The 51,601-nt window shown below is 36.0% G+C and overlaps 4 protein-coding genes across 6 annotated transcripts; 1 reads left to right on the forward strand and 3 right to left on the reverse strand.

Moving 5' to 3' along the window:
• Positions 1-325: 325 nt before the first annotated feature.
• Positions 326-4,706, reverse strand: RB195_021374 (uncharacterized protein; the record flags this gene model as incomplete). Its single annotated transcript, XM_013442003.2, has 11 exons — positions 326-791; positions 884-942; positions 1,100-1,181; positions 1,396-1,497; positions 1,576-1,673; positions 2,165-2,264; positions 2,782-2,935; positions 2,996-3,131; positions 3,196-3,371; positions 3,623-3,788; positions 4,623-4,706. 11 exons carry the CDS (start codon positions 4,704-4,706, stop codon positions 326-328), a joined length of 1,623 nt encoding a protein of 540 aa, XP_013297457.2.
• Positions 4,707-5,376: 670 nt separating this feature from the next.
• Positions 5,377-16,642, forward strand: RB195_021375 (uncharacterized protein; the record flags this gene model as incomplete). 2 transcript variants are annotated; one of them, XM_064208086.1, is made up of 26 exons in its annotated part: positions 5,377-5,412; positions 5,526-5,617; positions 6,291-6,437; positions 10,103-10,184; positions 10,243-10,323; positions 10,378-10,482; positions 10,541-10,606; positions 11,593-11,623; positions 11,715-11,802; positions 11,877-11,997; positions 12,133-12,272; positions 12,330-12,451; positions 13,749-13,839; positions 13,982-14,067; positions 14,583-14,726; positions 14,845-14,941; positions 15,020-15,143; positions 15,375-15,492; positions 15,571-15,644; positions 15,714-15,747; positions 15,832-15,865; positions 15,920-15,971; positions 16,028-16,113; positions 16,167-16,248; positions 16,483-16,540; positions 16,611-16,642. In XM_064208086.1, 26 exons carry the CDS (start codon positions 5,377-5,379, stop codon positions 16,640-16,642), a joined length of 2,223 nt encoding a protein of 740 aa, XP_064063966.1. The 2 variants fall into 2 exon arrangements, with proteins under 2 accessions (XP_064063966.1, XP_064063967.1); XM_064208085.1 differs by lacking the exons at positions 16,483-16,540; positions 16,611-16,642 and having other exon boundaries at positions 15,714-15,865; positions 16,167-16,254.
• A 1,960-nt stretch (positions 16,643-18,602) lies between these two features.
• RB195_021376 (uncharacterized protein) lies at positions 18,603-30,745 on the reverse strand (the record flags this gene model as incomplete). Of its 2 annotated transcripts, XM_064208087.1 has the most annotated exons (20): positions 18,603-18,772; positions 18,845-18,947; positions 19,089-19,160; positions 19,315-19,326; positions 19,493-19,638; positions 19,703-19,817; positions 19,878-19,979; positions 20,031-20,191; positions 20,762-20,862; positions 20,924-21,081; positions 21,753-21,823; positions 23,574-23,603; positions 23,673-23,787; positions 26,829-26,973; positions 27,033-27,097; positions 27,845-27,946; positions 28,564-28,662; positions 29,333-29,431; positions 30,274-30,372; positions 30,443-30,745. In XM_064208087.1, the coding sequence occupies 20 exons, from the start codon at positions 30,743-30,745 to the stop codon at positions 18,603-18,605; spliced, it is 2,268 nt and encodes a 755-aa protein (XP_064063969.1). The 2 variants fall into 2 exon arrangements, with proteins under 2 accessions (XP_064063969.1, XP_064063968.1); XM_064208088.1 differs by lacking the exon at positions 19,315-19,326.
• Positions 30,746-43,840: 13,095 nt separating this feature from the next.
• RB195_021377 (uncharacterized protein) lies at positions 43,841-50,637 on the reverse strand (the record flags this gene model as incomplete). The annotated part of the gene is made up of 14 exons (XM_064208089.1): positions 43,841-44,012; positions 44,067-44,182; positions 44,338-44,386; positions 45,571-45,678; positions 45,736-45,889; positions 46,269-46,419; positions 46,492-46,600; positions 47,535-47,630; positions 48,525-48,639; positions 49,237-49,294; positions 49,906-50,010; positions 50,093-50,251; positions 50,379-50,492; positions 50,563-50,637. 14 exons carry the CDS (start codon positions 50,635-50,637, stop codon positions 43,841-43,843), a joined length of 1,581 nt encoding a protein of 526 aa, XP_064063970.1.
• Between the last annotated feature and the right edge of the window lie 964 nt (positions 50,638-51,601).

The following is a 51,601-nucleotide window of genomic DNA, read 5'->3' on the forward strand; positions in this document are numbered from 1 at the left end:
GCACTAGAAAAAATATTAAAAAAAAAACAATCCAGTATAGAACAATTCTATTTCAAAAAAGACACAAATTAACGTTAAAACGGTAAAAAGTCATATGACAATCCAACCCAACAATAAAAGTACACTAACAAATATGTGAGTGGAGTGCTTCAAGTCAAATAGTGGTATTGGTAACAGTAATTGTAACGATTCACCTCTGCTTGGTATATTCAGTTACGAGGAACGAGGAGTATATAATTATTTTCATCTACTCAAACATATTACCTCTTATCCTTTCTCATCTGACCTCCACTATAAATCTCCATCAACATGAGTAACACGGTCTTCACCAGGTCACTTCGCTGGCATAGTGCTGATTTCTGACGTTATGGGAGTGATGCTGGTTTGTTATTCCACATGAATGATTAGGAATTCCCTCTAGCCGAGTTGACAAACCACAAGTGGCATATTCATACATAGAATTACGGTCATAGGTACCATGATGATGAGAATAAAAAGCAGAAGTACGTGATGATGTTGGAGGTGGCGGAGGAAGGGGAGGAGGTGGTGGTAGGGGAGGAGGTGGTGGTGGTAACGAAGTCGGAGGCGGTGGTAACTGCTGCATATATTGCGTTGGCGAACGATGGGTTGACGGTGTAGGAGTAACTGAAGCCAGAGCGAAAGAAGCAGAAACAACAGCAGGTGTACAGGCAGACGTTGACAATGTAGTTGCTTGTGGTTGTAGAGAATGTGAAGCAGACTGAGCTCGAAATTGAACCTGTCGAGTCATAGCTTCCCACAACTCCGCTGCTCTAAAACCGGTATATGGGATACTTTGCGCTTACTACGAACTAAGGAGAAAACCATCAATGTGTTTTTGAACAAAACAGGAACTTCAGCTTACTCAATAACACAGCGTGGAGGAGACGGCTGCCGAAAAGTCATTATGATCTGCTGGATCTTCTGAAATGAAAAGAGCTAACGTGATGATTGGAGAATCCCCCCAATAAATCCTTCTAGATTTACACAACAAAAACACGTTAATGAGGGACATATAAGCGGATGTGCAGAAAAGCAACCGACTAAGGAAGGTGGTAATAAAAAGCGAACTATGTCAAACCTTTTGACCTTCGGCGCTTTTAAGGAGCTCGTCCATGTCGGAAACGGACATGTTTAAGCGACCGAACAGCAGTTTAGGTATGCTGGAATTCAATTCGAATTCTACTCTACACATGCACCTTCAAATAGAGAGATCGTCCTCTTTGTCGAAGTAGTGACAGATCCCTCTCAGGCGGTTAGTTACAGAAAGCAAAGCTGGAGAATAGTTAGCAGGCAAACATGAAAACATGCAGGAGGAGGACAATTCCAACACAAGCAAAATCTAAGCATGCTGACCGTTAAAATAACGCGACTCACGTGTGCATAGGAGCAGGCTTTTCATTAAAATACTTGAAGTCAAATTCCAGCATTTTCTCCATATGTTTTGCTGTCATTTCCTGCTTCACATATATTATTGTCCTACAAAGCATTTAAGCAGTTATACGGCGTCTTCTTTAGAAAAAGAAACGAAAAACGAAAAAAGAATCTAAAAATTACCCATTAGAGTGCACATCAGAATCATTCCCTTCACCTGAGCGATCATTTCCGTTGGAGGCAGAAGAAGCACCGGTACTCGGGCTAGAGACATCGAAGACCTGAACCAGAAACTGAACATATGAAAACTACAGCATACTTTCTCGACACAATTAAAACACGAAATTTTAATAATCCACAAATACACATCCCAAGACGGGGGGTGCAGGTTACTATGAACTAGTCGTAAGCTTGGCTCATTACACTACTCCACGTAAAATGAAGAAAAAAATATATGCTCCTCTTATTAAACGAAAAACGATTATACAAAAAACAAAATAATATTATCGCGGTATGATATGCGTAAATAAAGATGATGTGCAAGAAAAATACAAAGAGGACTATCCGCCAAGCAAAAGTCAACAACTTATTTGCTCTGAGTGAATACATATTGAGTGAGGAAAATTAAGGAAAAAATGAGGGAATGATTGTCGTCGCAACAAAAGTGCGAAAAAACAGACTTTGAGCTGTTACGTGACCAAATTCAGCGGCTACAAGGTTCTTTCAATCCTAACGAGATGAAGCAAGCAAATTTGCTAGAAAATTTGCATACCTCATACGAATCGTCATTCTTTCTCTTGCGAGGATAAGGATAATCAGGTTCTATCACTTTGCGAACAGAACGAAATGTTTGGCAGCCCTTCCGGAGGCATCTGAATGGAAATAACAGCAGTAACAAGAAAAGATATTTGCTAACAACGTTAACATAGTTGAAATATTAGTGCACTGCATTTCAAATACAAACCTACGCTAGTTGTTAGTTACTAGATATACCAATAGAAGCAAAAAAAAGAAAGCAAAAGAAGCTATGAGGAAACCAAAAATCCCGAAAATTTTCGAAGAGCAGAAGTTTGCTATACTTCATGTCATGTGTCCGAATCTGTTCTTGCATTGTCCGCTTGACTCGTGCGCAAAGTAAACCGAAAAATGAAGCTCGGAAGATGCGTGGCAAGCAAATTTGCGGCTTTTCTTCTGTTATAAAAAAAATTCTGTGGCTCGAGCTGGCTCATTCAGAAATTTCGTTGTATCTTCATCTTACAGACTTTCAAGCGCACTGGATAGGCGAAAAGTCCTGTTGTAAACATTTGTCTACTTACCAGAACAGCATAGTTACACATTGAATCAGGAAATACCAGGAACCAACAAGAATTAAATTAAAGAAAAACGAACCTGTAAGCAGCGTACTCTCGAATCTCCCCCTTGTACTTCGTTTTACGAAGACACAACTTCATAGGATAGTTACAAAGGTGACAATGGATTTCTTCCGGAACTTCGGTAGTCTGCCCATTGAACGACACTATATGACCAGAAGTTGATGCGCTTCCTGTAATATTCAGAAGAATAAATGAGATAAAACAATTCCTACAAAGTAAATGTGACAAACCATCAGGCGAGGTAGAATTTGTCGGTGCCAAGCTTTCTAATGTGACTGGTCCAGACATACGTGTCGGCAGCGGATCACGTCGGCATGGGAAACTATCGGAATTACTTGTGAAAACTGCACTTCCAGAAGATTTTGACTAAACGGCTATGGTTACGATATATACACAAACCGACACGAATGTTCGTAGAAAAATCATTTACCACAGCTCCACTTTTCGCCTTCATTGCAGCAAGGGCTTCGGCCAGTGTAGGGTTAAGCTGGTCAAGCGTAAGGTTGTTATTCGCTGCTTGAGAACTTGTAGAACGAGGCTTACGAATTCCTATCGCACCACCAAGAGTTAACGATGGATACCTTGAAGACGATGAAGAGATACCATCTAAATTGAAGTATGTTAGCCATTTTCACATACCATTAGTCGGGTCAGAATGCCACAAAGCCTGAAGTAATTTCGTAGCCGGCTGCGACCGAAGTAGCGCGGTGAGGCAGCGACCGCAATCGGGACGGATCTCTACTCATTTCTGCGGATCGACTGCAGCAAGACACTTCGAGCACAGTCGCTTACGCATTTGCGCACGACTTCATTTCGTTCTGGCCTGGCATCTCCACAAAGCTTCAATATCACTTTACCTGTTACCATTTCGCTCAAATGTGCGGTACGAGTAAGTCGTCGTGGAGATATTTCATTCGACGATGGTGAAATGTGGTGTGGTGGTGGAGAAATTGCAAGAGGCTGAATACTGGAAACCGCCTCAGCTGACAAATCTGAGGAGTAGCTGAGACCATTTTCTAGAGCCTAAAACCACAAAAATTAGTTCGAAGAAACCACTAGAATGTCAACATCACCCTGTGTCATATTCCACCCAAAGCATGTTCCGTAAAATTGCCGAATGTTGGGGCTAATTATATGATGATTGTAATTGAAGCCACAAATGACAGACAATTTCTTTCTTAACATACTCAATATGTTACAAATAGGACGTAATGTATTGTTCCAAATCTCTGCGATATGAAACATTCGACGAATTTCGAATTCCCCTGTAATTTCAATGCAGTACGAGAAAGCAATGATCGGTTCATATTTGTCTCTCTGTATCTATGTGTATCTGTGCTCATTGTTAGCCCCGCGTATTGACGTAATAAGAAAGGATAAGAAAGGCGACAGTAACTTCTGTTGTTCAGCTAGGTTGGAATTTGCAGACGCTTTAATTACAGCAGCTGCTTGGAGATCTTTCACCAAAGCAGCTTCAGGTGTTGCCACAATTGCAACAACTATCTCAACTAGTCTCTTTTTATATGATTATAGGGGGAATTCTCTCCGCCCGGTTATGACTTTGACAGTTCTTGACTTCACAATAGCTTCAACTCCTGTCCTGCATCATTCTTTTGAAAGAGAACATCTAGATCAATAGAACTCTCACTTTGGTATTGCTTCATTCTGTTGTATTTGACCAATAAATCCCCACCCTATCTAAGACATTTTCTGTAGTCACCTGTAGAAAATGCGTCACTTTCATTTCACTAGATGCTGTGATGTGACTCCCCCTTACTTCTACCTGGATGGAAATTTTCCCTTCCCAAAGAAAACAGTCAATTTGGTGATGGAAATTTCAAGTGAAAATAAACTAACTATGTCATCATTTGAAAGTGCGTAAGAAGCGTCCAGTGATGTAAGCTCTCGCTCCAACAGTGGTGGAGTTTCCTCCACCTCCATTGGTGGTGCGAAGTAGTTGACAAGCTGGAAAAGAACATCTATAGTCGGTTAAAGCCAATAATGCGAGGTTTACTGGTCATGTCATTTTTCTCAAGTCTTGTAGGCTAACTAAATGGCTCGATCAAATGGAAGAAAAGAGAATGTTCGCGTGATCTTCTACAACAAATAAGTTAAATCCCTTCAGGAATAATCCAGGAAGCGGGAAAAGGCAAAGAAATTGATCAATCTCCTAGCAGGTAATTACTAAGGAATGATACATTTCAATCATGTTATCTGAAACGAAAGCACATTCGACTGAAGCTCTGTCGGTCACGTGTCGAGAAGTCCTCTCATTTATTGATGAGGAGATCAACTACCGTACAACTACTACATAGGAACTAAAACGTCAAACATTAACTTTATGTATACACTGTGTTGTTAGCGTAATATAAAATTTTACATCTACTTTTCACTAACTCACTGTCACGGGATTTCTCGGCTGAAAATTCAACACTATAGGATAGCGCAATTGTTCATGATCTACCCGTCGATAGATGCAATCGATTATGCGCGCGAACTAAGACGGCCATAACCCCAGGTGTCCTCACTGCTCGCTGTCACGTACACTTTCCTCTCAAGATCCTAGTATTTCTAACATTTTCGTTACTAATAGATCCATATTTGCTTAAACATGTCTTCGGAACCGCGACTTCAGCTAAATGCGCTGGTGAGTGGGCCGTTTTGCAACACTTTGAAGATCCAAGACTTCTTGCTACTGTTACTCATAGGATTTCACTAACTTTGTCGTCGCTTTGCATATTGTGAACAATGCTGTTTTAGCAGCGTGGTCGTGATGTAGAGCAGCGAAGCCGTGGACTGTCTCTGAGCAGTTTCTACAAGGGAGATAATGACTCAAAGGAACAAACCGATCTGTATGTGATTTGTATGAGTTTCTTCCCTTATTTGACTTCTTTGGGGATAAGTCTGCGTAAACATCCTCAAAAATGAGTGAACCACACACTCTTATCTTCAAAAGAGAAAGAAGACGCAATGAAGTGATTCCTCTCCACATTGGCCATTAACATGATGCGAAATCGACCTCCACCAGTAATGAAGGCAACGTCAAGTTACTGCACCAAAGTTTACAAGCAGAATTTAAAAGCGATTTAGAAACACTAAGAACTGCGCCGCAAAAGAACTCAAGAGTCTCTAAAGAATACTAGGATAGATTACTATCTTCCAGCAGCACATACATATCGCTAATCTTGCTTACCTAAGAAAAGCTGTTACTCTGTTGAAAATAAGAACAATCCTTTTTGGAACCTTTGGACACTTTTTTTAAATAATTGCTTGGGGAATTACGTGTTACCTAGTGGGTCCTGATAATCCACTCTCGTTTAAAGCAAAAGAGAATTAAAGTCATCCAACAAAATTTAGTCTTTCTTCAACAGTATTAATATAGAAATATAAATATAAGCACATGAAAATATAAATTTATGCAGTATAAATATAGTATGGAGTCCTCTGATAAAACCCATGAAATTCGTTGTTTTTTTTATTCTTTTGATGCATGCAACCAACAACCCATCCATCCCAATCCTTCAGGGTAAAGGCGTTTTCCGATTTTACCTTGGGTGCCGACTACCCCACGAACAACAAAGGTCGATATATAATGCCAAGAGCAGTAAGCGATGGAAGTTTTGGCAAAAGCTTTCGGAAGAAGATTAAAAAAGTGGTCAAGCAGGAGCGCAGGTATGATCATTTTCGTATTCTTTAGTATTCTCTTTACCTTTCTCGTTCTATCCGACTTCTCTCCGTTTCCTCCAAAAGTGAAAGAGAAAACGGAACTTTTAAGAAGCAATTAACTATGAAGACAACTCACCGCAAGTAGTAGTTCATTAGGTGTTAAAGACTTGGTTACATCTGTTTCTTCCAATGAAGTATTAGTAGAGAATGCGCATCGCAAAGTACGCGGTGCAACGTAAAGTTGGGGACCTTTTCGAACTGTAACCATTTTGTTAACATGGATCTCCAGCGCTTCACTCGATCCACTTTTGGGTTCCTCCAACTTCGCTTCTTTATGCTCTGCAGAGGTAGGCAATTGCTCAATTTTCTCATCCAATTCTTTATTAACTTGTTCGGGACTGTGAGGGGTTTCTTCCTTTTTTGGGCTGTAGTTCTGTCTTATTGACCATTCTGAATTGTCCATCTCTTCTTTGATGACGTGGTTTGCGTGGACTGGGGAGAGCTGCGAGTTCTTCTTACTGCTCGACAGGATTCTTGGTATTGTACGGCGCACTTTAGTAACTGAGGTAGACATGTCCATCCTGGCCATGCTCTCAGGTCGTTGATTTATCTGAAAAAAAAGGTTGGTCATGGACTTCTGTACGCATTTGTTTAACATATCCAAAACGAAGAAGACAATTATATGAACTGCTTTAAACCGTACATATACAAATCCTCAGTAGTACAAAAGTTGAAGATTTGAACGAGGGGTAACATGTTTAGCGATAGTGGGACCAACGAAATGTGTGCGACCTTACTGGGGTGCCGGCAATGCCGATGGGCACGAGAGTATCATTCAATGAGCGTGACCTCCCAGGGTGTATGAGGAGGTCGGAGGCATAGATCACAACGGCGGTGCGGTTGCGCTGCGACCACACTGTTCGATATGAGAGGTGTGTGAGTCAGGATCCCCATAACAGTGTGCTAGGAATATCGATCTGTTGGAAAGGAGTATTGTATCAGAATTTAATGTATGGTTACACTTAAGACGGCGAAATTGAGAGGATTTAGAGAAGCGACTTCGACTGGACCGACTCAAGACTGCACTCAATGCGCTCTAATCGCAATGAACTCGGGCGAAGTCAGACCAGTTAACTCTACTAAAACAACAAAATGCATAAACTGTGCTTTTTGTGTTAGAGAATGAGAGCTACTGCTTGTCATCAAGTCATGACTTCCATCTTTCGAAGTGTTATTCTCATTATCAACAGTTACTAGTTGCAGCTACCAACTGAGTCATCTTCCTAGAGCTGTTTATAATATAGATATTAGATGTCAAACACTTTATTCGTCTAGGTTCCTAAGTTTTTTTCCGCACGCGTGTTTTTCCGACATCTTACTTTCTAGAAAAACAAAACCAAAACTAATTCGCTTCGCCAGATTTTATGTTTATCACTTCTTTTTCCGTTGATCTTACAAAGGAGCATTAAAAAGGCACTTTGCTAAATGCTAACCCAATTTTTGTTTCAGATTCAAAAATACTTGCGGAACAGCTTTCCGTTCGCATACGTTTTTTTTTTGTTGATCTTCTTCGTTCTAAAAAATCAGTCAAGCCAAGAAAGGATCACTATTTTCTGTAGAATCCTAATTTGACCTTGTTGTAGACCGGGGTCGGCGCTTACCGCGAGAGTGCACTGAGAAACGCAGCGATCGATCGATAATGTAGATCACCCGTCCGATTATCCTTGCGTTGCTTGCCACGAATACGACAAGCATTTTGCGCAGATGACGGTCTTGGAACAGCTACGTCTTGAAACGTTGAAAGACGTGAGCTATGCTCCTGTAGAGGGGACAGAAAGGAAGGTTCGAGATTTCGACCCTGTCCCTCAGATTCGTATTCAAAAATCTTGTAAGATAAGATGAAGTAAATGGCAGATAGTTTGGCGCTTATTTCGTTGACAAAAATAAAATCCATGAATACCAGCACTGCACTGTAGCCATTGATTGGGAATTTGGAGATAGGGAGGTTCATGATCAGCGATTTCATAATGTTAAATGGAGTACAGGAACTCTTCGAGAGTTAGAAGTATTTGCATAATATGATAACAAAGATATAAACTGGTATTGGATAGACAACCAATAAAGTGATTTCGCCAAAGGAGAGACATGTGGTCGAGGTCATGGAGGTCTTCTTCTGACCTACGTTTTCCCGCCATTTGAGAGAGGTCGATTGTTATGACTTCAGGTAGCGTCACAAAAGGTGTTCCAAACAAAATTTTGGGAAGAACACTACTAATATGGGGAAATAAGTGGCCGTTTCCCAGACTATCTTTGCTTCTGTTTATAAATAAGGACATTTTGCTGAACAATGATGCTACACAATCGTACGAATTCAATCAGTGGTTCAAACAAATTGTCTTGTGTTTGTGGTTAAATGTTAGTATTGTGTTAAAATATTTCAAGAGGGAGATTACTGTGAAATGATGAACAGAAGGTAAAATAAAATAAGGAAATGCACGTTCCCCTTCAGTAATAATTAGTGAATAGGGAGTGCGGCTTAATTGCATAGTGATGGAATCAGTTGGAATATAACTCTTGTCTATATGCATCAACGTACTTTAACCGAAACTGAAAGCTAAAATATAAAAGAGAATGGATGTGAGGTGAATAGTGTTGTTCCACTGCCAGTGCCGCGAATGAAGGCCGGCCGGCGGGGCCGGGAAAAGGGCGAATCGATCGATGGAAGATCATTCTCCAGCGCGCTGGGTGCCTGATTAGTATACGAGATTACCACTAATCGATTTCCGAAGCTGAGAATGCTTTGTGTTGTATTCCCAGCAGTACATAAAGTGTGTGAGGAATAAGTTCCGGAACTGTTATTTGCCTTTTTAAGGACTTATTCTTAAGGTTTTATTAAGGTTAGGATATATTTACTCCTGAATTTTATAAATGTTCCTGTTCGTGGAAAAACGTGCTATGACTTTGTAGAAAAGAGTCAACACCTCGGATTAAAAGACACTTGAAGCCTTCAAGCATGACTCTTAAGGATAGTTCAAACTCTTGCATTTAAATTTCGTCTTTCTGCACACGTAGTTTTTAAATAGAAAGTGTAATCTTGAGGCTAATGTGGGCATTACACCATTTTGGAAGAGCAATCACGTGATATCATTGAACGTTTGACGTCTCGATGAAAAAAAGCACTTAACATGAGTCATTGTCTAACACACTAATTCGGGCATTGGGGCACTAAACACGAAATAAATATTCTGATGGATCCTGCAAACAATCTAATAAGAGTGAACGAGCCCAGTTTCGTGTTACAACGTAGCGCTTTGAATACCCTCTGACTCCGAAGAGCTTTCGAAATTCTACGGCTTTGCCGTTTTACCATTGCTCAAGTCCTCTCTCCTTGACACACTCAGATCCTAGAGCTTCCAGTACTGATGGATATTGCAATATTATCACGCAGAGAACGACTGCGGCGCTTTTGTATAGTGAAAGTCACTTGCACTGCATTGCAATGTTGGAGGTGTTCCGTCTTGCTCTCAGCAACTGTGTTGGTCGCTCGCAGTTTTACGCTTACTAGAACTAGATGGTGCGATTATATTTCTCTTTATCTTAAAAAAAAAGGCATCTATATGAAGCTGGTAATCTCTAGAATTGTTTATTTAAGAACAATTCTCATTCTTTAGGCACCAAAAATCGCACTCAAGAGATGATCTCGTTGAGGTTCCAAGAGGTGCCCTTACAGCGAGTCGTGATAAAAGCAAAAAAGTGAGCTCTAATGGTTGGGTTATGTTATGATGAAAAAACTATACCTACATTTTTTTAGAGTTTTTCGCAGCTAATTTCGTCTCTCTACAACGAGTCAAGGAATGCTACATGTTTAAATGAAACTCAACGACATTTCAAGGTTGAATAGATATGCCGTTTAGTACTTTAGCACATTCAAAATTGTGATTAACAGGAGACAAGAATGAGGCTGTTCGCAGCACGTACTGCCATTGATGTCCATCCAAAGTTAATTATGTGTACGAAGGAAAAGCTAACTCATGATTTACATACACGTAAGGTAACTACTTTGTAAACGACTTCCTTGCTATACATTCTCTGATGGTGAATAATTTTAGAACGTCACTGATCGTTCTCCAGGCGTCTTTTCACTGCATGCAGCTCACATACTAGATACTAACAATGTAACTATTTTCTGCTTCAGTCACGCTCCACAACATCTTTCATGGGAAGGTGGACTTTCTTAGTCCAGTTTTCTATTATTCTCTACTTTCCCTTCTCTCTCGTCCCTATTAAACTCGTGTAGTAAACTAAACTGCATGTAATGCAATTGAATGAGCTCCATTGTAGCCGTCGTGGAAAATGGCCGGTCCAAGGCTCCCTAAAAAGCTTGTTAACCTGGTTAATATTTAAGAAATGTAGCCAGAATCCTTCAATTGTTTCAGCTATCACAAATTGCTCTCGGCTTCTCATCGTTTACTTCTTGTTCGTTAGAACAGCTAATTCAAACGTTCCAAGAAGATAAGATGAGATTCTTTTAAGACAAAAGGGGAATATTTTGTAAGAAGAGCACTTCTGTAACTGTGTGATTAACACTGTATTTGACTTGTTCAGTCCACCTCTTTATTCAGATAGATCTATAAACCTTGGTCACGAATTATTTCGTTTATATGTTTTCTCTTTGAAGTTGAAATGTTGACAAAACATTGCAGTCAGAAAATGTTGCGATTCCTCGAAAATTTTTCTCTTACCTTTTGATTGGACCCACTTCGAACTATTGCATACGGCAAACGGTAGGGTAACCTGTTGCGGAAATTTGCTAGTGAACAGTACAAGCAACTGATCGATCGTTGCAATAGAGTTCTGTTCATAATTATTCAGGCACTAATTTACGATGATTTGATTGCATCAGTATGCGTACAAAATTTGTAAGCTATTGTGGAGAACATCGATCGTACAATACTTTGTTTCCATATCTAGAGTGCTCTATGAATACATAGGACAATGATTATGCCTCCTAGGTCAGCAATTTATTGACAACTAAATGCAGATTGAAAAATGAAAACAAACGTGATCTGGGAAATAGCAAAGACATGCAAACAAAGGAAAGTCTGCCCTTCCATGAAAAATTATAAGATCTACCACATTTTGCGAGTTTGTGAGTATTTAGGACCTCGATAATGTGGTGGATTCAGCTCCAGGTGGGTGTCACTACGTTATCTTTGTACTCTTATGCATTCTGAGCTACCATCAGTTCGTTTTTTCATAATTAACTAAAAATTCCTCTTAAAGCGCCGGTATCAGATGCAAGAATGCGGCAACTAGTTGTACAATGTCGCAGTGATCCTGAGCTGGTTCAAAATCTTCTATACGAACCTCAGTTAGTTTTTTTGTTCACGGTCGCATACCTGCGTCGTATTCATGGGTGTCACTATGATAAGAAACTCTTCTTAGATACGATGACAAATGGAAAAACTGTTACACCGATGTATTTCTGGTAGATGAAGGAAAGAAAATAACAAAGCCATACAATCGCCAAGGATGGGTGATTCCCCTGAGGAATATGTGTGAAAAGGTATGCTTGTGGATTTGAAGTTAGACTATTCTGGTAGTTCTGATAATTTTTCTTTTTTTAATAGTTTCTGTGAGGGGAAATTAATACTGATCTATTGATTGTTTGACAGAGCGTATGAATTTATTGCATTTTAAGGCAGGCATATCTTCAAATTTCTTCACTGAGAATCGAAGCGTTACATTACAAGAGGCTCGCGCCCATGTCCTGCGAGCTCGTTTGGAGATGGCTAGCGAGCCGAGTGCTTGGCTCACAGAGCTCGATCCACTAGTTTCAAAGTACATTGTTTCTTTTTGCGCTGCCTATTTTTAATGAACGAACGACAGATGTTTCAGAAACGTTGACCTGATGTCATATCTCTCCAGCGAGCTAGATCCGCACGCTCTACAGACCCGGCTTGCACTCTACAACGAACAGACGTATGCTGATCGCGATCGGATACGAGTGGCTGGGAAATGTAACACCTATCCAAGATTTGTTTTTTTTTGTTCTCATGTGTGTATACATGCGTATATACATACATGTGTATATGTATATGTAATATGTGCTTACATATGTATATACATAGTTGACGTAAAACATATTGTAACATGACGGCGCAACACATTCTCGATGAAGACGTGCATAGAATTCGCACCAGAAGAAACAGTTGAAATAAAGATTAAGGGTTTATCCGTGCCACAAGTGGATGCGATAGTTGGAGCCGGTGCTCCGACCCCTTTCACTTTTGGACTTTTGGCGGAGGGACCCTCTTCATTTTTTTACGGTTGGCAAAGGCATCCTTATCATAAGCTGCACCACATTACCTGGATCCCCCCAGCTGAGGAGCATCTGGTTCCTTCCTATCGCACCTATGAACACAGCCCGATATAAACAAATCAAGTCTGCAAATTAAGAACTCAGGGTCAAGTTGGGGTGAAGTGGGCCTAAAGGCAAAGCCAACGGTAGAAGTAATGGAAAAGGACTTCACTAGGACCATATAATTCTATTCGTGCACTACCATAATGAAAAATAATGGGAAGGGGGAAAAAAGCAAAAAGAAAAAAAGTCCGGTGAGTTTTCCGCATACTGTAGAGAGCTCCATACAATCCTTCACCGAGGACCGAGGCGTTATCGTGTTACATCAGGTTCCACCTCGACTGCTTATGTCGGGTCAAAAGGACCTGGAACTCGATGTGGTTGCGTAAGCAGTTTCGCTCGAAGCGGCGCTGTGGAGCGATGGTTTGGAATGGAGGTGGGACCCTTGCCTATCTCTGATACCACCTCGATCCCAACCGCTTGTTGTTGTACAGCTCCCCTCCGTGCGCAGCACCTTAAACTAAATCGAGCTTCAGGTCGAAATTTCTATATCTATAGTAGTGAGAATTGATAAATTTCGACCTGGCTTTATATACTACATTTGTTGACTAAGGTTGACATAACTCGTATCAAAGAATATGGTGCTAACTTCATGTAATGCCAACTTCAAATGAATATCAGATCATACTTGTAGTTAAACGTGTTGTAAAGTTTGTGCACAGAAATTTCCATGTAATTTGCGTCCAATCGAGCATTATGTGGGAACTTTTAGGATCCATCTAAAATAAAGCTGGGTATAGCACTTGGAAACATTTATCATGGAAATTTTTTGCCTAGAAGATCTGAAAAAAAAACATCTAGAAAATCTTGAGCCAAATGTGCATATGTGTATATGTGCATGCATATATAGTTATATATTTTTAATTGAGATGTCCAAGCGATAGTAGAATTTCCAGATTATAATAACATACAGCTTGGCAAGCGCATGTTTGGGCCGAGCAAGAAGCAGAAGTTCGTTTGCAGCATCACCGGAGGCATGGAAAGGAGGTGACGTCCTTGCTTCGCGGAATTTTTCTTCTGAACCGGCTAAATTTTGCTCAGAATTTTATGCTTCAACTTAAGCTAAACTTTTTCTCTGCATGAATTACTGTTCTACATATTCAAAAAAAAACACGCTTTTGTTTTTGAGGTTTGAGATTTTGGACAATCAAGTCAACCATCTTCCATTCACACACGTAGCATTCGACGAAAACTTGGATAAGTGCAGGAACCCAAGTACGTCTGTCCTTCAAATCTACTTTTTCTTAGCAACAGTACCATTTTAATTTGGTTTATTGTTCGTCATAATAGTAACCACCTGCAGCGTTGAAGTGTTCGGAATGATTATTTTCAATCGCTTATAATTGAATTTGCAAATTATGTAAATTCCGATCTCTTCAATGTCTTATTAGCCACCTGAAATCAGGGTCTTGAAGTAGGAAGTTTGCTACTTTGCCTTCGGAAACCATGAGTTTTAACTAGCTGTTCTACATTATCAATTACAAATGTAGATGCTGTGGATATAAACTACATGCCGTTTTTTTATAGAATTTTGTTTCATTTTGGATTTTATCGTAAACACAGTAGCTTTTGTAACCTCTCAACGTTTTGTGCATTGAATTACGTATCCTGACCATGTTCTTTTCATAGGATGCTTTTTCTGCAGTTTTTGTTCAAAAGATTTTTGCTTTGTTTAGGTTGTAGTGATTTGTGTCATTTTTTTCTGCTATATGATATTAGCTTTGATTTAGGAGTGAAATGTCGTGATTCATCGCGAGTGATTCTTCGTTATCCACCTGGCACAGAGAACTCTTTTATTCACGCTAACTATGTTCATGGTGGTCCCCTATTCAACAAATTTATTATGACCCAAGCTCCAATGGAGAATACAATAGGTATGTAAGAGATACTTTATAAGATGTTGGGATCTTTATTTCATCTGCGCTTTGCTACAGTCATCTGAACCAGTGACTTGTTAATTTTCTCTTTTGTAAGTTTTTGTATGGATTCAAGGTGACTTCTGGAGAATGGTCTGGCAAGAAAAAGCTCCATACATATTTATGCTGATAGGAAGAAAGGAGAGAGATCGCTGCGCTAAATATTGGCCTCGGTAGTCTTCTAATTTTTACTTAATTTACTTAATTCCACATGCTCTGGCATATAGCCTCAAGAAATACTAGTATTCCAGGCGTCAGGAGTCGAATCCACTGGACATTTGTGGTTTACATATTCATAATGTTGGAGTATCATTGTCACGTGATCCAATGTTCCGTGTCACTTACATCCGCATTGTAGATGACTTCGGAGAAGAGGTGATGATTCAGCTACTTTTCGCATGTGCTTAAATGGAAATGCCGTTAGATAAAGCTAACAATCCAGAAAAAAGGATTTTTTTTTTGTCATTTTTTGATGTTTTGCCATTAACATAAATAATTGTCGTTTCCATAACTTCGTAATTGGGATCAATCTCGAACTTCGAAGACAACAACTAAGCTCGAATTTGTTTTGAACTACATTCTGGCACCATGCGAATAATAATTTAGCATCGCGTAGAGCACTGGCAGGCTGACATGAATAACTCGAGCAATCTCGATTCACCACTCGCAATACTCCGGCTGGCAAGAAACTCTACTCGACCTGTTATCGTTCATGATTGCCTTGGTCAGTATGATAGTACCACATCCCACTTTTGATCTGTTTCGAACTGCCATCCCTTATTTTTTTTTCAATGGAATTTAGGAATTTCACGTGCTGCTTGTGTTGTTGCAACTGAAATAGCGATCTGCAACATTATCAAGGGACCTACGTATAAGGTTAGTACTGTTTAAAATGTTAATTTAATGGCTGCCTGGAGGCCGTGACACCGATAGAATTTCTTTCAGCATCCCATCCAAAAGGCAGTTCATTTTCTTCGACGTCAGCGTCCTTTTTCTGTGGAGACTCCAATGCAGTTTATCTTCATTCACAGATGTGTACAGAAATTCTTTAGCAAAATTTCAGGTCCTGTGCGCGGTATGACAGAAGATTATCAAAAGTGGGATTTTTTCTTATTTATTTTATCTGTGACGCTTACGGATTTATGTTCAAGGTGGTTAACTGAAAGAGCAGGTCGAATGTTTGTGGATAATCTGGATGCACCGGTAAAACACTTCCTCGCTTTTTTGGTGTCATTAGTGGAATAGTCAACAATTTTCAGGTACCTGGCTACCGCCTTTTATCACCTCGAGTTGACCCAGATCTCTTAAGGTTGGTCCGCCGCCCACAACGACCAAACGTCAGGAGGTAAGAACAGTTTTGCTTTCTTTTGCCTCAAAAAGGAATTAATTCTGTTCCAGAGAGGCTCCCGATTGCGTCGGAGAACTCCCGATTCCACTAAATCCAAGTAATGTGTTGTCCCAGGCGAGCAGGACACTGGATGTATAGCCTTGTATTCATAATTCTTGTATTCATGATTCTACAGAGTTAACTGTCATGTAAATGTTTATTTGTGTCATAAAATGAGTTTTTATTCATTTATTAGAGTCGAGATTCTGGCAGTTAGTGGACTAGTCCATACTTTACGAATGCTAGAATCATTTTTTATTCGAATGGTTGCGTTTGTAATTATAGGAAGAAGATTTCCTATATAGATTATGATGCACGTTGATACAGTATAAGTTGGTGGGAAAAATATTATATTTCTTCTCCTGGTGTTGGAATCTTCACCACCGTAAGTATGACACCTTAATTCACTAAGGGGTCTCTAAATACAACACAGTTACTATTACACAGTTGTTTAGGTCTATCGGTGCACCTGTCTAGTACCTGCTGAGGATCCCGACGCGACAGATTTTTTTTTTTTTTTTTTTTTTTTTTTATATTTTTTTTTTTTTTTTTTTTTTTTTTTTTTTTTTTTTTAAAAAAAGGGGGGGGGGGGTTTTTAAGGAAAAGTAAAAAAAAAAAAAAATTGTTATTTTTTTTTTTTTTTTTAAAAAAAAAAAGTTTTTTTTTTTTTTTTTTTTGGTTTATTTTTGGGGGGGGTTCCTCTTTTTAGAGGGGGAAAAATAAAGTCGTGTAATCTTCCCTCTCAAACGCCTCGTCGAAATGTCAATGAATAACGGAGAAATTATTAGATGTAATCTTTTAATTTGAGCAAAATTCTAGAAATGTAGTCTTCTAACATATTTGAGAAGAATGCTGTAGAAGCTGAAATAGAGCGTGCGAGGTTTGTCGGGAATGCTGATATTGTAGTACAGCTCGAGGGTAGTAGGTCATTTTGAAACTCTGACCGAATTGTTGGCTACATCCAGACGATAATCAAAAAGATGTGTAACAAAAACTTGAGAAAAACTTATGAGAACTTTAGATACAACTCAGATTCTGGGAATTTGAAGAATACCATAAATAATTTTGTTGAGTGCATATGGAAGTATTTGTCAGCATTGTGATAGAGTAAGCCCATTCACGTGATATTAGTTTTTGTTTTTCAGATGGGTACCATCCGAACGACTAGTTTTGTAGAAACCGTAGTCACCGTGTAAGCCATAGTGTTATGAGTTCTAATACAAAACATTCTTTTACTTTTCTCCTCTATTGTGCACGTATCCCGTTCAAACTGCCGGAGATCTTGTTTCATTAAGTACTTGATTAACTGTTTTTCTGAGGTGTACCGTAGAAAATTTCGTGTCTTTTCCGTTCCACTTTTGTGCTCTAAGGTTTTTTTTTTGTATACTGGTGTCACCATGTTTTAGAATTCAAAGCCTCATCCAGGAAAACCATCGCCATAAGACAGTATGTAGAGATGAATTCATGTGTATTTCACATCTGTATTGAACAGGCAAAGTAACCGATTCGCGTTGAATCGTCTAGCAGTAATAATAGGAAGAAATAGAACAAAAAGAGAAGAATCTCTTCAATCATTTTGTCGCATTATCGATTATATCTGTTGATAACTATAGCTGGATCTCTCTTTTCTTGTTTTATCAGTCAACACGTTGGAAACTGTAGTGCTTCTCCAGTATCCTTATGTTGAATATGAATTGCAAAGATGGGTTAGGTAACTCGTGCGTTGTCCTGAATTCCTTATCGGTTTCATCGCATATCTTGAACTTTCGAACTTTCGAAAGTTAAGAAACTTTCGAAATCACTTTAACGACATAAATAGAACTGATTTAGAGACGTGATTCGAAAGTGCTGAACATGAAGGGACGTTGTGATCTGTCATGTTTCCTGTGCGTCTTGTTCTCGGCTCGAAAGGTTCTGCTATTTTGAAGCCGACACAGAACAATTAATCATGTTAACGAACTGATAAGGTGATAGTTTAGTAGCGAAAACTACAAACGAAGACGTTGAGGGTTCTTCATATCAAGAACGAGAAGAGCTATAGTAGACAAATTTCTTTCTTCTAGGAAGCAAATTCCCATGCATTTTCGGTAGAAGACTTGCACGCTGAAGTTACCAGGATACGTTTTGGACAAGTATTGAAGTATTTGAATAAATTTGTAAGATAGATCATCAAAATACTAAATCGAGGAAGAACAACCACATACATAGTTTCAGTTCACCACCAAAAATCTTTAGAAATATCCTCGTTTTTTATGAGGCGTAATTCTGTCTGTAGGGACTATTTAAGTCTAAAGTAGTGAATCGGTTGCTTTTCTAGGTTGCTTATAGGTTTTCTTTGATAGATCACTCTCTGCTAGAGAGATTAATTGCGAAACAACTTTATTGTACAAACACCTCATGAAATCGAGTAACAATATATCACAACATTGTAAAGTGAGTTCTGGCGATCATATTTGAACAAGCGACTTTGATTTTTCGCTTGCTGACGTTGGTGCGTATGTTTTTTCGCTGTTATTCCGATCATGCTTCACCATTCGATCATTTCTGCGTCGGAAACAGATCGATACTACATCCACTATGAGCACAATCACCTCCATGACCGTAATAACTGAGAAGCCTGAAGAGGACGTGGGAAGGTTACGATTCTGATTTTTAAACGGGAATATAGACTACGTGTTGTCAAACTAACCTAACCATAGACCAAGGTGTCCGCCGAAATCGGCAATAAGGTTGACGAGTCCGTATGCTTCTGATTCTTGTAGTAATTCGTAGTTAAGTTGTTCATAAAACACCTGAAAAGGTATAATTATTAGGCGATCGTCCTTTGGAACGAGTCATTTTGGCGGATTCCTAGGAATTCCATGCACTCATACTTGTATCCAAAAGGAAACCGAATTTTCTTCATTGATTAATTAATAAAGGAGTTCAGTTACCTCTACCATAGCGGCATTAAGGCGGTAATAATTTTCACATTGTGATTCCGTCATTCCATCACAGTCTCCAAGCTGAAAAGTGCATCAATTACGTGGCGGAGTTTTTAATTTTTGTCTAGGATCACAACAGAAGGGTAATGGCAACACTATAGTTCCACTACGCAAGAACACAAGGACTTGTGTAAGTGTTTCTACATGTGAAAATACTACAAAGCAAAATCCATACCCCAGAATTTTCCTGAAATTAGATAATTTGAGAAATCAGTTGCATTGAACTCAACCGCTAAAAAAAAGTTACATCCATGTTTAAATGAAATAAAAGAATGCATTGCAATGAAAATACAACAGGTAACGAGTATTTTTTGTACGTTTCTAATTCAATGGAAAAACGATAAAGAACGGACGTCAGTAGCTCCTGAAGGCCAACGACTAGCTGAGAATGTGACTTCATGAACAATTTCTGTGCATCTTTGCTTGCATTCACAATTCATTTGCTCGGTAACATGGTGAAAATCTCCAACTGCACCGATGTTACGCTCCAAACAGTCTCCTGATACGAATGAATAACAATAAGAAGGTTGTCGAAAAGGAAATAAAGAAACAAAAAAACTAACGAGCTGTAGCATTAAATGCTGAACAATGTTTACTATTTTCTGGCACAGGGAATCTTGGATCACCACATGAGCAGTCACGAATTAGGTTTGTTTGGAAACAACTGCGATGACATCCCTAAGCAAGAGAACCTGCTAGAGAGCGACTTCTTCATATACAAACAAGGTTCACACTTACCTCCGGATGATAATCGTATTTTTGATAAATATAGTTTGTTTTGTTAAAACTTTCGGAATGTATACAGTCCCCATATGGCTTCGACAGTCTTTGAATGAGTTTCTAAAAAATTCCATAAAAATTGTAAGGAAAATTCTAAATAACTAAGCATACCTTCTTCATGCCAAAACTGCTTGCAAAACCAACAGGTGCAGAGTAGCCAAAAGTGTCAGGAAAAGGATATTCTGTTGGCGCATGGATGGCAAGTCGTACGCCAGCAGATTCCGATGTTGACATATAGTCGGAAGTGTTGACAAAAAGGAGAACTCTTATTCCTACAAATGAAAGCGAGGGAAATCACTTACTTTTAATTTTGATTCAATATGTTTCTGGATTCCTTAGGATTTAATTATTGTTAGAAATCCTGAAGTTTTCTTCTGTTGAATTTTGATGCTGTGGTGGTGTAAAATAAGAAAATCTTTACGAGAATATGAGTCACAGAAGAGGATATGCGTGTATGTATGAGGTACACAGACACATAAAACTCGGAGAGTTCTTTAAAGTGGTACGTTGCCCATTTTTTACCTACATATATTTTGTGGACACTTGCGTCGTTTTTGGATTTTTTTTTTTGCATTTTTTTAATTCATTGAGATTTTTAATTATCGCTTCGTAAATGATAGAAAATAGCAGCAAACTTTTTTAATGCAGAGAACACTTTCTTCTCTTCTAGTATATTTTTCGCTTTATTAAGCTATTCTCTGTTCTTAGATAAGAAAAAAAACCGTTTAGAATTTCCTGCTATTATTCCTTTTCAAAAGTTTAGTAAATCAACTTGAAATTTACACTTAAATGATTTTTCTTCGCATTTTTTTACAGATACCTACATAAGAAAAACCACTCACCATACATTGGACCAGCCCGGCTGCTGGTATAATTGTTGTTAACATCATGGTTGAATGTGAAACAATTACCAAATTCTGGATCTACATGTAAACGAAAATCTCTAAAAACGGAATAAAAATGATGATATTTGATTGTGTTTCTCATAGTTTAACGTAACGTACTCTTCAATATTACATTCATGACCATTAAATGAACACATTTCGATAAATTCATGTTTGCTTTGCGAAAGTGCCACACGTTGTTCGGCTGATAGTGCAGACATGGTGAACATTAAATTTTCCTTAGCCTTTGTGAGCATAGCTACACCGTCAGTCATTCCCTGAATTCAGATTGAATTAAAAAGAAAATAGTGGCCTGTTAGAAGGGTAAGCAGCTGCTTGCATTAGCGTTGAGTACGATATTTAATGGGATCAACTGAATCAACTCCAAACAACACTCTGTTCTTTTAAAAGTAGCATACCACGAATCTGGTGAAGGAATCCAAGAAAAGTTAGAGATGGGGATGTAGATTGCGGGATCAGGGGTGGTTTCGCCCATCTCTCCCTGATTGTCGTAAGACACGGCGTGCGAACCACTTCGATTATTACTAGGTACGTTAGGAAACTACTCTATGCACACATTCCAGTCCCCTTAACAGTCTATTCATTGACTTCATTCGAATACGCTGGTGAGAAGACAACAGTGTTCTCCGACCGCTCGCACTTGGATGCGGCGCGTGCACAGGGGTGACGCGTTGCAACTGAAGTCGTCAAAAAAAAACGTCGTTTTCCATATCGTTTCTTACGACGATCAGAAGAAAATGAGCGGAACCACTCCTGATCTCGCATTCTACAACCTCGACTCTAGATTTTCCCGTGGGTTCCTGAATTCCTTCACTACGTCAGATTCGTGGTACGCTGCCTTTAAGTCTCTTTCTTCACTATGCAAATACGTTCAATTGCTTTTTAAAAACAACTACCATGATTGTGCTGAGCAAGAAAATAAACTCACAGAGAAACCCATAGCCTTAATAGTTTCTGGATGACTGACGATAGCTCTCTGATTCGGTCGACTTGTTGCTTCTGTAAAACAATTAAGCTAAGTATGAAAAAAAAAACTTTAGATACGCCTGAAAGCACCGCATACTGCTTCCTCTAGCTTTTCTTGGTTCATGCGAAATATTTAAAGATTCTTGCTTAAGGTCATAAAATTCCAAACCTTCTTATCCATGAGATTCACTCCCAGAATCTTTTGGAAGATCTCAGAAGAACAAAAAAAACTAGAAGATAAGCTGTGTAAGTGACAAACAACAGACGCTACGCTTCACACACACACGCACAATCACTACAGTACAATCCTAACGGTGAAATGTGATGAATCTGAACAATATTAAAAAATTAGCGTTTTTTTCTTGCCGTATTGTTAAAAAAATAGATGCTCGGAATCAATACCTCATGATCTACCTGATGAATTGGTGTTTTATCAAACTTTAAACATTGCTACTGATTGAGTTGACCCTACAAACGATTCTCTCTTACTTGTATCCTAAAGAACAGCAGCTCCACAAAACTGCGATTGTCATCTACATAGCATTAAAATACGATTTTAACATAATTAATGCTAAAATTTTAATTGTAACCTAAATAATTTATAAGTAAAAAAAGAAGAGTACTTTGACATATCATACCCATATCCACGTAAATTTAGAAAAAAGAACTTCTAAAACTTAAGGAACTCGTTGACTATCCCGTCCAATTCTCCCATTTTTACTCTTCCTCTACGGTTAAGGAAGTATGAAGGACAATGTAAGAGATTCGGATAAGACTAGACATTTGAATGCAAGTGTACATGCTACACATAAAATTTGTAGCGAAACGAAATGATTTCCGAATTCATTCGAACTCCTATTTCTCCTTATAGCTAATTTTCGAAGTCAACAAAAGGGAATTCAAAGGTTATGACAATCAAATGTTTTCTATTCACAATTAGAACGTCCAAGAACAAGTGAGCTGTATTTAACGGAATCGATAGATAAAATATTTCAGAAGTTTGGAGTTATAAAAGAGGGATAAAACAAGTAGAATAAATACACTAGAGTACGGAATCATCACCTGGGACGAGTTAGGATGTCGCTATTCAGTTCGCTACCTTTCTGTTTTCCCCTTTGAGTAAGAGGTAGGAATTGTGACGGAACTATCCGCGCCATAAATATTACATAAATTTCTGTGAAGTTTTCCAAGAGAAAAATCCATGCACGAGGTCAGTTGCATGCATCCAGCATAGGTCTCGTAACCTCATTAGAATATGTCAGTTTAGAGTTGGAGTTTGACATTCGAACACATCTGCGATGTATTCGAAAATTTCCGCCAAAATCGAGTTGAATATCAGAATTCATTGGAGAAAGAAAGTTCGCAAATAATCAAATTTTCGGATTCGAAATTCCATTCCAGATAATTGAAATCTAATTAATTTGGATTCAAGAAGAATGAGCGAATATTTGGCCACATGAGTTCTTCGGTGTTAATTTTTGCAAATTTATATGGAAATTTTAAAATTGATTGTGGTGAAGTTAGTGAACAACACAAACATCAAGCTGCACTCGTGTTTATTTTTTCTTTTGTTCTTGAGAGAGACCTACGTGGCAGTATGGTAGTAGAGGTAGAAGTAGGAGTAGAGATTGTAGTAGGAGGAGTAGAGGTAGTAGTAGGTTCAAGTAGTGTAGTAGGGGTAACATGAGGGATAGTCGTAGTTATAACTGCTAAATTTCCTTTAGGGTCAAGAGAAAAAAAAAGAAAACATTTAAAATCTTCAACAAATACTTTTTTAAAATACCTGGTGGTGAAGGTGTCGTTGTAGTTGTGGCTAAATAAAATAATTTTTGTTTTTCTCGAAGTTTTGAGCTAATCATGAGGAAAAAAAAAAGAAAATTACTTGTCGTTGTCGTTGTAGTAGTGGTAGTAGTAGTTGTTGTTGTTGTGGTTCTATTCCAATCGTCCACCCAAAGTTTTCGAATCTCTACCGGTTCTTTACCAATACAGTATGGTGCCTGAGAGAAAAATATTTAGCTTTATTTATGACAGCATTATTTATAGTTCACCTAACATGCATTTGACCATTTGCTAACAATAACAACAACACGAAGATGTTTACTATTTGTGCAATCGTGGAAAAGTTCGGAGATAGGACAACAAAATGTGATGGGAAAGTCCTTAACAAATAACAATAAACTAAAAAAAATTCAATTTACTCCAAATAAGAGTAAAATATTCAAGTAATAATTTGTGCAATATCATTACACATGTGCTTCACAAAGGCTACAGATGAGATTCATTCCATTCACCATATTATGAATAATATTGAATAAATAGAATACCTAATTTTTATGTAGAAAAAATCACTAACCCCATTATTATAGGTGGAATTATTGATTACTCACAGTCTTTTCAACAAATTATAGTTTGAAAAAGAATATTTGAACTGGAATCCCTTTTTTTTCGTGTTTTCTCACATAAAAATCAAAATATGATATCGTAAAATAATTAGTTCAGATAATAAACAAAATAAAAAGTTCGCACATATGTAGCTTTAAATCTTCAAAATTACTTTAATATCACTTGATGAGATTTTTTTTCTGAACACATGAAACAGCGACAAAGTATTTCATGTAGAACTAAAAGAAAAACTTCAGAAGCAGTAAAGATGTGAAATCTGGAATCTGGAATCCTCCCAATAAATGACTCGATTAAGGGTTTTCCATCGATTTATGTGTGGAATGTTTCGAAAGTCACTTGAGGGTTTACAAAACGTGATCAAATTTGTCGACGCTTTTTGGCTTCAAACTACTTTTATGGATTTTCAAATGTGGCCAAAGTTTCGGTTTTTCGATTCAAATGTTGGTGCACATGAATCTAGCCCATTTATTCCGTTTATATCCAGGAACTAATTGTTTAATTTATATCCACAGTCTATAAAAATAAAAAATAATAAAATAAATAAATAAATAATAAAAAATTATATCTACGTCAGTTTATTCCCTGGTAACTGTGCCTAAATATCTGGTACATACTGTTTCTGCCCAGTGCGATGAGTAGTTAATTCCTATCTGCAGGGAGGAGCCAGATGTGTGGTCCACACTTTTTTTTTTACCGGATTGGAAGAAAGTAGTGAAAATACGAGTACAAGTCGTACAAAACTGAATCCACAAGACAGAAAGATTTGAGAATGAGCTATTGCTGCTCGTTTTTTTAATGTTGTGCTGACTCCAGATGTGCAATACAAACAATCCAACAATGTTATACGTGAAATACGAACTATGTTTACTAGTACAAAAGTGCTCATACTGTAAATTTCTGATTTCCTATGTAATCCTTTAAGAATTATTGCTTACCTTAGAGAAGCCATGCAACTTTTCTAGCGGCTGAAAGCGATTATTCGTTTATTTTAAATGAAACATGCAGGAAAAATTACACAACATAAGTACAAGCGAAGAAAAAAAAAATAGAACTGATAATTGCTTTGCTTGTTCGTTTCTATTGAAGAAAAAACTCTTGAATTGATGTGGAAAACAAAAAAAAAACCCTTGCACTACAGTAGTGTTATTTCGAACATCCGATTATGATTGATCACTGCTAGGAGATCCTGACAAAGAACTCGAGGGAAATGTAAAACAGAATTAGAGTGTGTCACTTCTTAGTGCTGTTAAAAATTTGCAAATTGTAAATGTTCCTCCAAGGAATTGTTTGATTCGACAATTCTTTTTTCAAGATTGGAGTCAAACAAATGACTGCAGCAGTTTTTTTTTCTTAAATAATGCTTCGAAATTATAGATTCAGATAAACTAAAACATGGTTTTTTCTTCTACGATCAAAAATTCCAAAATCGCTCTTTATCTCCTTTTCCTCGTAACAACAGCGCTCTATTTTGTTCAGCCGTATATCCACTGCGTTCTTTTACAGTGTAAAAGTGTCCGTACCAGGCAAATTGTGGTCAACAATTACTACAGAGACTTCTTTGTCTAACTTGTACTTTACAACTGTGAATTCCCTGACTTTTCTTTTAAAAGTAGTAAAAGTCTTTCTTTTAAAGGCATCACCCTACGAATCTTAGGTGGTACGGATTTCAGGTGGAGTATTCGTATAAAGGATAGTAGATTATGGAGAGAGGGATGATCCCGTCTATTTCTTCCTAATTGCTGTAGAAAATGGCCCGGAAGATACGGCTTCGGGCGTTCCGGCGCGCTATTTTCCACATGGAGTTCGATTGGAGCGCGCCAGCTGTGTGCACGCGCCGCATCTTCCGGGCCGTTTTTAGGGCAATTAGGAAGAAATGAACGGAATCACCCCCCTCTTCATTACCTACTATCCCGTATAAAAATACTCCACCTGAAATCCGTGCCACCTCAAATTCGTGGAGTGATGCTTTTAAATGAATTTAAGGAAAATATTTAAAGTATTCATTGATATATTAAGAGGAAAGGGCTGATTGATTTGATGATTTTAAAGGCATCACCCCACGAATCGGAGGTGGTGCAGATTTCAGGTGGAGTATTCGTATACAGGATGGGAGACTACGGAGAGGGAGGTGATTCCGTCCATTTCCTCCTAATTGCCGTAAAAAACGGCCTGGAAGATGCGACGTCGCACAAGGCTGGCGCGTTCCAGTCGAACTCCTTGTAGAAAATAGTGCGCCAGAACGTCTGAAGCCGTATCTTCCGGGCCGTTTTTTACGGCAATTAGAAGGAAATGGGCGGAATCACCCTTCTTTCCATAATCTACGGTCCCGTATACGAATACTCCACCTGAAATCCATACCACCTCAGATTCGTGGGGTGATGCCTTTAAGGGAAATGTTTTTGAAATATGAGCCGCAAGAAAGCCATGAATGTGCTAAAAACGCGTTTTTTTTTTGAGAATATTCAAGTGTAAATAAGCGAATAACCGTCAAATCTCTTATTTTCATCGCTAGGCGTGGAAAAGGGACCAACATACTGGAGATATCAAGGATTTAACTGAGCTGTACTCAAAAAAAGTACCCACTTCTGTAGTTCATAAGATGTGTAGCTTCAGCAACAAGAAATTCCGAACTTACGTCCTCTATTTCAGTGCTGTCAGTTCGATTACGGCATTTACACGGCCAATTAGCCATACTGTCAAGAGTCACTTCACCCTCTCGTGCACTGTATTCACAATAACCATCTTCTTTACACGATGGACAAGTGTGATCGAACCATACGCTGGAAAAAACATTGAAGTTGCTTTGGAAATCCACAAATTTTACGATTTTTAGACGTACCTTATATTAAAGCACGGCCATGCAACCATCATCTCTCGGTCGTAAGTGCATACGCACTTTGATTTCTGCAATTAATTTTTTTTTTCACAATCCATAAGGTATTATATATGATATCAGATGAGATGTAACAAAACGTGGATCCCAACAAAAAAAAGAAGAGCTCATGGAGAATAATAGTGCAAAATTTATCATGCTTAGGGATAATAAGAGACATTTTACGAAAATCCAGAGCAGTTAAATGGATTTAAATGAGTGCCCTAGAGACCAGGTATAGATCTCATTCGTAAAAATTTCCATGGAGAAAATTTTAAAAGAACATCTTAAGGGCATCACCTCACGAATCTGAGTTGGTACGGATTCCAGGTGGAGTATTCGTATACGGGATCGCAGATTATGGGGAGGGGAAGATTCCGTCCATCCCTTCCTAATTGCTGTAAAAAACGGCCCGGAAGATACGGCTTCAGACGTTCTGGCTCACCATTTTCTACCAGGAGTTTGATTGGAGCGCGTCAGCCATGTGCAAGCGCTGTATCTTCCAGGCCGTTTTTTTTAAAGGTAATTAGGAAAAAATGGACGGAATCACCCCCCTCTTCATAATCTACTATGCCATATACGAATACTCCACCTGAAATCCGTACCACCTCCGATTTGTGAGGTGATGCCTTTAACTGAAAGGTTGCTAGTCTAAAATGCGGAGTTTTATGGATCCTGTATTGAGCAGAAAACAAAGAAGGAAGATGTCCTTTTTTTCCAAAATGTTTTGCATTTTGAATAAAGGTTGGAAATGATCTGTATACATCATCAGAAATCACCTCATTTCTTGGTGGTGTCTCGAAGCGAATACATTCCATGTCGAGGTTCCCAACACATTTGCAATGAGCTTCAATGGCTTCATATCTTGGAGCAAATGAGGCCTAAAAACCAACCATTGCCCAAGCAACTTTTTTTTTTATTAAGATTGCAAATCGATTAAAATAAAAGTTGTATTAGCATATTGATACAATCGAACTATTGATTTATTGATGTTATATATTCGCGGCAAGATTCAAAAATCAACTTTTTTATGACAATAATAACAGTAATAACAGTGACAATGATAGTGATGATAGTCATAATAATAATAATAGTAATAATAATAATAATAATAATAATAATAATAATAATAATAATAATAATAATAATAATAATAATAATAATAATAATAATAATAATAATAATAGTAATAATAATAATAATAATAGTAATAATAATAATAATAATAATAATAATAATAATAATAATAATAATAATAATAATAATAATAGCAGTTATAGCAATAATAATGATAATGGTTATAATAGTAATACATAATAATATGACTAAAAGCAAAAAAAACTGTAAATACTACATTGTACTTCTGAGTATGAATCTGCTAATGCAGTTATATTTGAAAACTATTATAAAAAGGTTCGATGCTCAAGGTTGCTTCGAATATGAACGAGATTTATTGAATTTTTGTCTCCTCTGTCTTAATTTACTGACAAATACTTACATCTCGCTTAACAATTGTCCGAATTTCTTGTCGTGCAAGCTGTTGCTTCCGTAACTCTTCCTGACCTTGTGCGATTTCTTTCTCGAACAACTGCAGAACCTACAAAAAGTGATAGATTAACGATGTATTGATTTATTGGTTTATACGCATACAAAATCTACACGATTCGATTGTTAATCAAATGAAGCAATAAAATCGCTGGATCATTTTTATTTTTCTATTCAATCATCAATCCTTCTTTCTTTTCATTCCTTCTTTTTCTCCTAAAGAAGTTGATTATCGTTTCCAGTCTACCAAGAATAATCCGTATTATTGAACTTAAAATTTTACTAATTCGCTAGGATTACGTAAATTTATTTCTGTCCAGTTACGACTTTAATTTAGTAAGCTAAAAATAATTGCTATTGGCTCGAAGCTGCAAGATGAATGATTTCATTCCTGCAAACCACTGTGTAAAATTTCTGCCTTCACATCAATTGCAATGTGAAATAACGTATATTGGATCTATGGAGCAGAATTGCTATCAGAATGATCAGCACTATTAATTATGATGTAAATTTATTATGATGATGTAGACTATAATGTAGATCTAGGTACAATTTTAAAAAGTTTTTTAAAAATTTTAAAAAATTCTTAAAATTGTACCTTAATCGTCACAGAAACATAAGGAAATGATTTCGAGGAATTAGATCCGTTCCGGTGTTTTCTAGCACATTTCTAGTGGGAATTTTTTAAACCTGACTCGAAAAAAAAAGTAATCACGACTTACTCTTTTTGCTGATTCCATTTGATATTGCTTCCGTCGAAATCTTGGTTTTTTCGGCTGATCTGTTTTACTATGCGTTTTTGCGTTGTCATATACATCCATCTAAATTGTTATTTTTTTCACACGAGAATTTCTAGAAGAAGTTTGGAATGAGGAACTTTTTGAAGGTTGTTTTTTTTGTCCGATAATGTTCAACAATGCATAGTCTAAAATTGTCTAAAATGTGCCTGATTCTCGCGTTTATACTTCGTTTAATTTTTACGCGAGTCTACTTCTGAGAACAATAATAAAATAATGGGTAACGTGACAAGATGTTTGTGTTTGCTGTGTAATGACTGTCGTTCTTTTTCGATGCACACATTTGAAAAAAAAAAGAAGTATCACATGAATTATTTGTGCTTTAACAGATCTGTAACATAAATTATCGCTTACTTCAACAAATGCGCATATTTTTCGTATGATTCATTCCCGGAAAATGGTTGGTTTTTCGATCTGCCAAAGGGGTTTAAGGTGTTCAACAGAAGCTGGCAAAAGATTTGGTATCAATAAACTAATTAGAAATGTTTGATTGCATAGATGTATGGAAATTTGGGAAAATTATTTTTTCAAGTGGAAAAATCTGTTCATAGGAAAGTTTTAGACGTGTTTATCCAAGCAGTTCGGTGATAAAGCAAAGCTGAAATCCATTATTAATAAAAATTTGCGTTTCCTTTCCTATTAGAATTTCCATATGATCCAGAATTACTATGGAGTGAATGGATTTGAATATTTTCCTATCAACCAATGGTGAGTTCTTAGTGAGAGGTTAAAATATGTCTCAAAAAAGGGATGATGTAAAGAAGCCAACTCGTGGATCTTGTTGCAGGATATTACGTTGACCTATGATTATATTTCACTTACGTTCTAGGCTTTTTTTCCCACCTGGCAGTGTTTATAGGACTTACCGTATCTCGAATTGATGGCACCATTACCACAAGGCTTTTCTTATACGGATTAAGATTGCAAAATGTGATCGCTGGAAACTCCACTTGATCAAATTTGAGCTGAAATTCAAGTGGTTGGGAACGAATGAAAAAATTCTATAAATAGAAATAGAAAAAAATAATATTTTACCGATATACTCGTGATTTTGTCATGTTTTTTATACTTCATAATAAGAGTAGCTGCTTGATAGAGGAATAATGTGAGAAAAAACACTATTAGGCTCATCCAGAACATTCTACTGACGCCATTATGTGCGATTAGAATCCGTTTAGCGCCATGTGCAGTAGTTTTATCGGCGAAATCTTTGAATTTATCTTTTACAAGACCATCATCTAATTCTTCACCAAAATCCGGTGGTGGAAGATGAGATTTTGAATAGATGAACGGATCGTAGTTAGGTTGATGTTGTCGTAATTCGTTATTCATCGTCATTCCATTCGTAAACTATTGGGAATTCGAGTGTACACGATCGTAAGAACGTATCTACAAAACACGTCTGGATGGTTCGTTCCGAGATTCTCTGAAAAATTCGCTGAGAAAAGAAGTGTGTAGTGTAATAAAACGAGAGCTAGAAACCATGTGAAGTATGAAAAATCCGACGCTGGTCGTTCTACGAAACAGCTAATAAAAATTTGAATGTAACTGAACATGCAAGCACGGAATGTTACAGAGTGTTTATGAGTCATATCTCTGGAAGAAGAATCGCAGTAATTGAGTTCTGTGGATTGTGCCTCGATCGCTAAGACGACAGAAAAAAAAAACTTTACAAATGCTATTAATTCTTTCATGTTTTTTTCTGAAGAAGGTGATTCAGAAATAGACGAAGTAACAGACCACACAGTGAAACGAGAACGGGTGGTCAAAAACCAATGTCGACGTATCATGGAGCAAGGTTAGGCTGATGGATAGTAATGCATTTACAATGAGACAAACGCCAGCTTTCAGTATGAAGTGAAAACAGGACCTTTAATCTCATTGGACCAACAATAGGTTTAAGAAGTTATGTACTCACTTTTGTTGTGGTCCACCATAAAAAAATTCCCAAGAGAATTAACGATCGAGTCGAGATTTGCACTAAGACACATGCTGAGTTACAAAACATGTCCTATCTATGTACAACTAAGATGCAAACAAACGAAAATTAACGAAAATAAAATAGTTTTCGAGGTTGATTTTTATCGTAAATTGATTAATTTACCAAAGTGAAAGGTTTTTTTTTAATTTTCATATTACATTATATGGTGTGAAATTGTTAAAACACTCCCACAAAAGCACCAATACAGAGAAATGTTTTAGTCCTCTCACTTTCGTCAAACACTTAAAAAAAATTACTCTTAGCATCTCTGTCTTTTTATCATCAAATATTTATTGCTCACGGAACCAACGATATCTCACATCACTCATCCTATTTTAGTATTAATATTTAGTGACGATGAAAGGGAAACAAAAGTTTTCAGTATGTATTGTGAGCTAAAAAAAGAGTAGATGAGTGGAAAGAAGGAAAGAAATTAAGGAAAAAGGCCAGGTTTTAAAGAAGAAATAACCGTACTGTTTAAATTTATCAAAAGGAGGTATATCTCCTCTTTTTTTTATAAATTCATACTACATTTACATCATTCATTATTTACACTTACAACAGTTAAAGTTTAACAAAAAAAAAAAAACGAAATCGTAGACATTTACTAGTAGTTCTGGTAGCGTTCAACAGATGTGTTACAACGTAGATGATATATCGTTCGTGGTCGACTATTTGTTTTCGTATTTTATTTGATACTACGTTAACAAAATTATGGAGAATACACCAGACGGATAGATTCAATGTGGAAATTCTATTGGGTTTCCGGAAGAACGAAATGCTTTTACTTTGCTTATCTGCTATTCACCTCAAGAAAGCCACTAAGCAACTGAGAGTTGAAATCCCTATTTTGTCAGAGCAAAGGAGTAAAAAAAAAAGAGACGGAAAAAAAATCGAATGTTACGTAATGTGCTGTTTGTTGAATTACTACTGATGATCCCAAATGGATTAAGATGAGATACCAATCATCCATGCTGTGTGCGAATATATATGTAGCTAAACAAGTCAAAAATTATATCTGCTGTAAAATTTTTCATTGCGATATGAATAAAAGAATTAAAAAACTTGCTCGTTATTTGACGACATTTTTTAATTTTTTTAAATTTTAAAAAGGAATTTTTTTAACTAAGATTTTTTCATAGCATGTTTCTGTTAAACCAACATAAAATGTTTTCAACAAACTCAAAAATAAGTTATAAAAAGTCAAAAAAAGTATTTAATTGGTTATTTGTAGTATATTCTGTATAGAATGAGGAAGGAAATCGACTAGCTTATAAGAGAAATCAGAAAAAATTCCGGATATATAGATTTTAGGATGGCAACAGAAATATAATACTAAAACTAGGAAAAAGTGGAAGGAATTCTATCTCTTAAATTTTCTTTTTGAATTAGTTTCCTTTTGCGTCATTCTGTGCTACATTATTGTCAAAAATTTTTGAAATTGATAGTGTTAGGTCTTTGTTAGAATAGTGAAGATTCCTAGAAGATCGGTAAGGTACAATAAGAAATCCTAAGAGTTAATAAAGAGGTTGTTTTCGTACATATGTGTGACTCGATCCGGTTATTCACGGAAGAAACAGTTGTTCTCGTTCTTTCAAAAATAGATGGATAATCTTACAAATAACTACTATTAATAGAGAAAAAAAAACACTTATCAATATTAATATTAGATTGGTTTGAAAGTCTTGCGCCAAATTTCAAGCAATTTCAACTATCCGAATATAATCATTAAATAGAACATTAATCAAACATTAATCAAGAAAATAATGGCCATCACGATCCACTTCCTATGTGTAACGCTCCACTAGACTATAAATTCCAGAGGTCCAGAACTCTGGCACCTTTGTGTTGAAAAAGCCCGAGGTCTCACTTTTTAGCTCTTTCTGATCATTGAGCTTTTTTTTTCTCGTAAGACCCAGCTTTAGTGCAAGAAACAAATGAACGTCAGACGGGACCAAGTCAGGAGAATAAGCAGGATGCGGCAGCACCTCCCAATCAAGTTTGACAATCTTCTGGCGAATAAGCTTTGGTACGTAGTTCGGGGATTCTCAAGAAATTTACTTGCCAGTAAAGATCCGAACTTTGTTGAGAAGTTGTACCGCGCCCTGCTTATTACTCCTAAATTGGTCCCTTCTGACTAATATTTGTTTCAGGGACTGAGGGTGCATCTAAGAGTAAAAAAATTCAATGATCAGAAAGAGCTGAAAAGTGAGAAGTCCAGGCTTGTTCAACTCGCAGCCGCCAGCGTTCTGGACTTCTGGAAGTGGCAGTCAAGTGACGCGTTCTACATACATAGTGGATCATGATGCTCATTATTTTCTTGATTAATATCTATGTTCGGATAGTTATAATTGTGTGGAATATGGCTCAGGACTTCTAGACCAACCTAACTTAAAGGTGAATCTGCATTACTTGAATGCTCAATTACTTCTTTTAAGGAGAAGGGAGGAAATTTGCAAAAATTAGGAGAAAATTCTATAAAATTTAGCAAGAATGAAATTTTCTCATCCATATCACAATGGTAACGGACCTATAGGGCAAACTACACAACTTCTGACATTTGCTCGAAACTCCTCTCAGCTTATAATTTGTGGAAACGTGCACGAGTTTTCAGATTGAACACCGATTCGCGTCCATTCATGGAGCCTTGATCAAATATGATCAGAGAAAATGATTATTTCTTCAATAAAATTGAAGAGAACAATAAATAGGAGGAATATGAAGTGTCCTCTATCCACAATGTCACATAATTGTGTGTAAATAATGGAATGTCCTAAAAAAATTATTTCCATTTATTCACATCTCATTTTGGTTCGCCCATAATTATTTATAACTGCTTTCAACGATTACACACTACATAGACTAGTAGGGGGAAGTAGCTAAAGGCATTACAAATTTTTCTAATAACTTTTTGCTTAATAGAGCTTCTAGCGATAAGCAACGGGTTTTCTTCACAAATTTTGTTTTCGAAAATTTCCAAGATACTGTATTTCACTACATTTGAAATTATTCCATCTACAGTAATTGAAGATATCGTCTTCATTCACCTTTCTTCCACTTAAAAAGAAAGTATTAAAAATTTAAAACGTCGAGAACGTTTAAAATTATTACGTATGCGTTTATACTACATACGTGGATATATTTGAGTTCTGTTGTAGTGAGAGAAATGTGAAAATTTGTGCACTGAAAAATCCCCCATAAAATTTACACCAGAGGACTATTTTACAAAGTCGTTAGTGAAAAAATTGTTGTTTCAGGCAGCAAAGTCGTTTTTCCAGAAAAAAAAAACCACATTTTTCAAAGCGCTCTTTCTCTTTCTTCGACCGAAACTCTTCAAAACAACTCATTCCGAGTGCAATAAAACAGTTAAGTTTAAGAGTTGTATATAAATGTAAATTTGTTGAAAACGTTGTTGGAGAGAAATTATAGAACATTTCATTTTTAATTAAGAACGTGTTACTTGGCTTAGAGGGAAGAGGAGACCATTTTTACTGAGGAGGTTTACGTCGACTGGACAAAACTAATGATGGAGTTTAAAAATTAAGGAAATATCGTAAATCATAATTTCTTATCCTTCTTTAAGGTACTCTCACATCTCAAGAGGTGCAGAGTTTATCTTAGGATGTTTGGGTAGAGATGCGACTTTTCATCAAAATTTTAAAATTTCACACAAAAACAGTATCAAAATTTGAGATAAACAACATTAAGGTGTAATGGTGTAATAAATGGATGTATAAATAAAATAATGGAAATGATACACGGAATGTGGATTTGCTGTCTTCCACAAAAATTGAGGAGAAAATAGTGGTCATTATGCGAAGTATTTGTAAATGATATGTAGTAGAACGGCAAATAAAGCAGAATAATTATTCATTCCTAGTAGAAATCTCACCTGTCTTCAGGAAATCGGATGAATCCATGTTGAAAATTTGTAAAAGAAAAATTTTAAAAATTGTGTACTAAATCTGTTTCAATAAATTCAGGTCTTACTTTTCAGTGGTTATTTAGCTTTTTATACGTGGATATATGGAAGCTGTATCATAATTACATGAAAATGTTTGTTTTCCTACTGTAACTCTTAAACGATGATTGTAAAGTATGGAAATACATTGATTAATTGCTTGTTGAAAAAGTATCCAAGATCTAACACATGTCAATTCATCTTAAGCTACGGACATACCTAAGAACTCTGCTTTAATGCAAGAAAAAAATGCGATCAGAAGATTAGTGAATACAGCACTTGATGGCCCGTGCTAAATATACTCTCTCATTTTCTACAATATCATTGATTTTGTGGAAGAAATTTTTGTAGATGATTCCCAAACGACTCGTTGAATAACGCTTGATTACCACCACGAAAGAGACCCACGAATAGCTAAAGAAGCAATGGGAGAAAATCCATTGAGAGTCCAGAAGAAGACAAAAATTACTGCTTAAAAGGAACGGAGCAAACGGAGCAAGTAGCTTTAACTGATTGGTGTGCTCATCTGTTTCACTGCAGGGAAAAATATCTCAATCTGCCTATCGTTTGAAAAATGACAGAATTTTCAAAAACACATTCTTGATGTGGTTGCATTTAAAGTTTGTGCAATTTAATTCAAATTCTGTTTTTTTTTCTCTCATCAACATCTTTTTTTTTATTTAATGAGGATGTTCAAAACCTACAAAAGCAGAATATGTGAAATTATTTTAGATGGACCTGAGATACTATTTACTAAAATATGAAAGGTGTCGATTTACACATAGTTGAAAAATTGAAGGTACCTCTGGAGTAACCTAATATTTATCACCTGGTAGCAAAAAAAAATCCAGTACTTGTGATTATTGTTCGATTGAACGACGTGAAATGTATATATATATATCTATATATTTATTTATTTATTTGTCCTGACAAAAATAGGATAAAAATCCAAACAAGAGAAGCATGGATTTAAAATTCTTAACCATTTGATGGTTTTACATTAAAAGGGGATTAATGTAACCGATTTGCGTTTGAGGATACGCAGAAAAAAAAATAAACTGACATCAGAGGTCATAGCACTTAACTTGATTGCATCCACACAAAAAGAAGTCAATAGAACTGTTTTCCAGGAGCTCATATTGCAACTTTATTATGTCACACATTTAGCGATGTGTGTGATTATTACGGATAATTCAGGAATTTCGATTTTTTTTCGAATTTCGACTTAGTTTTTCTCTAGTTTTCCACGTGGTACAGTTTTAAAAAGTGTACTCATAATTCCGTGATGTACCCTTCAAAAAGTGCAATCCTAAAAACGTCTCTAAATGACTTGTGGACTTATTCGAGGGGATCATTGGTTTTCGGATTTGCCAAGATTCCTCTCATAAAAAAGAATATATCATACATTTCTTTTTTTTTGTTTGGGCATGATTCAAATAGAAGTTTTTCCAAGCAAATTAAAACATGTCTAAGCCTTCACACAATTGATAGGAAGTTTAAAAATATAATAATAATAATAATAATGAGTTCACAACCAGGAATTAAATAAATAATATAGAGCATGGAATTTTGCAAGAGAAAATTCCAGGACTTCAATCATGGAATCATGGACTCAAAATAAGTCACAAAATCAGTGAAGCATGATGTGAAAAGTTTTCCTGGTGGCCAGTCTATGAAAACGTCAAAAATATTGAGCGTTCATCTATGAACCAGGATATAAATTTGGAGAAATTTCAAGGAAATTTAAGAAGATATGAATTTGAGTAAGTTACAAATAATAGATATCATATCTATTTTCTTCAATTTTATCAGGATATGGAAAATAAATCACACGCATTCTCGACTTTAGATTTTTCTTAAATTTAAATATACCGCTTCTAAAAATTCGAAGAGTACATAAGCAATAGGTTATTATAACTGAATGAAAAAATCAAATGTCAAACCATAATCGAAAACGCTCATTATTTAAAAAAAAGGAGTAAAAATGTTTATTTATCTATTACGCATGCAAATCTCTATGTAGTCGAGAGACAAGCGATTTGATTGTAATGATTTGCTGGCGATCCACAACGAAACGATCACCGACGTCCATCATTTCGAGCTCAGCTGCTGTTGATTGCTTTAGAACATCAATGGCTCTCGCAACGTTTAACCGAAACATTTGAAAACCTATTTGAAGTTAAATAGGCTTTTTTCCCCGCTGTAACAACCAATCAGTTAACGATTATGAGGCGAAATGAGCTTGAAAGGAGAAAAAACACAACTAATTCCATCGACCAAATAACTTCGGATATGCTGTACGTGGTAATAATGACCGAGCTTTTGCAAGCAGATGCTTTTAAAATGCGGTTCTAGGTGGTTAAAGGTGGCAAGTGACACAATTTCTTCTCGTTATCCATCAGCTGACTAGTGAGGTGTCGAATTGCAAGGATTCCTACGACATGAAGTGTACAATGTGAGGTGACAAGTTAGTGCTCGAAAATGTCGGAAATTTAACTATTTATTCGAAAAAAAAGATGATTTTAGAGATTTTAGTAAGTGGTCAGCTGTCATCCAGGACTCGTATAAGAGTTATTTTCTTCTACAATGCACCGGCAGCCTCAAGGATCACATGTCCTAGACTAGAACTATGTGTAATGAGGTTAGACGATGGGTTAAATTAATGTCGCAAGAGAGAGAAGAGGGAGAGAGAGAGACGAGTCACGAATGAATTGGCACTGAACTCACAAGTCTCTTTTTTTTTCCTCATTCATTCGTAATTTTGCACTTTTTGACATTTGGTGCAACAAATGGGAAATTCCATTATGAAAAATAGATGAAAAATTGTTCACTATAATCGACTATAATGGATTATGGAAGTTTACATGAGAATTTGCAAAAATATGTGCTGTTTAGATGCTTTTCTTCCAGAAAATCAACAAATAGATTAAATTGATTAGGTCCTATCAACTTGGATTATAAAGTTACTAAAGAAAGATTTTAAAATTCCTCCGAATTGGAGCGAATGACAAACATACTCCAAGAAACCAATGTCTAATCAACTAAGGGACCCATGTCAGAAGCCGTTCTGCAATAATGTTCCAAAGGATGAGTGTATCTCTAACATAAAATACGTAATCCTGTAGAAAGCGACTACTTTTACGACGGTCATCTCGAAAAAGCATCTCAATGAGAAAAAAGAGGATTTTATTGATGCAATTACATCCAGTAGTTACTCAATTTACTTGTACAAGCAGTAAAAGTTTCCAGGTAACCGTGACTACGCTAGAAAATTCCTGGACTTTTCGAAGGAATGAGAAAGAAAGTTGAAACTAACCGTCATTACCGTAGTTGGATGGCGATTGTAGTACTTGGAAACGAGAATTAATGCCTGAAATGGTAATAATAATAAAAATAAAAATAGTAATAGTAATAATAATAATAATAGTAACAATAACGGAAATAATGAAATGATAATGTTACAATAACGTTATAATAATAGTAGTAATGCTAATAATGATAATAGTAATAATAGTATAAAGTAATAGTCTTGATAATAATAGTGAAAATAATAGTGCTAGTATCATTGAAAATAATATCCGTTAATAAAAAGTCTAAGAGGGTGACCTACGGAGGTAGATCCACTCACATTTGTGTAGTTTTCCAGCTAGGACCTCAATGGTCGTGCTTCTGTGATTGTAATAACTGAGGAGAGTGGATGATGGATCATCCTTTTTTTTCATTTCAGGTTACACGCGTTCAGCTTTGCGAATATTACGGTCATCCTCATTATCGCTTTTTACTTAAATGATTATTGGATCTGTTATGTTTCCAGAAATTCAGCAAATAAGGTAATCGCCGCCCGATGCGTTGTCTTTTGAGTTTATCGCTTTTCTATCGTTTGTATGATTTCTGTAGGGTGATCAGGAGCTTAAGGGAATAAATCACTGATCACTGTGATTTCTTCCAGGCTCTAACGAGGCCGATTATGAATCCGAAACGCTACATGTTATTGAAGATCAATACAAATCTTGGCTACAGCTCAAGCAAACCAAGAAAAGATCATTGAACTTTGTGGATTTATGAGAAATAAAGAGTTCTCTAAAGCCCTCTTGCTCATAGTTTACGCTAACACGTTACTAAAATAACTAACGACTTGGCAAAAAAAAACTCAATAAAAAAAGTTTCTCATAAAACGTCTCCCTGCCGGTCAACTTCTATTTTCAGCGCTTAGTTTTTACTAAAAATCGAATCTTGCGTCCATTGAAGTGTTGGAATGGATCAACAAGATAGAAAGGATTGAGTTTTTCTTTTGAAATACAGTATGACATCCACTTCTGGTACTTTTTAAATTGCATTTTCTCTAGAAAACAGGAGGAGAGTACATGAAATAAACTCGGCCTTATTCATTAAGTTTGTTTCATTCTTTTTTATTTAAAAATTATACCTCTTCATTCCCTTTTTCTTCTACTTCAGAGTACTTGTTGAAAGTAATTAGGTAATAAATATAGGTAATAAATATAGTAATAAATATTTAACAATACGTATATGTAACTGTTTTTTTTTTCTTGTTGATATGGCATATCTAGAACTTTTGCTAAGATTTTAAGTTATTTCCGTAATTTCTGAATTAACTCGTAATGAGAATCCCAGGAATTTCAATATGTCCTATTGCTGCAACGTTTTCAAATTTTCTCGGGCATATTTAAAAAAAAGCAATGGTAAAAGATAATGTCACTATGTCTATACTTATTATGCCTCTGAAAATTAATCAAATATTGTCCAACACAGAAAATTTTCGTGCATAACATGTTCACTTAAAATTGCACCGATTTGATATTGATATATGATATTTGATTATTATTATTATTATTATTATTATTATTATTATTATTATTGCTATTATTATTACTACTATTATTATTGCAAAAAAAAATAACCTCAACAAAAAATACAGTGAAGAAAGCCAGCCAAACAATAATCCAAAAAAATTTTCCTCCTTGATTTCTTGCATTTGGAATACGTGGAAGACCATGTGCGGTTGTATTGTTCAGGAATCGACGTACAGCGGCCCATGGCTAGAAATTACATATTTCAGGACAGTGTGGAAAATTATCCATGAGAGATTTCAAGTAGAACTTCACCGTTTTTAAATGTACGCCGTTTCTTGGAGGTCTCATCATTGTTGTTTTATACTAAAACAGAAAAAAATTACTTCAGTAACACAAAAGTCTGAAAAGTGTTATTCAGGAACAAATTCGCAGATTTATTCGATTCATTCGACAAATTCTTTTCATTAGTTCGACAAAAATTCGATTCTTTTCTTCTATTCAGTTCTATGAGCTGAAAATGGTGTCTTTAATGAAAAAAAAATGCTTTAATAACAAATTTTAGGGACTTTGAAGTGTAAAGTTTGTACAATTCTTTTGCACATGAACAGATCAGATTGCCTGGAGGGGAAATGAAGCGGAAAAGCAACAACCAGAATGGGGAGTTGAAAGCGAGCCAGAGACACACTAACCCGCCAAGTGAAATTACGGAAATGTACGAGTAGTGTATTGAGGAATATTGAGTCAAATTCAACATTTACAAAGGTCTTACACTCCTACAAAGGCTCAGCAGGTGCCTTCTGGTTACCTATTCTACTTTTAATTGTTCTGCCCGATTCGCAACATCTCTCCGTGGTCGCCTTTTTCCGCCCTCGAAGCAATTAGAGAATCGAAGTCGAAATAGTATGAAGGGCTTGAAGTCCAGAAACGCTGAAGAGGTTTTTTTTGGAGAAGATTTAAACAACTACATTTCGAGGATCTCTAGGAGAACAACATTCTAGGAATCTTATTTAAGTTCTTGTTGAAAAATGGGAAATAAAATAATTTCACAGGGATAGCAGTGAATTTGATTCTTATTACCTATTCATATTGGTTTTATGCGTAGTGACCATTTCTGTATATTCTTTCAATCTCCTCGATCTTTCCCTCACTTTATTACTTTTATCTGTTTCCCTTTTTAGATTAAAAGAGCAAGAAAAAACTGCAAAAATTTCATTGGACTGATTTTTTCTCACCTTTTCTAATAAAATTAATCTTCTTGAAAAAAAGAAGAAAATCATAAGAAGAAGAAGATTTCATCATCCTCAAATGTTCCAAAATTTGAATGCGTTTCCCTTAATTTGATTAAAAACGTTTAGAGATGTTAAAAACTTTGTAGCTAGCAGGCATGACATTTTTTTTTGCAACATAATTAATTATCCAAATCACATTTGTTCTATATGATGCATATCGTAAATAAAAGAGAAAGTAGTGTTAGGGGTTTGAGAGCTCCCAATCCCACCAATCCTCCTGGGAAATAAGAACATGCTCCGGTTTGTAATTAGTCTCTAAAAATCGAACAATAAAATTTCATCAACAAGAAAGCACTACTCTGTTTATTTAAGATATAAGTGCTAAAAAGAAAATAAAATCAGTTTTTCAAAGTTTCTCAGTGTTGAGAAAATCTATTATGTACTTTGTGGCAAATATTCTATTGCAGAATCAATTTTCCTCACCTAACGCCATCGATAACTATCCTGAAATCCATAAAAAAAAAGTTACTGACTCAAAGACGAAATTCATGATTCAAAGATTTCTTGCCAATTCCTCTAATACCTGACAAATTTTGCTTGATTCGGTTGCGATAAACATTCTTGAGGAGAGTTTTGTGGGGTCTACCTTTTTTTGAAGTCAAAAAACATGATATTTTTTTTTACAATTTATACCAACCTTAGATACGCGGTGTTTTTCCAGTTTTTTTTTTCCAGCACAGTCCAACAGAGTTGAGACCAGCAAATTTTCAACATTTCCAATTTAGGAAAAAAAAATCCTCAAAATATTATGCTATGATATAGCAGAAAATTAGGTGTGAATTATGAACTCCTCGGCGCTGGTTTTTTTTTTTGCCAACTCTTGCAGTAAAGTTGGAAATTGCTGGAAAACCGAAAGATTAGGCCTTTCTTGTTGTTGTTGTTCCCATATCGTATATCATACATTGTGGCCATCAAAAATACTACCAAAATCAATCGACTTTTTTTTATAGCATGATTTAAGGAAAAATTACCATTAAAAAGGCTCTACTTTATGACTGTTCTGTTTTGCCAATTAAAAACTGTACAAATTCCAGCAAATTTGTAAAAATTGTCGAATGTTACCTTAGTATAAGAGATTGAACGGTATGAGTGTTATTTATAACTGTTGTGTTGGCAATACTACTGTAAATAATGTGAACTGATCTTCTTGATCACGTACTGGATGCTAGACTATGATCCGAGAAGTGGAGAGCTTCCGAACAATCGCCAAACTTTATAATGAATGTGTTTCATAAAGTAGGCAATGGTGAAATATAGTATTTGCACTATCACTGCTTTAAATTCAGGAGAGATTATTAATATTCAAAATATATTCATTTACTTTATGTGAAAATGTTTTCTTTACAAAATAATTGATTCTGAAATGTTCGCAGGGGAACAATACTTCTTATAAATCCATTCGACTCAATTTTGTCAGGATAGATTACCAGAACATTTCGTATAGATCTTAGTGTAGATAAAGACTCCACAAACTCGAAGTCTTCCAGAATGACTAAGTTAATCGAACGGGGTTAGGCGCTTTTTGCAACCAATTTAACACTTCTGGGCGGGTGTGACGCAGTCGGTTCGAGGTCCGTTGTAGCCACATGGTCGATGGTTCGAATCCGCCCTAGTGCTCACTAAGCTTTTCATCTCTCCGAGGTCGAGGAATTGATACCAGACCTGTCCAGGGAGGATTAAAACACCGTCTTGACAATCGGCTGGCCTCCCGCAAGTCATTCTAGAGGTCAACACGGCTTCATAAAAACCTCAATGACTCCGTACTGCAGTAAATCGCTTTAGGCGATCAATTACGGATTTATACTCCGGTGAGTTTATCCTCTTCTCTTTTTATTGTAAATTTAGTAAATCCATTCGTTGTAATTACATTAGTTGCTCGTGTCAGTTACTAATAATTTACCCAACTTTATTGGATTCAAGCAAGTACCGGACAAAATGCACAACATATAATAAAATACAAATAAATATAACAAACTGATAAAGTGACAAATAAAATTTTAAGTTCTATAAACTAAAATAAACATGAAAGCTTACTAGATGTTTTTGAAAAAGGTCTAGTACAATAAACATGAGAAAACTTTCTGTACACTCAGGATTTTCATGATTTTGTTTTTAAATCTGATTTTTATGCAAGTAACGTCAAGAATATTTCCTAATCACGTCTAAAACTCGTTATTCACAAGATCCTGATATTGATGAGAGAGGAAATGAGCGGAAATCACAACGCATTTAAAATATATAAAACATTTCAATAATTTTACTAAGTGGAGGAACCGTAAGTTTAGATCGCTCTTGCATAATATGTACTTTAAAGCCTTTCGGTGGCAGAGAATCTTCTCAGTTAAATGAAATTTGTTTGTTTATTAAATCTGTTGTAAAAATGTTCAATTTCTAATTAGGTTGAGTTGTTGACCATACAGCTAAATAATTTTGTGATGCTGTAATTAATGTATTATTTGTAGGATGAAGTGATAAATCCACAATTCTTGCATCAACAGCCAATCTTTGTACAGCATTTCCACCATGTAGTCTAGCCCAAATATGTACTTCTTCACCAACAGCACTGAAATAGAATTTTTAGAGAATAAATTTAAAAAATACGATGAATTTTTATTACCTTGCAAGGAGGAACTCATTACTGCACAAGTATGCTTGTTCATTCAATAGCATCGCACCAGAAAAAGGAAATTTATCCAGGACCATTTTTTCCAGATCAACACAATATACACTGTACTAAAACAATTTCCTTCAGTAACAAATCATAAAAAGTTTAAAGTGGTAAACTTGTAGTGCTGTTGAGTAGTTAGAATACTTTTATACTGATACATTTTAATAATTTTAATAATAATTTAATTTAATAAATCATAATAAATCGTGTAACGACTCACTTTTGTCGTTGATGCAATCGCTCGAGTTTCGTAGCTAATAAATAATTGTCTGTAAGCAAATAATCAATTAATAAAAAAAGAAAAGATGGATTATTTCAAAGTAGAAGACGTTACTTGGCAGAAGATGAAAAAACGGAGAATCTGTCAGCTGAATTACGTCTGATCACTTGAGTAGTGATAGATTTATTGGCTTTGCTGTGTAACAGCAAAAATCCCTTGACTTCTTGGAAATGTGACTATTCTCCGGAGAGTTCTTCATAGAAACTACAGTAATCATTGCAATTCCTCGCCAGAAAACGGAAAAAATACGCGGATCTGCTTTTTTTCGTTGTGTGTTGAAGAATTACAGTAGGTACTGTAGTATACTCTTGCTGCTCGATGCCATGCTATTTGTTGTTTACAAAAACAAAGAAGTCTATATGCTTGTACACAATTACTTGGATAACTTATAGGTTTGTTTTATAAAAAGAAAAACAAGTTGTTTTCGCTGCTAAAAAAAAAGCTTTTCCCAAGAAATCCATGGGGTAAAATTCGAGGAGACCGTCTTACATCAAAATTGTTTTTTTAGGAATCAAGATCCGGAAAAGAAGCCGAATACAAAGTCATAAATTGAAGATTATAGGTCAGACACCTATGTACTAAGTGATGAAAGTGTAGGAAAAATGGAATTCGTTCACTCTTAGACAAAAAGGCAACAGTGTTGGAAAATTTCCCAGTATTGGAAGAATAATTCAGACATTAAGACAATTTTAGGATTAAGGGAATAAGTGTCCGACAAATGCTCCAAATTTCTCTTAGACAGATCTCAGACATATGAGCCAAGCTCAGTTATCTTCATCATAACCAAGGCATCGAGTGGGACGGGTGTAGCGCAGTCGGTAAGAGGTTACGCTGCGTCTGCACGATCGATCGATCAGAGGATCGAATCCGCCCAAGTGCCAACTGAACGTTCCATCCTTTAGGGGTAGAGAAATTGGTATCAGACTTGTCTGGGAGGATAAAAACACTTACTTAACACATCGGCTAGCCCTACCTAGTTACTGCACAGGTTAGTTACACGTTCGTTAACCTCAAACGATTCTCAGTTGAGGTGAACGCATCCCAAGCGGAATGATCAACGCCATACACTTTATTTTTTATGGTTACAGCATATCTCAGGATTTAATTCTGAGGCAAAATCCTCACGACAAAAAAAAAACTAAGTGAGGTAATATTGGATTCAGAGGTGCTCACTTCTTATCCACCGATATGGCAATGCTTGTGATAATCCCGTCCACTTCAATGTAATGATCTGGAGTGTCGACTCGACGAAGAACAAAATTCCAACCATCATCTTCTTCACTGAATTCATAGAGTATATTTTTGATAGTTGAACTTATTCCAGGATTTCCTGCTCACCTTTCCTCTTGTTCTGTTCTCTCGAAACGTTTCATTTCTAACGCTTCAGTGAACAAATTATGATCAATAAGTTTGAAACAAACTCGTCCAGAATTCTCACCATCCACAAATATGAGCATTTTTAAGAGGATCTCATGACAGATGCATTTGCATTCTAAATATTTTCAAAATCAAATAGATAGTTTTTGGATGTGTATGAGGCAGATTTGAGGAGGGAGGGAAATCGAAAGTGTGCGACTAGTCCTCAACTTTTAGGAAATTCTAATACGTAACCGTATGTCGTAAAAAAATTCGTGCCAATAAAGACCAATACAGTATGAAACTTGTTTTGAAACTAAAAAAAGGATAGAGTTGATTGCATTTTTTGTTTGATTTGAATGCGTAGAATAGCGCGGAGGAAAAAAATCCGAAATGGTCCCACATTCCTTACGAAATTATACGAAAATACGTCAATGTTCACGTTTTAATGTTGCATGATGGTCCCGTAACATCAAAAAATCAATAATTATAAGATTCAAAAAGGAAAACCCGACCAGCTGTAGTTTCATTATGTTCAGCACTGTTAGTGTGCTTCAAATAACAATCGAAGCATTGCTGTTGTGCATCGAGAACTCGTCGTAACTCAGATAAATCATTTGCGGTACTCGCCGAGAGTTCAAGTTCTGCCAATTTCTCTTCCAATGTCTTAAAACATATATATTTAATTTCTAAAAAATCTTTAGAAATTTCTTAGGAATAAAAAATAAGATTAAATACTTTGTTCTCCGAATCAGCTTCTTGGGTAAGCTGAAGTACTCGACGAAAACGTGAGGATACATAGTTTGAAATTAATGGGAATCGTAGTTTTCCTTCTTTGTTCAGGAATCTGAATAGCTGGAATTTGTTTGTGGGGAAATTTTTTAAAGGGAACTCGCATAATTTCTGAAAAAAAGAAACAAAAACATAATTCCTAAAACTTGAACTTTGACGAAATTCTAGTGACCTCTGCTGTTTCATGCTTCTGTTTCCTGTTTTGTGGCACACCTATGAGTGTATTCAAATAAATAAATTAATAATTACAACGTGGTAACTCATACAGGCAATAAATATCCATGCTAGAACAACTGCTACATCAAAATGTATTGGGTTGTTTTAAAAGTTCATTCGAATGTTCATAACTTTTTTATTTTTTGTTATTTAAACAATTGATTCCAAATAAGTTTGAATTACAAATGGTAATTGCACTGATTATTCGCAGTTATACATATTAAATATGTAAATTAAAGACGTTTTTTATCACTAATAAAAAAAACCTTCAAAAGATTGAAAGTCAAATTTGAAACTTATTTTTAATTTTTTAATTTTTTTCTGAACAATCGTACCACGAGTTGTGATATCGATTGTTTGCAACCCTACACTAAGGTCTTTTAATCCATAGTGTATTTGAGGACACCAACTCGTTGGCCTCAATTTCTCAGCCACCTCGATAAAGAGGTCGTCTCAGGAATGAAATTAAACATTATCTGACCTCTCTAACATTTATCCAAGAAATTGTTAGTATTACACAACATTTTCTGAGTTTCTTGTAATTTTTCTCGAAAATTCGAGCGATTTGTGAAATTACTATGAAATTAACATGGATATTAACAGTGAAAATGAAATGAATGAAAATGAAAATCATGAAATGAAATTATTAATGAAATTATTTTTTTCGGCCTAATTTTTGAGTAGACAGTACAAGACCACTATTTCGTTTGTTCCGCAGCACAAATGAATTTATTTCTTCGTTTCAGTTTACTGTAATTTTCATTCGCACATACCTGAGAAGTGGGCATAACACACCAGTAAGAGCTCCATTACGATCTTTTGGGACAGACATTAGCCATAATTGTGATATTGAGGAGGCAATCGCGGAACTTAATAGAGAGAAAAATAAAAATTGTTCGAATAATAAAAATCCATTTAGATTCAATCACCTCGATATAGAGGTGGTCTCAGGAATTAACTTAAACATTATCTGATCTCTCTAACGGAACTTAATAGAAGGAACAAAAAAAAAACTGTTCTTCGATCGTTCAATTCGATTCATAGCTTTTAAAGGAACTTTTTACATTTGAAAATGTGATAAATAATAATAAACAACAACAACAACAAAATAAGCAATAATAAATAATAATAAACAATAACAAACGACATTTTTTCCACTTTTTATGGTTTTTAGAGGTTCTAACGTAGAGCAATAGTGTTGAAAAAAAGGATTCTTATTTTTAGTAGACTTACTCCAGCACGTTTTCTTGAATATGAAGTCGTTTTTAAAAAAAAGAGAGGTATAGGATATGTAACTACATGCAAACACTTTTTAAAGTAACTGGACATTTTTTGGATTTGCCTTTTAAAACGAGGAATAGTACAATTTCAAAAAAAAGGTAAGAAGGTGAGACTGCATGGATAATTAAGAGCGTGACCTTCGGACACCGTAGAAATCGCTTTTTTTTTGTAAAAATAAATCCACAACGCCAGGAGGATTTAGCAAATAGAAAAAAATCGCTTGTGAAATTATTCACTATTTTTCCTATTTTTATTAGCTATTTTCTCTGGATGGCGACTACAATTATAATATAACAAGTGTTCCATTCTTAATATAGCTGGTTATTTAGAAAAAAAATAGAACTCCTATTCCACCAGATTGTGGATCGCCGGAGATCTATCCTCAGTGTCATTTTTTGAAGGTATTAGTTTAACAAAAATTAGTACAAAGCCTCATTATTTGAAATTCATTTCGAAATAAACAACTGTAGGGAGAAACTAACCTAAATCTGAATTGATAGATCTCTCCACATATCAAATAATCATTGTCAAACCAACATGCGACTCCAGGAGGTGAGCACGGTGAACGACAAATAAAGTGTACTTCTCCAGATGGATCTAAAGACTTACACAATCGGAGGAATCCTCGATTAATGTAATGACATTTGATACTACGCCGACAGTTATTTAAATGCATCAACCCACGAATCTGAGATGGTACGGATTTTAGGTGGAGTATTCTTATACGGGATCGTAGATTAAGGAGAGGGGAGTGATTCCGTCCATTTCTTCCTAATTGCCGTAAAAAACGGCCCAGAAGATACAGCTTCGAGCACTTCGGCGCGCTATTTTCTACAAGGAGTTCGATTGGAGCGCGCCAGTATTTTGCACACGCCATTTCTTCCGGGTTTTTTACGCCAATGAGCAGGAAATGGACGGAATCTCCCACCTTTCTATAATCTACGATCTCGTGTACGAATACTCCACCTGAAATTCGTACCACCTCAGATTCGTGGGGTGATACCTCTAAAATATTGTTTATAATAATCGATTTCAAGGAAACAGTTGTGCGGCTGCTGATTACCACGCACTTACATACTCATGAGTTTCAGTTTTTATGGAAATTACTTGTTATGGCGAGTTTGTAAGTATTAAAAATGAATCAGTGATCTATTTAACAGTAAATAGTGGTAAAATTGTCGTTCAAAAAGACACCTATTGAAAAAACTGCAAGTTCTCCTGAGCCATCTTGTCGCACTCCTGTCAACATCACCTAAAACCATAAAATCCGTAAAACTAAATCCATAAAACTTTTGAATTATTACTCACTATGATCAGAAGTAGAGCAAAAAACTGAAGAAAGGAAGGAAAGCATGTGTACCAGGTGAGGTTGTTTCGATTACTTTGATCTATTGTTTTTAATTTATTATTAGATTTATTAGGAGTGTTTTTATGGATTGATTGGTGTGACGTTTTCATGAAATGTTTTCTAACAGCGAAATGTGAGCGCATTTGGATAAGCGAGATTGGATTTTGAGGTAAATTAGCCGTTCATGGTTGATTATGCGGCACAGTAAAGGATTCCCCGCAACTTTAAAGAAGAGAAAGAAAACTGAACCAAATTGTGGAATAAAAGGACCAAAGTAAGGAATTTCCGTGAACAAATCTGAATCTGACTGCGGTTTTACTTTAACAGTAAAATTGAAACGAGAAAAGAAATCCAGAAAATATAGTTTGCTTGAAAAATGAGCACTGATGAAGAAAATGAGCATTGAGTTCTTGGTGGTCGCAGCAGATTATTTCGCTCTATTCACACTAATTTTTAGTGTTTCGGAAAAAATATCTATTTAGACGTCATTCTTAAATAAACAATAAAAAATTCACCTTCGATTCATCCGGGCAAAATTGTGCTGTGGTTATCTCTTGCCAATTAAGGGAATCTTTTAAGCATCGTTCGTGTAGAAATTCTAATGGATCAGAGCGGTAAACCTGAATAAAGGAAGTTTATAAAAAAAATACGAATACACTACTTTTAATATGAGAAAAAATAATTTTTAACGAGTAGACGTACACAAAAATGTGCTCCTTTGCCACAAACAATAAAAAATCCTCCGAAAGGTGAAAATATACAATGTCGTAAATCATAATCATAGTCGTTCACCACTTCCTTAAGAAATTTGGGAATATTTCGTTTGAAAAACATGAATTCGTCGTAGTAAGTAGAAGTGACCTGAAATAATGTTGAAACTATGTTAAAGGAAAAAAAAAGTAGGATTGTAGTAGATCAAAGAATTTTTCAGAAAGAAACTTTGTCCAGTGGAAAATAATTATTAAAAAAAAATAATATGGAAGCAAACCAATGGTTCCCAATTCCACCACGCGTAAACACCTTTTAAATGTTGTTTCCAGAGAATTTTATCCCTCATTACATGCCTCCAATGTACGCATACAGCACCACATGAAACAAGATCCTAAAAATCTTATCAGCGTTTTCTTCTGGACACTTTTAAGGATGTATAAAGAAATATTGAATAGTCTTACTTGATAGGATAATTGACGATATACATTCAAAAGAAGTTCATAAGGTATGGTATCCCACGTTAACTCAGGACGCATTATCCTATAAGGAATTTATGTTAAAATTATATAATCTAGAATATTCACATATGAAAAGGAGGAAAACTGATGAACACAGAAAATGTGAAAAGGTCAGGTGGAAAAGGACGGATTCGCGTGTTGGATTAGATCGATATGTTGCACAGCTGCTTCTCGAATGCGCTCTTAACCCTTTCGCTATTTACACAATAAGAACAAACAAAAAATAGTGGCCACCGTAGAGAATATGATGTCTTAATGACGTAAGATTTTCAAATAAAATGGGAATTTCGTCCAATCTTTTTGCTTTACTTCAAGGGTGATTTAAAGCAGTGATCTGAATTAATTTTTTTTTTCATTTACAGTTTTTTTTTCTATGAAGCTTCGCAAATTCTCTGAACATCCACGCATCCTTTCTTCTTTCCTTAATATCTCACTCTACAGCTCCTCATCGCTGAATATTCTTTTTTTTTCGCAGTTGAGGACAAAAAGTTCTCATTATTGCATTATTCAGCTCACTGCAGTAAATAATTCTACAGTATTTTGACAGATGAATATAATTCGATCGATATAACTTGGCCTCTAGCGGCTAATTTCGTTAAAATTCAACTTTTGCTTTTTCCAACGGTTTGATGCACTTTTCTCGTTGTTTTCTCCAGACACTCCACTCCAGAAATCATGTGACATTTTTAATTGATCAAATTAATCAATAGTCTTAATCCTAATCTAACTGACTAATAATCTTAATATACTCGCTAGAAATGAAAAGTTGTCAGGAAATCTAACAGGAATAAATGCTCTTTGAAAAAATGCTGGGAAAAAATTTATATGCTTGTTAATAACATCGTTATCTTAGTATTCTATTTTTCTCTGAGGCGAAATAATGAAGATTGAAATTCTCTTTGTTACTTTCTATTCTCTGCGTTAGATTATTTTTCTTTTTTCGCAATTGTTTCCCACCTACTTCACTCCGAGATGTTGAGTA

Source organism: Necator americanus, chromosome X (assembly GCF_031761385.1).
Source record: "Necator americanus strain Aroian chromosome X, whole genome shotgun sequence".
Taxonomy (NCBI): domain Eukaryota; kingdom Metazoa; phylum Nematoda; class Chromadorea; order Rhabditida; family Ancylostomatidae; genus Necator; species Necator americanus.